This window comes from Procambarus clarkii, chromosome 54 (assembly GCF_040958095.1).
Source record: "Procambarus clarkii isolate CNS0578487 chromosome 54, FALCON_Pclarkii_2.0, whole genome shotgun sequence".
NCBI classification, from domain to species: Eukaryota; Metazoa; Arthropoda; class Malacostraca; order Decapoda; family Cambaridae; genus Procambarus; species Procambarus clarkii.
In genome coordinates this window covers 16,981,723-17,053,811 of record NC_091203.1, presented here as the reverse complement: position 1 = coordinate 17,053,811, position 72,089 = coordinate 16,981,723, and the positions used below count along the sequence as shown (strand labels likewise).

Sequence of the window (72,089 nt, the reverse complement as noted above, 5' to 3'; positions counted from 1 at the left end):
TACACCCTCATACAACTGAAAAGGGGCAGAGAGAGCAGTACCAAGCCGCACACGAAAGGAACGACGAGAGAGGAAGCTCTGGAGGAAGAGAGGGAGGTTCCCACGAAGGCCAAAAGAATGAAGTTGAGACAGAATATGATACCGCCAGGTAGTGTCGTAAGCGTTTTCCAGGTCAAAAAGGACGGCAACAACTAAGGTCTTCGCAGCAAAAGCAGTACGGATATTGACCTCCAAGTTCACCAGGACATCTGTTGTGCTGCGGCACTTGCGAAAACCAAATTGAGAAGGGGAGAGGTGGCGATAGTGCTCTAAGAACCACATCAAACGAACGTTGACCATACGTTTAAAGAGCTTGCAGACACAACTCGTGAGAGCAATAGGGCGGAAGTCCTTGGGGGAAGACCCGAGAGACCCTGGTTTCCGAACAGGGAGGACAACAGCATCGAGCCAGTCTTCAGGGACTGACGACGACTCCCAGACCCGATTGTACAGACTCAGTAAATACTGAGACTTGCACTGAGGGAGATGGCGAAGCATTTCATAATGAATGCCATCAGAGCCCGATGCCGTAGAACCACAAAGGGCTAGGGCAGATTGAAGTTCAGAAAGAGAGAAGGGATCATTATAGGGAAGGTGAAGATAAGTACAGAAATTTAAAGGACGAGATTCAAGGAGAGGCCTACGAAGAAGGATGGATTGGGGGAGATGAGAACCAGAACTAACAGAGGAGAAATGGGAACCCAGTTCAGTCGCAACCTGCAACGGGTCCGCCACAAGAGTACCATGAAGGCAAAGGACCGGTGAGACATCGGGAACGAACTTACCCGCAATCTTGCAGATACACTTCCAAACTAGTGGAAGAGGAGTTTCGGACGTAACGGTGGAGACATAAGACTCCCAGCAAGCACGTTTAGCCGCACAGATGGTCCTACGGGCCACCGCACTCGCCTTCCGAAACAAAAGAAAAGACTCAACCGTCTGCCGGCGGCGATGTCTCTTCCAGGCTGCACGCTTACAGCGGACAGCCCGAGCACAGTCCATACTCCACCAGGGAACGCACTTCCGCGTTCTCCGAGAGGAAGAGCGAGGAATAGAGTGGAGGGCAGCGTCAAAGACAGTGTCATGAAAAAGAAGGAGGGCGCGAGGGAGAGGTAAAACGGAGAGGTCGGAAACAGTAGCACAGAGAGTAAAGAGGGGCCAGCCAGTCAGTCGGCAAACCGCCACCTAGGGAAGGAGAGAGGAGGGCGAAAGGAGAAAAAAGTGACAAGGATAGGAAAATGGTCACTGCCATGGAGGTCATCAAGGACTCGCCACCCGAAATCTAAGGCAAGGGATGACGAGCACAGAGAAAGATCGAGACAAGAAAGGGAGCGAGTCCGAGAGTCCAAATTAGTGGGCTCACCAGAATTAAGAAGGGACAGGGAAGAAGAGAGGATGAAAGGTTCAAGGAGGCGACCCCGGGTGTTTGTCAGCACATTACCCCAAAGGGCATGACGACAATTGAAATCACCCAGCAGGAGCACAGGCTCCGGCAAGGAGTCTAGGAGGTGTTTAAGATCGGGAAGAGAAAGTGGGACAGTGGAGGGTAGATAAAGAGAACAAACCATGTACCACCTACGCACAAAGATACGGGTGGCAGAACAGTGGAGAGGCGAGGAAAAAAGTAAGGGGACGAAGGGAACATCGGAACGAATGAAGAGAGCAGAAGAGTTATGGACCCCAGCGACAGCTGGGGTAGGGGAGAGAAAAGAATAGCCACGGAAGCTACCAGGACGAGAACCAAGCATCGGCTCCAGGAGACAGACACAAAGGGGTGAAAACTGTGAAATGAGAAGTTGAAGGTCAAGGAAATTGGCGTAAAATCCACGGATGTTCCACTGGAGAAAAAACATCAGCAAAGAGAGAGAGGAGAGCAACAGAGAGCAAAGAAGAAACAAAGGTGAAGAAGGAACACAGCACGCTAAAAAAGCACAGAGTCAGGATCAGGGTCAGCGAAGTCAGGGTTAGGGGGCATGGGTAAACTGGGTAAAGAAGGAGGGCAAGAAGCAGGAGGACGGATCAAAGGTGGACGAGCAGGGTCTGGAGGAGAAGGAAGGGGAGAAGGGGGGGAAGAAAGAGGGGAGCGCACCTGAGCAAGGGCAGTAACTGAGATGGAACCAGGGGCTAAAGAAACCCCCACAGTAGGAACAGGGGGCACCACCACCGAAGCGGGAGGGAAAGGAATGATAGAATCAGAGATAGGGGGTGAAGAAGAAAGCGAAGCTTTCTTACCGACAGGGGAGGAGGAAGGAGAGGAGCCAGGTTTCCGCTTCTGACTCAAAGATACATGCGTCCCAGCAGCAACGTACTGGGCAACAGACTCCAGTGTCTCGATAGGTGAAGAAGATCGAGAGCGAGCAACACAACCATCAGGAGAGCGATGGACGTCGGCCCGCACAGTCAGGCGGCGTGGAGAGTCAGGAGATGGAGGAGAAGGACGCGAAGGAGGACTAGGAGAGGAAATAGAAGACACAGGAGACGTGACAGACTCTGTAGAAAGAAGGGGAGCCCTAGACAGAGAACCAGGAGGGGGACCCTTCGGAACAGAACGGAGGGAAACAGGGGAGGTGGTGGTGGGTGTGTCCGGGTCTAAGGCTCGGAAACGGTTGTGAGACTGAGGAAGGCGGGAAGGACGAGGAGAGGAAGAGCGTACCACGCGAGCATAGGAGACACCGGCGAAAGAGGGGAGACGATGAACTTGGCGCCGAGCCTCAGGAAAAGACAAACGGTCTCGGTGCTTGAAGCTGAGGACAGCCGCTTCAAGTTTGTAGCAATGCACGGGAGAAAGTAGGGTGGGCCTCACCGCAATTGAGGCAGCGGGCCTGGGAAGAAGTGCACTCTAACTTAGAGCGACCCTCACTTCCACACAGGGGACAGAGAGAGACAGGACTAGAGCATTTGAGGGTACCATGCCCAAACATCCAGCACTTACCGCAGAGCCTCGGAGAGGGAATATATTCCTGAACGGAGCATCTGACACCAGCAAGAATGACAGAGGGCGGAAGGGATCTACCATCAAAGGTAACCTTCACAACCCTAAGGGGTAGACGGCGATGACCACGAGGGGGACGAGTAAATGTATCCACCTGGAGTACAGAATGACCCTAAGCCTCGAGGATATGCTTGATATCCTCGTGGCAGTCCTTGAGATCCCTAACACCGGTCGCAACATGGTGCGGGAGGAGAACAGTGCCAACACTGGCATTCAATCGGGCGTTCTTCGAGACCCGAACAGGGGTCTCGCCAAGGCAGGATAAGGCGGCCAAGCGGGTGGCTGCATCCTGAGAAGGAGCAGCAACGACACGGGAACCAAGACGAGTGGGGTTGAAGGTGATAGAGGCATCCACGGAATCGACAAGATGCCTATGAAGGGAAAAATCATCAGGAGGAGTTGAATCCAAAGGTAGGAGGTCAAAGTATTTAGTCCACGTATCAGGACCAAACAAAGCATGGAACGAAGTAGGATGGGAAGGGAGCATACGAGAGCGGCCATGGCTGGGACGGCGATGAGAACCCTTAGAGAGAGACGGATCGAAAGGTGCAGTAGTCACAAAGGATGGAGCCGTGCAAGGGGACGAGACAGTCACCACAGCAGGCTTGGGGCTCGACCCAACCACAGAGAAGGGAGGGGAGCAGGGAGGAAGAGTCCGGTCTGGGCCTAAACCGGGTCCCGTAGCGGGGGCTACAGATCCCGGTCTTCCAGGACGGTCCAACTCAGGGGCCTGGTCGCCCACCCCATGAGCCTGGGTAATAGAAGGCAAGTCGTTATCCATACAGCAAACCAAACAAAAGAGATGGGACCTGGAACCAAGGGATACCACCTACCAGGGCAGCCAGGGAGGCCGAGCGCGGGCCAGTGCAGGAAGGGTGTGACGTCCCTAGCGGTGCTCCCCCTTTGCAATAGGGGAGTCCTACTACTTCGTTCATTCTCCCACACTGGTGCTAAGACCCCAGTTCCCATATCGCCCCAGCCTGGACACCCAACCATCCACTCAGGGCGGCCTCTCACAGGCGACCCCTCCAGCGGGTGGTCCGATGGCTCACAAGGCCCCTACATTTTGCCCTTCAGCACGTACACCACCCAAAGAGGGGGCACAGGCAACCCACACTGGTCCCAGGGAGGTGTACGTGAGCCCCTCACCACGGCAAGGAGGCACCACGGAGGGGACCTATATGAGACTACTGGAGACTAGCATCTTCACGGCAGAACTTTATGCAGTTTTGTATGATCACGGTCGTCGTAGGTGACTATCACAGTTCCTTCAAGGCTCTGGAGTAATTTAATCGTATCGATCCTGTGGAAGTCGAAATTCAACATTCGTTGTTTCTCCTCTCCAGCAGATTTAAGACAGTCGAGTTTGCAGTAGTTCCCTGACTCACAGGGCAAGACACCTGTTATCACGCCAGATCTGATATAATATGTGTTGTTATCAGATGTGTTAGGAACATGCTTAGTGCAAACGTAAGTGGGCTAATCAGTACGTAATCGCTAATTAAATGCGATTATCAATGATGGGCATCTGTGTTTGTGTGGTGTAACCCTAATAGTGCTTACTTGGGGGGTCGAGCTTCAATTCTTGGGCCCCGCCTCTCAGTGGATAAATGTGCTTATCAGTACTTAATCGCTATTTAAATGAGATTATCAGTGATAGGCATCTGTGTTTGAGTGGTGTAACACTAATTGTGCTTACTTAGGGTCGAACTTCAGTTCTTGGGCCCGCCTCTCAGTGGAAGTGTGTGCGCGTATGCACGTGCGCGTGTGAGTGTAAGCTCACCTAGTTGTACTCACCTAGGGGTTTGAGGGGTGTAACCCTAATTGAGCTTACATGTGGGTTGAGTTTCGGTTCCTGGGCCTCACCTGTGTTTAAACATGTTTTGAACGTGTTTAAACATGTTTTGAACGTGTGTGTGTATTTACTATTTTTAACCCTAATTCAGCTTATGTGGATCCAAACATGTTTAAATGTGTACTCACCTATTTGTACTCACTTATTTGTGCTTGCGGAGGGTTGAGCTCTTTGGTACCCTCCTCTCACCTGTCAATCAACTGGAGCTTACGTGTGTGTTTACTATTTGTATTTGTTATTACATTTGTGTCTGTGCGTGGGTTGAGCTTTGGGTCTTTGGTCCCACCTCTAAACAGCTGGAAAGTAATTTGTGTGGTGTTATCAGAATCTTATTTGTCTCTGGGAGTTACATGGTTTCTTTCTCTCTTATTGGAGTTTATCGTTGTTTGACATCAGTTTTCAGGTATCATTAGTGAATGGAAAGTATTTGTGTGGCTTTATCAGTATAAGAATCTTATGTCTCTGGAAGCTGCCCAAGACTGAATCAAAGTCTACTTCTTTAACTGTGAGTGTGTGTGTGTGAGTGTGTGTGTGTGTGTGTGTGTGTGTGTGTGTGTGTGTGTGTGTGTGTGTGTGTGTGTGTGTGTGTGTGTGTGTGTGTGTGTGTGTGTGTGTGTGTTTACTATTTGTATTGAGTGACTGTTTAACTTCCAATAAACGTAAATAGGGCAGGAAATAAAAAATAAAAATAGCTTCATATAAAATATCACAAATATCCAGTATAAATGCAACTTTCAAATGAATAATACACAATTATCACAGCTCTTCTGCGTGAGATTTATTATTTAGGGGAAAATTTATTGAAAATAATGTCGCGTTTCTTCCAAAGATCTGTGGTAAGTTCTTGTACTGCTGCTAGTTCATCATCATCACTGCTCTCTTCAGTTTCACTAGAAACCACCAGATCACTCTCTGCTTCATCTTCTCTATCGTTTGTTGTATTTTGTTGTAAAGGTAACTCTGGGTGAGAGTAGGCTAAACTCTTATATTGATTGATGTAATACCTTTTATCATCATACTCACTTAAACCACGTTTAGTGTTTGATGTAGTGACCATTTTCCCATTAATATTTCTTATTTAAGAATATTGAAAAGTATGAGGTGCGTCATTAGTGGTTAAAACATCTCTAAAGTGTTGGTGAGTTATGGTTTTTTGAATGGCGCGGGGTATGCCTTTGGCTGCAATAGAATATGTAGTGTCATCTTTTAAGATGCTTTACATCTTGGGTCGAAGAGCAACAACTTCGACGATGCAATGCTCTCCAACCTCGGATTTCAACAGACCTAATGCCCCCTTACAGGAATTATCAAACGAGGGATGATTCTTAGGAAAGTTGCTGATGTCAAGCCAACTACGTAGTGGTTCCTGGGCCATTTCCCGATATGTCCTCCACATGTTTCATATGTATTATGAAACTGTCTGTGTCACTCTAAAGCAAGTCCACGTTAGAATTGTAGGAATGTTTCAATATCTTGTGCCAAAAGTGGTATAAACTATATTTAGCTAGCTCTAATATCTGAAATCCCACGTAATTGGGATAATTAATTTTAATAAAAGGTTTAGCGCTAGTTGTAAGTAACTTATTCTCTGACAATTAAACGGCACGCTTAAAGAGTGGACTTCTCACCTCACACAAGAAAGACCTCGGGTTGGTCACTAGTTTGGTGGATGTAGCTTATTTAGAAGCACCAGTTGCATAGGTGAAGAAAGGGACTGTATTCCTGACTCGAGCTTCTGCCACCACAAGAATTACATTAGATGGGTGGGGTGCGACTATCAAGCGTTACAGTAACTAAGTCAATTCGCTAACAAAGTCAACTTAGTTGACTTATACAAGGCTCCTGACAAGCACACTTTTTGTCAAACTTCAACACCATGGAGTAGGGTAACACTCTTCTGTACTTGCAATCTTACCTCAGACAGGCAGAACTATGTTCGAACGATGCTACTTCTCCCACTTTGCTAATTGCCTGGCTGCGCAACCAGAGGGTGCAGACGTCGAGCTCTGGCTGTCATTGGTCGTTTGCCGTTGCTGAGTGGCGGTTGCTGTGGGGGGGTGTGGAGCTCTCGCTGGTCGGGGCCCCACCTGCCAGTATGGACGGGGCTGGTACTAGCCGTATCAGAAGAATAGACACAGTGCGGCTGGATTTTTCTGCTGATGTGGATTGGCCCGTTGTAGAAGTTGCCCTCCTCGACGTCCTCCGTGTTGACGTCCCCGAGCTCCTGGGCCTTGAGAAGTTGTCGCCCGCCCGTGTTGCGGTGTCGTTCGCCAAGTCAATTGTATACCGGGAGTTTGTGGCCCGCTGGAATGGCCGCACGCTTCCTCTTCCGGATTCGGCTGTGTCTGTAGAGATCTCGGATCCCTGGGGGCCCTTGACGTTTGTGAGTATTCACGGGGTGCCGGTGACCTTCCCCGAGGCGGCCCTCATGGCCTTGTTTACGCGGTTTGGGTCGGTGGTGAAGCACCGGTTCAACACTTTGAGTGCGGGCCGACTGAAGTGGGTCCGGCTGGGTTCACGCACGCTTGTCATGCGGCTCACAAGCCCTATACCGTCCAGGGTCTCATATCGTGGCTGTCTCTGAGGACCTTCTATCAGGGGCAGACCCGGACGTGTTTCCAGTGTGGTGCTGAGGGCCACGTCGCGGCCGGTTGTGACGCTCCTCATACAGAAGCCCCTTCAGTTTTCCTAGAGGAGGATTTTCCTCGCTTATCTGTGCGTGTGGACTCCCCGGCGGGTTCTCGCTCTGTGCTCGTGCCTGGTGTGGATCCTGCGGCGGTTCCGGATGTCGCTACGTCTGGACCGGATGTGTCTGCCCCGCCGGTGAGCTTGGGGACCTGGGGACGCCTGTTTCGGACCTTCATCGTTCGATGACTGTGGACGTGCATCCGCATCCGGTGACCTTAGGGGATGCTGTACGGGTGGTGCCTGAGTCTCCTGCTGGAGGCCGTGTGCTTCCCGGGGCTGACGGTGCGGTGGTATGTGTGTCTCCGCCCACGTCTTCTGCCTCGTCGCCTCTGGGAGTTTCCTCGTTGACGAGTACCTCTTCTATTCAGCAGGTTCCGTCGCCATCCCTGGATACCTCACGTGTGCTGACGTCTTCCCTTCCGCCTGTTGTGTCTCTTCCTTCTCCGACTCCGGTCTCCGTTCCTGGTGGTGGCTTTTTGCCCCGCGTTGTTGAGGCTGCTGTTCTGCGTGAACGTGCTGCCCCGATTTTGGGGCCGCCTGTCGATGGTTCTTCTGGAACACCGCTTGTTGGGGGTGACAGCTCCGTCGATCAGCAGCCTTTGTTTAAGCGCCGTCGCTCGGCTCGGGGTGCGTAACCTCGCCGGTCGTGGGCAGAGGAGCGGGATGAAATGGAGGATGATGATGTGGCCGACGCTGTGTTGCCTCCTGTGGTGCCTTCTGAGTTGGATGCTGTGCCTCCTGCTAGTGGCTCCCCTCAATGGGCTGTTGCCCCTGGTAAGAACGACCTTGTGGTGGTGTTGACGAAGGATGTGAAGCGGGGGGCCTCTGCTCCTGTTCCGGTGGGTGGGGGCTCTAGGGCCCTTGCGGAGTCACCCTCCGCGGGTCTCGGTGCGGTTCCTGACACCGAACGGTGTGCACGCCCTAGTGGGCGGGCCAGTGTGCGGCCTGCAGTGCAGTCAGATGTGCTTCCCAGTGTGCGCCCGTGTGCCCAGCGTCCTCGGGGGAAACCTGTCTCTTTTGTACTCTCGACCGGAGAGGTGCTCGACGGATCTACGGCAACTGTGACTTTTCAGTGTACTGACTCAGTGCGTCCTGTTCCCTGGTGCCCCTCTACCATCTGGGTTCCAAGTGCGCAGTGTTTTGTCTCGGGAGTGCCGAATTCGAAGCCTCGGCCTACTGCGACTCCTGGGTGTCCGATTTCTGACAGTCTCCAACTTGTTTGGGAGGCTTATTGTTTACGGTTTCCTGCTCGGGAGTACCCGGAGAAGTATGAGTGATTGGTTTATTGGTGTGTTTGGTTTCTGTCTGTATTGTGCGTGATGTTTCCCCGGTGCCTGCGTGCACAGGTGGGTGTCCTTGTCTGTGCGTGTGGGTGGTGTGGGTATTGTTCTTGCCCCTGCATGGCTTGTTTTCTTGTATGTTTTGTGCTATGCACTTGGTGTGTGTGTTTGTGTTGTGTTTTATGTTATTTATGCCGTGATATTTATTTGTAACATTCTGTTTGTGTGTGTGTGGGTGTGTAACCTCCAGTGCCCGTTTCGGGGTTTTCTCATTGTGCCTTATTTTGTGTGTTTTCTTTCTTGGTTTTTGTTGTGTATGTTTCGTTTGCATCCGTGTTTCCGCACTTTGCTATGTTTGTCCTGTATGTATGTATGATTTGTTTTCTATTGTCTGGTTTGTATATTGTGTATTTCTTGTATAAAAATCTAATTTTGTATATGTGTGAGTGTCTGGTGTATTTTGTGTATGGTTGTTGTGTCTTTCCATGTCCGTATGCGTCCGTTTGTTGTATGTCCATTATTATGTTTAATTTTGTATTCGGTCTTATGTCCCTGGAGTTTCTAGGGTCTTGTACTGCATTGTTCTTTTATGCCTGTGTTTCTACTTATGTTTTGTTATGTTCTTGTTCTTCTGTTCATGTCTTGTATATTGTGTTATACTTTGTATATTTCTTTTATAAAAAAAAAAAAAAAACTTTGCTAATTGACATTAACCTGTGGAACGCTAACGTACTTGGTCCATTCATTTGCATCAAAGACCTAAAGGCCATTTAACATTCGAAGCCTATTCAATATGCCGATGCAACTTATTTTCTCCCATACTAATCTAGGTAATTTTTAAAACACGGTTACTATCGATATATTTAACGTATCTGTGGTCGATTGCTAACAAGTAATTATCAAATGGCACCAAACCAGGAAGCAACTGCTTACAAACTAAGCAGTCGATCACATTGTCACCAATACGCCATTTTGTCTGGTACAATAATCAAATTAACTTAACAATACCCAAAATGCTCTTAGGTACTGAATAATGTCATAGGCCTAGTGCTCAGGGTAACAGTCGTATCTAGCCTCCTTTGTAATTCAGAGCGGCACTTGTGCTGAATTTTCCGCCAAAGTTGTATACAATAGCTTTAAATATCGAGTGTGTCTGTTCACGATTAGGGAAGTAAAAAAATAAAGTCCGGGAATCAATGATGAGCGGTTGGGGGGCGTCCCTGCCGCTCCATTACCTCTATGGAGGTCTAAAACTTCTCCCTGCTGCTAGGAGTCCTACACCTGGCAGTGCACTACTTTGATTCCAGTTAAGATTCCCAGCAGTAGGAGACACTGAATTTATAAGACGTATGAAATCTGTAATCATACAAGACTTTAATTATTAAAGACACCAAGCCGGGAAAGCTATGCAACACCAAACACGAGCTGAAGCCATTCTCTGTGCCCAAGTAAGTAATAATAAAAAAGAAAGCACCAAACCGGGAAGGCTATGTAGCACCATCAAATGTGCGGAATAATCAGAGGGCGCTAAATATCACCCAGGATGCCAATACGAGAAGAGAAACGCACAAGGCGAACGATATCAAAAGTATCCGATTCATCAAGAATTTTATTGAAGAACAAGTGACCGAGATGGGCGGTCGGAAAGCAAGACTCACGTTCGTCCTGGAAATCGGGACATTCAACAAGGATATGCAGGACTGTAAGATGGACAACGCAATTTGGACAATAAGGAGCGGGGCGGCACTCAATTAAATGACCGAGAGTTAAGCGAGTATCACCAGGACGCAACCACGCTGGAGCCATTTCCCACCGCCGGTTACGGGGGCAGGAGGAAGGCCATTGGGGGGGGGGGGACAATGCTTAAGAGTACGCAGTTTGTTACCAACAACCGTGCCAACGGGCAAGGATGGTGGAATGAATAACTGGATAAAAGTCGGAAAAAGGAATACCTTTACGGGAAACGGGACAAGAGCGGATAGCCTCACTAGCGGCAGCATTCGCACGTTCATTTAAAGAAATGTCAACATGACTGGGAACCCAGCAAAACTTTACGGATTTAAATTAAATTTATTAGAGATAAGAAACGGCCAATGTTGAATCTCGACGACAACGGGATGGACCGGATTACAGGACCCAAGAGCTATGAAGACACTACGAGAGTCAACGACGATCATAAAGGAGGATTGACAACGAGAAAGCAGGAGACAGAGCATGGAGAACAGCATAAAGCTACGCTATGAAGATGGTAATCTCCGAAGGGAGGCAACACATAATTGCGGTCAGGAAAAACAACAGAGTAGCCCACACCGTCCGTGGACTTGGACCCATCGGTGAGATGGAAACGGAGCGGGAATGTGAAGAAAAGTGCTCAAGAAAAAGACATTTCAGAACCGTAAGAGGAGTAAAACCATTAGTAATTCGGGTCAAGGATTTACAAAACTTCGGAAGGGGGGACCCTCCACGGGGCCAAGGAAGGAATAATACGAGGAGAAATATGAAAAAGACGAATGTAAAGAGACCTGTAAGCGAGACAGCCGGACAGAATGAGAGAGGTGCTGAAGAGGAACAGGAACTACAGGAGGGGTAAAAGTCAAAGCACGACAGAGGCGAGAGGAAGGATGTTGCAAGGACCGCGCCAGATAGCGAAGACAGTACGATCACGGTGGTCCTGGAGAGATAGGAAACTAGTGTCAACATACAAGCTGAGAGCGTGAGACGAACGAAAGGCACCAGAGCTGAGGCACAACCTAGCAAGGTGCAAAGTACCAAGACAACGAAGAATAGGAGAAGTGGACGAGTAAGCAGGGCAACCATAGAGTTTAGACAGGACGAGTGAGGAATGTAGAGAGAGGCGTACACCTATCTGCCCCCCCCCCCCCCACCCCCCAAGAAATATGGGACAACCTTAAGGAGGGAAAGGGCTTTAGAGCATTCAGGGAGGAGGTAAGAGATATTAGCTGACCAAGACAAACGAGTGTCAAAGATTAACCCCAGAAGCTTAGGGAACCCTTGTACACAAGGGGATGTCCATAAAGAGAGGGACGAAGAATGACACGCTTCTGAGTAAAAGTCATAGCACAAGTCTTAGACGCAGAGAACTTTAAGCCATGATCGGTGGCCCAAGACACTGCATCAATCGCAAGTTGAAGCCGCCGTTGAAGGAGAGGCGAATCATTACCCCGACAGAAATGGGTAAGATCGTCCATATAGAGAGTGGAGAAGACGCCAAAAGGAAGGGAAGAAAGAAGACCACAGAACACTACCTTGGGGCACACCCTCACATTGCCGGAAATGGGCATAGAGAGTGGTACCAAGACTCACTCGAAAGGAATGACGAGAGAGGAAACTATGGAGGAAGAGTAAGTAATTATCAATAGAAGGCACCAAACCGGGAAGGGTATGTAGCACCATTAAATGTGCGGGATAATCAAGGGCGCTAAATATCACCAAGGATGCCGATACGAGAACAAAACACATAAGGCGAACGATATCAACAGTATCCGAGTCACAAAGAATTCTATCGAGGGACAAGCAACAGCGGGGGACAATCGGAAAACAAGACACATGCTCGTCCTGGAAGTCAGGACATTCAACAAGAATATGCATGACTGTAAGAGGGACAATGCAATTTGGATAATAAGGAGCAGGGCGGTGCTCCAGTACGTGACCGCAAGTTAAATGGGTATGGCCAATACGTACCCTAGCCAGCGCCGTTTCCCACGGCCGGTTATGGTTGCAGGAGGAAGGCCACTGGGACACACGACTCTTAAGAGTACGCAGTTTGTTACCAATAACAGAATACCAACAACTCTTCCATCAGGCAAGGATGGAGGTATGAATAACTGGGTAAAAGTCGGAATAAGGAATACCTTTACAGGAGATGGGACAAGTGCGGATGGCGTTCTTAGCGGCAGCATCCACACGCTCATTTAAAGAGACACCAACATTGCTGGGAACCCAGCAAAATGCAAACGACTTAAATTTACTGGAGATAAGAAACAGCCAATGTAGATTCTCTATGACCACCCGGTGGACCAGATTATAGGACCCTAAAGCCATGAGGGCACTATGAGAGTTAACTACCACTACGAAGGAAGATTGAGACCGGGAAAGAAGGAGACGAAGAGTATAGAGAATGGCATAAAGTTCTGCTGTGAAGATGCTAGCCTCCGGAGGTAGGCGACACATACAAGTGTGGTCAGGAAAAACAACAGAGTAGCCCACACCGTCAGCAGATTTAAACCCATCGTGAAGATGGGAACGGAGTGAGAGTGACAAGAAAAGTGCTCAAGGAAGAGGCGTTTCAGAACTGTAGGAGGGGTAAAAGCTTTAGTGATGCGGGTCAGAGAAGTACAAGATTTGGGAAGAGGAACCCTCCACAGGGGCAAGGATGGAACAATATGAGGAGAAACATTAGTAATACGAACTAAAAGAGAATCTTGTAAGCAAGACAAACGGACAGAAAGAGGAAGGTAGTGAAAAGGAACAGGAACAGGAAGGGTAAAAGTAAAAAAACGATAGAGGCGAGAGTGAGGATGCTGTAGGGATCGAGCAAGATAGCGAAGACTGTAGCGATCACAACGGTCCTGGAGAGACAAAGCCAGTGTCAGCGTACAAGCTGAGGGCGGGAGTTGAACAAAAAGCACCAGAGTCGAGGCGCAACCCAGTATGGTGCAAAGGATCATGACGGCGAAGAGTAGAAGGAGAAGCAGAAGAGTATGCAGGGCAACCATAATCGAGTTTAGGCAGGACGAGAGAGAAATGCAAATAGAGGAGCGTGCATCTATCAGCTTCCCAAGAAGTCTGGGACAAAAACTTAAGTAGGTTAAGAGTCTTAGAGTATTCAACACAGAGACTATGGAGGAAGAGAGGGAGATTACCACGAAGGCTAAAAGAATAAAGGGGAGGATAGAATATCATACTGCCAGGTAGTGTCTTAAGCCTTTTCCAGGTCAAAAAGGATGGCAACAACGGAGGTCTTCGCAGTAAAAACAGTACGAATATAGACCAAGTTCACCAAGACATTTGTTGTGCTCTCCGTGCCCAAGTAATTATCAAAAGAAGGCACGAAACTTGGAAGGCTACGTAGCACCATCAAATGTGCGGAATAATCAGCGGGTACTAAATATCACCAATGATGCCAATACGAGGACAAACGTACTAGGCAAACGACATCAAAAGTAAGTAATTATCAAAAGAAGGCACCAAACCGGGAAGGCTATGTAGCACCATCAAAGTGCGGAATAATCAGAGGGCGCTAAATATCACCAAGGATGCCAATACGAGAACAAAAACGCATATGGCGAACGATATCAAAAGTATCCGAGTCACCAAGAATTCTACTGAGGGACAGGTGACCGCGAGGGGCGGTCGGAAAGCAAGACATATGCTCGTCCTGGAAGTCAAGACATTCAAGAAGGACGGCCACGTTCTCCTACCACCGTAGGAGACCTTGGTCTTTTTTGTTTTGGTATGGACGCGAGTCTTATTTTCCTCATAGGAGGAAAGGAGGTAAACACAACATTTAAGAGTATGTAGTTTGTTACCAGTAACAAACTCTAAGTCGGAGTGCACTTCTCCCCAGGCTCGTTGCCTCAACTGCGGTGAGGCCCATCCTACCTTCTCCCGTGCGTGTGTCCATTACAAGCTTGAGGCAGCCGTCCTCAACTTGAAGCACCGGGAGCGTTTATCTTTTCCTGAGGCGAGATGCCAGGTTCGCCGGTTCCGCCTTATGCTAATATCTCTTATGCTCGCGTGTTGCGCTCTTCCTCTCCTCGTCCTTCCCACCTTCCTCAGACTCACAACCGTTTCCGGGCCTTGGACCCTGATACGCCCACTGCCCCCTCCTTTGTTCCTTTGGGTTCTCTCATGAAGGATCCACCTCCTGGTCCTCTGTCTGGGGTTCCCCTTCTTTCTACCCGGTGTGTCTTGTCTCCTGTGTCTTCTTCCTCGTCTCCCTCCATTTCCCCTTCCCATCCTTCCCCTCCGTCTCTTGACTCTCCCCGCCGCCTGTCGGTGCGGGCTAATGTCCATCGCTCTCAAACGGCCGTCATGTGTGCTCTCGTTCAGCTTCTGATGAGACGCTAGAATCCGTTGCCCAGTACGTGGTTGCTGGGACACCTGTCTCTTTAAGTCAGAAGCGTAAGCCTGGCTCCTCTCCTTCCTCCTCCCCGGCGGGTAAGAAGGTTTCACTTTCTTCCTCGGCCCCTACTTCTGCCTCTCTCGCTCCTTCCCCTCCCATTTCGGTGGTTGCGTCCCATGTTCCGGCTATGGAGGTTTCTTTAGCCCCAGCTTCCCTCTCGGTTGCTGCCCTTGCTGGGGTGCGCTCCCCTCTTTCTACCCCCCCTCTTCCTGCTGCTGTCTTTGACTGCTCCCCTCCGTTGTCTCCTCCTCTTCCTCCTCCGGACCCCGCCCGCCCACCTCTGGTCTGTTCTCCCGCCTCCTTCCCTCCGTCTTTGCTCAGTTTACCCATGCCCCCTAACCCTGACTTTGCTGACCCTGATCCCGACACTATATTCTTTAACGTGCTCTGTTGCTCTTTCGCCTTTGTTTCTTCCTTTGTTCTCTGTTTTTGTCCTTTCTCTTCTCGTCGATGTCTATTCTTCAATGGAACGTTCGAGGTTATTACGCCAATTTCCTCGAACTCCAACTTCTGATTTCGCGGTTTTTGCCCCTTTGTGTCTGTCTCCAGGAGCCGATGCTTGGTGCTCGTCCTGGTCGTTTTCGTGGCTATTCCTTTCTCTCCCCCCCCCCCCAGCCGTTGCTGGGGCTTCTAATTCTTCTGCTCTCTTGATTCGGGCTGATGTTCCCTTTGTTCCTTTACTTTTTCCTTCGCCTCTCCATTGTTCTGCTGCTCGTATCTTTGTGGGGAAATGGTACACAGTTTTTTCCATTTATCTCCCCCCGAGTGTCCCGCTTTCTCTTCCTGATTTGAAACCCCTCCTAGACTCCTTGCCGGAGCCTGTGCTCCTGCTGGGTGACTTCAATTATCGTCATTCTCTTTGGGGTGACGTTCTGACGAATACCCGGGGTCGCCTTCTTGAGCCGTTTCTCCTCTCTTCTTCCCTGTCTCTTCTGAATTCTGGTGAGCCCACTCATTTGGACTCTCGGACTCGCACCCTTTCTTGTCTTGATCTTTCTCTCTGCTCTTCTTCTCTTTACTTAGATTTCACGTGGCAGGTTCTTGATGACCTCCATGGAAGTGCGGCAAACATCACTATCAGCTATGCAGATGACATCCTTGTGCATACTAAAACCCACCGCGAAATGCAAACAGTCTTAAATTGTATACATACAGCTTGTGAGAGCCTTGGTCTTGTAATCAACGCTGCTAAAACTAAGGTAGTTAACAGACAAATTGGCAACCGCAAAAGTGGACCACGAAAACTTAAGATAGACAACATACCAATAGACTATGTCTCTTCTTTCAAATACCTTGGAGTTTCTGTCCCTTGTACCTCAACTGCAGTCAATAAGTTACATCAACAATGTAGAGACAGACTCAAGGCTCTCAGAACTGTAGTGGGGTACAGCCCGAAATATGGTGTTAATATTAGAATAGCAAGAATGATGTATTTAGCGTATATAAGGTCTCTGATAGACTATCATGCACCAGCTTTGGTCCTGCAGAATGACAAAAGTATTGATAGACTGGAAAAAATGCAAAATGAAGCACTCAGAATTATACTTGGCTGTCCTATAACTACCAAAGTTCTCAACATGCGGAAAGAATTAAATATACTTAGCATTCGAGATAGAATATTTGAAATTAATCTTATGATGGGACTAAAGCTGCTGCGTGATAACAAAAACAACATTGTGTCAGTTGCACTGTTAGAACACATACGAAATGGAACTAGCGAGTCTAAATGGATTCAAAGAACTGCCACTCATATTAAAATGATGGGACTGCACGAAGTATATACAGATGAAAGAGTACAGCACTTCCTTCCACCCTGGCAGATAGTACCTTTTGACATCCTGACCCCTGCATACCCCACCAAGAAACTAATCACAAGCAACCCTCATGCTCAGCTTGCTGCTAAATTAAGCACCATAGAACACATTCACAATACACAAGCTGAAAACAACATTGCACAGACCATATACACTGACGGATCACTCAATACAGCTACAGGGACGGCAGGAAGTGCTGTTATTGCTCATCAGCCCGATGGCAGAATAATTCAAAGAAATATCCGAATTAGTAACTGAGCGTCCACAATGCAAGCCGAGTTGGTAGCGATACTGGTAGCACTCGAAATTATTGACAACACTGAAGAAGACAGCTTAATTATTTCTGACTCCCTATCCTCACTACGAGCAATAAACAGTTTGCAATCAAGTAATAACGTGCTTGTCTTGGAAGCTAGACGTAGATATGTAAGAATACTTAGCAAGAGGGTAAATATAAAAATGTTGTGGATTCCTTCTCACATTGGCATGCAGGAACATGACAAAGTTGACGCCCTTGCTAAGGCTGCAGTGAATAAAGACAGTATTGAATGGAATCTTGAGTTATCAAATAGGTCCCTTAAAAGTGTCATTAGACGAGAACTCCTAGATGGATTTAAAGAAAGTAGAACAGTGCAAACTGGAACTAGTAGGTCCATTGTTCATCACAATGCAATGTGTGAAGTAAAACATGTGTATGGGGCAAGTAACAAAGTCAGTAGACTAACAGATGTCACAGCTCGTATAAGACTTGGCTACAAGTATCTCTGGCAGTTCGGCTTGTATAGGGATCTAGATGAAGTAAAGTGTAAAGTGTGTGGACATAGGCAGGGACACACACTCGAACACTATATATTGGATTGTTGTAAAATTGAGCCTTTTAGAGATGAGTCTGGGCTCACTCTGTATGATATGGCAACCTATCTTATTACCATGGATAAATTACCTGAAATCCTTGAACTGTACCCACATTTTGCTTCCAGTAGATGAACGACATATGAGATTCAGAAACAAGTAGTGTATTGTGAGGACTAATAATAAACAGAAGCTCCCCTATGACTCTGTAATATCCCCATTGGCCAAACTATTATGTATTAACGACAAGACCTACCATTAATGTATGATGACTTACTGTAAATATGTAGCTCTTGTAATAGCACTTTCTCTGTAACTAGCTGACATTGTATCTATATGGTGTGAAGGATTGAAGAAATTGTTTATGTAATAATCTAAGATGAGGTCTGATAAAGACCTTTTGTGCCCTCTGTAATGCTTTTGCGCTACCGCTCACAGGATGAGTATGGGGTGCACAATAAACTAGCCGCCTTCGGCGGCAACAATTCAAATTCAATTCCATGGAAGTGATCATTTCCCAATCCTTGTTTCCTTTTTCTCTTTTCGCCCTTCCCTCTCTTTCCCTAGGTGGCAGTTTGCTAAGGCGGACTGGACCCTATTTACCCTCAGTGCTACTCTCTGACCTCTCCCTTCTGCCTCTCTCTCGCGCTCCCCTCCTTTTTCATGACACTGTCTTCAACGCTGCCCTCCGCTCTATTCCTCGCTCTTCCTCTCGGGGTCCACGGAAGTGCGTTCCCTGGTGGAATGCGGACTGTGCTCGGGCTGTCCGCTGTAAGCGTGCAGCCTGGAAGAGGCACCGCCGTAGGCGGACGACCGATTCTTTTCTTTTCTTTCAGAAAGTGAGTGCGGTGGCCCGTAGGGCCATCCGTATGGCTAAACGTGAATGTTGGGCATCTTATGTCTCAACAATTACGTCCGAAACTCCTCTGCCCTAGATCTGGAAACGTATCTGCAAGATAGCGGGTAAGTTCGTTCCCGATGTTTCACCAGTCCTTCACCTCCATGATACACTTGTTGCGGACCTGTTGCAGGTCGCTTCCGTACTGGGTTCCCACTTTTCTTATGTTAGCTCTGGTCTTCACCTTCCCAATCTTTCCTTCTTCGTAAACCTGTCCTTGAGTCTCGTCCTTTAGATTTCTGCACTCGTCTTCAGCTTCCCTACAATGATCCCTTCTCTCTCTCTGAAGTTCGTTCTGCCCTTCCCCTCTGCGGTTCTACGGCGGCGGGCCCCGATGGTATTCATTATGAGATGCTTCGCCATCTCCCTCCGTGCACGTCTCAGTATTTACTGAGTCTGTACAATCGGATCTGGGAGTCGTCGTCAGTCCCTGAGGACTGGCTCGATGCCGTTGTCCTCCCTGTTCGCAAACTAGGGTCTTTGGGTACTTCCCCTAAGGACTTTCGCCCTATTGCCCTCACAAGTTGTGTCTGCAAACTCTTTGAACGTATGGGTAACGTTCGTCTGATGTGGTTCCTGGAACACCATCACCTCCTCTCCCCTTCTCAATGTGGTTTCCGCAAGCGCCGCAGCACGACAGATGTCCTGGTGAACTTAGAGGTCTATATTCGTACTGCTTTTGCGGAGAAGACCTCCGATGTTGCCGTCCTTTTTGACCTGGAAAAGGCTTACGACACCACTTGGCGGTATCATATTCTATTCCAGCTTCATTCTTTTGTCCTTCGTGGTCATCTCCCTCTCTTTCTCCGCAGCTTACTCTCTCGTCGTTCCTTTCGGGTGCGCCTTGGTACCGCTCTCTCTGCCTCTTTTCAGCAATACGAAGGTGTGCCCCAGGGTAGCGTTCTGAGCACTACTCTTTTTCTGGTTGCCCTCAATGGTCTTCTTTCCTCTCTTCCTTCAGGCATCTTCTCCGCTCTCCATGTAGATGATCTTACCCTTTGCTGTCAAGGCGATGATTCGCCTCTCCTTCAGCGCCGGCTTCAACTTGCAATTGATGCCGTGTCGTCTTGGGCCACCGAGCATGGCTTCAAGTTCGCTACTACTAAGACTTGTGCCATGACTTTTACTCGGAAACGGGTTGTACTTCGTCCCTCTTTGTCACTTTATGGTCATCCCCTTGAGTACAAAGATTCCGCGAAGCTTTTGGGGTTATTCCTTGACACTCGTTTGTCTTGGTCTCCCCATATCTCTTACCTCTGTGTTGAGTGCTCTAAGGCCCTTACCCTCCTTCGGGTCTTGTCCCATACATCTTGGTGGGTGGATAGCCGCACTCTCCTTGCTTTACATTCCTCTCTCGTCCTGTCTAAGCTCGAATATGGTTGCCCTGCTTACTCGTTTGCTTCTCCTTCTACTCTTCGCCGTCTTGATGCTTTGCACCATACTGGGTTGCGCCTCAGTTCTGGTGCCTTTCGTTTGACTCCCGTCCTTAGCTTGTATGTTGACACTGGCTTCCTGTCTGTCCAGGACCGCCGTGATCGCTACTGTCTTTGCTATCTTGCGCTGTCCTTACAACATCGTTCCTTCGCCTCTGTCGTGCTTTAACTTTTACCCCTTCTGCGGTTCCTGTTCCTCTTTACCACTTCCCTCTTTCTGTACGGTTATCTCGCTTACAGGATTCTCTTTCCGTTCGTATTTCTAATTTTTCTCTTCGTGTTGATCCTTCTTTGCCCCCGTGGAGAGTCCTCCCTTCCGCAGTTTTGTACTTCCTTGACCCGCATCACTAAAGCTTTTACCCCTCCTACAGTTCTAAAACGCCTTTTCCTTGAGCACTTTTCTTCTCACTCTCGCTCCGTTTCTGTTTTCACCGATGAGTCTAAGTCTACGGACGGTGTTGGCTACTCAGTTGTTTTTCCTTATCACACTTATATGTGTCGCTTACCTCCGGAGACTAGCATCTTCACAGCGGAGCTTTATGCTATTCTCTATGCTCTTCGTCTCCTGCTTTCTCGTTGTCAGTCTTACTTTGTTTTTTTTGTTGACTCTCGTAGTGCCCTCGTGGCTCTCGGGGCCTTTAATCCGGTTCATCCAGTAGTTGTCGAGATCCAGTATTGGCTGTTTCTAGTTCAGAGTAAATTTAAGTCGGTTGAGTTTTGTTGGGTTCCCAGCCATATTGGTGTGTCTTTAAATGAGCGTGCGGATGCTGCCGCCAAGGAAGCTGTCCGCTCGTCTCATCTCTCATAAAGGTATTCCATATTCAACTTTTACCCGGTTATCCATTCCTCCATCCTTACCCATTGGCAGGCTTCTTGGTCGTCTGTTACTGGTAACAAACTACATACTCTTAAATGTTGTGTTTACCTCCTTTCCTCCTATAAGGAAAAAAAGACTCGCGGCCGTACCAAAACAAAAAAGACCAAGGTCTCCTACGCTGGTAGGAGAAAGTGGCTGTCCTCCTACCACAGTAACCGGCGATGGGAAACGGCTCTGGCGAGGTTGCATATTGGCCATACTCGCTTAACCCATTGTCACTTGATGAAGCGCTGCGCTGCTCCTTATTGTCCTAATTGCATTGTCCCTCTTACTGTCGTGCATGTCCTTCTTGAATGTCTTGACTTCCAGGACGAGCATATGTCTTGCTTTCCGACCGCCCCTCGCGGTCACCTGTCCCTCAGTAGAATTCTTGGTGACTCGGATACTTTTGATATCGTTCGCCACATGCGTTTTTGTTCTCGTATTGGCATCCTTGGTGATATTTAGCGCCCTCTGATTATTCCGCACTTTGATGGTGCTACATAGCCTTCCCGGTTTGGTGCCTTCTTTTGATAATTACTTACTTACTTACTTGTTCCTGTATTGACATCCTTGGTGATATTTAGCGCCCTCCGATTATTCCGCACTTTGATGGTGCTACATAGCCTTCCCAGTTTGGTGCCTTCTTTTGATAATTACTTACTTTTGATGTCGTTTGCCTAGTACGTTTGTCCGCGTATTGGCATCATTGGTGATATTTAGCACCATCTGATTATTCCGCACATTTGATGGTGCTACGTAGCCTTCCCGGTTTCGTGCCTTCTTTTGATAATTACTTGGGCACAGAGAGCACAACAAATGTCTTGGTGAACTTGGTCTATATTCGTACTGTTTTTGCTGCGAAGACTTCCGTTGTTGCCATGCTTTTTGACCTGGAAAAGGCTTAAGACACTACCTGGCAGTATGATATTCTATCCTCCCCTTTATTCTTTTAGCCTTCGTGGGAATCTCCCCCTCTTCCTCCATAGTCTCTGTGTTGAATACTCTAAGACTCTTAACCTACTTAAGTTTTTGTCCCAGACTTCTTGGGAAGCTGATAGATGCACGCTCCTCTATTTGCATTCCTCTCTCGTCCTGCCTAAACTCAATTATGGTTGCCCTGCATACTCTTCTGCTTCTCATTCTACTCTTCGCCGTCATGATCCTTTGCACCATACTGGGTTGCGACTCGACTCTATTGCTTTTCGTTCAACTCCCGCCCTCAGCTTATACGCTGACACTGGCTTTGTCTCTCCAGGACCGTTGTGATCGCTACAGTCTTCGCTATCTTGCTCGATCCCTACAGCATCCTCACTCTCGCCTCTATCGTGTTTTGACTTTTACCCTTCCTGTTCCAGTTCCTTTTCACTACCTTCCTCTTTCTGTCCGTTTGTCTTGCTTACAAGATTCTCTTTTAGTTCGTATTACTAATGTTTCTTCTCATATTGTTCCATCCTTGCCCCAGTGGAGGGTTCCTCTTCCCAAATCTTGTACTTCTCTGACCCGCATCACTAAAGCTTTTACCCCTCCTACAGTTCTGAAACGCCTCTTCCTTGAGCACTTTTCTTGTCACTCTCACTCCGTTCCCATCTTCACGATGGGTTTAAATCTGCTGACGGTGTGGGCTACTCTGTTGTTTTTCCTGACCACACATGTATGTGTCGCCTACCTCCGGAGGCTAGCATCTTCACAGCAGAATTTTATGCCTTTCTCTATACTCTTCGTCTCCTGCTTTCCCGGTGTCAATCTTCCTTCGTAGTGGTAGTTAACTCTCATAGTGCCCTCATGGCTTTAGGGTCCTATAATCTGGTCCACCCGGTGGTCATAGAGAATCTACATTGGCTATTTCTTATCTCCAGTACATTTAAGTCGTTTGCATTTTGCTGGGTTCCCAGCAATGTTGGTGTCTCTTTAAATGAGCGTGTGGATGCTGCCGCTAAGAACGCCATCCGCACTTGTCCCATCTCCTGTAAAGGTATTCCATATTCCGACTTTTACCCAGTTATTCATACCTCCATCCTTGTCTGCTGGAAGAGTTGTTGGTATTCTGTTATTGGTAACAAACTGCGTACTCTTAAGAGTCGTGTGTCCCAGTGGCCTTCCTCCTGCAATCATAACCGGCCGTGGGAAACGGCGCTGGCTAGGGTACGTATTGGCCATACCCCTTTAACTTGCGGTCACGTACTGGAGCACCGCCCTGCTCCTTATTGTCCAAATTGCATTGTCCCTCTTACAGTCATGCATATTCTTGTTGAATGTCCTGACTTCCAGGACGAGCATGTGTCTTGGTTTCCGACCGTCCCCCGCTGTTGCTTGTCCCTCGATAGAATTCTTTGTGACTCGGATACTGTTGATATCGTTCGCCTTATGTGTTTTGTTCTCGTATCGGCATCCTTGGTGATATTTAGCGCCCTTGATTATCCCGCACATTTAATGGTGCTACATACCCTTCCCGGTTTGGTGCCTTCTATTGATAATTACTTACTCTTCCTCCATAGTTTCCTCTCTCGTCATTCCTTTCGAGTGAGGCTTGGTACCACTCTCTATGCCCATTTCCGGCAATGTGAGGGTGTGCCCCAAGGTAGTGTTCTGTGGTCTTCTGTCCTCCCTTCCTTTTGGCGTCTTCTCCACTCTCTATATAGACGATCTTACCCATTGCTGTCGGGGTGATGATTCGCCTCTCCTTCAACGGCGGCTTCAACTTGCGATTGATGCAGTGACTTGGGCCACCGATCATGGCTTAAAGTTCTCTGCGTCTAAGATTTGTGCTATGACTTTTACTCAGAAGCGTGTCATTCTTCGTCCCTCTCTTTATGGACATCCCCTTGTGTACAAGGGTTCCGCTAAGCTTCTGGGGTTAATCTTTGACACTCGTTTGTCTTGGTCAGCCAATATCTCTTACCTTCTCCCTGAATGCTCTAAAGCCCTTTCCCTCCTTAAGGTTGTCCCATATTTCTTGGGGGGTGGGGGGGGCAGATAGGTGTACGCCCCTCTCTACATTCCTCACTCCTCCTGTCTAAACTCTATGGTTGCCCTGCTTACTCGTCCACTTCTCCTATTCTTCGTTGTCTTGGTACTTTGCACCTTGCTAGGTTGTGCCTCAGCTCTGGTGCCTTTCGTTCGTCTCACACTTTCAGCTTGTATGTTGACACTAGTTTCCTATCTCTCCAGGACCACCGTGATCGTACTGTCTTCGCTATCTGGCGCGGTCCTTGCAACATCCTTCCTCTCGCCTCTGTCGTGCTTTGACTTTTACCCCTCCTGTAGTTCCTGTTCCTCTTCACCACCTCTCTCATTCTGTCCGGCTGTCTCGCTTACAGGTCTCTTTACATTCGTCTTTTTCATATTTCTCCTCGTATTATTCCTTCCTTGGCCCCGTGCAGGGTCCCCCCTTCCGAAGTTTTGTAAATCCTTGACCCGAATTACTAATGGTTTTACTCCTCTTACGGTTCAGAAATGTCTTTTTCTTGAGCACTTTTCTTCACATTCCCGCTCCGTTTCCATCTCACCGATGGGTCCAAGTCCACGGACGGTGTGGGCTACTCTGTTGTTTTTCCTGACCGCAATTATGTGTTGCCTCCCTTCGGAGACTAGCATCTTCATAGCGTAGCTTTATTGTGTTCTCCATGCTCTGTCTCCTGCTTTCTCGTTGTCAATCCTCCTTTGTGATTGTCGTTGACTTTCGTAGTGTCTTCATGGCTCTTGGATCCTGTAATCCTGTCCATCCCGTTGTCGTCGAGATTCAACATTGGCCGTTTCTTATCTCTAATAAATTTAATTAAAATCCGTGAAGTTTTGCTGGGTTCCCAGTCATGTTGACATTTCTTTAAATGAACGTGCGAATACTGCCGCTAGAGAGGCTATCCGCTCTTGTCCCGTTTCCCGTAAAGGTATTCCTTCTTCCGACTTTTATCCAGTTATTCATTCCACCATCCTTGCCCGTTGGCATGGTTGTTGGTCTTCTGTTGTTGGTAACAAACTGCGTACTCTTAAGCATTGTCCCCCCCCCATGGACTTCCTCCTGCCCCCGTAACCGGCGGTGGGAAATGGCTCCAGCGTGGTTGCGTCCTGGTGATACTCGCTTAACTCTCGGTCATTTAATTGAGTGCCGCCCAGCTCCTTATTGTCCAAATTGCGTTGTCCATCTTACAGTCCTGCATATCCTTGTTGAATGTCCCGATTTCCAGGACGAACGTGAGTCTTGCTTTCCGACCGCCCCTCGCGGTCACTTGTTCTTCAATAAAATTCTTGATGAATCGGATACTTTTAATATCGTTCGCCTTGTGCGTTTCTCTTCTCGTATTGGCATCCTGGGTGATATTTAGCGCCCTCTGATTATTCCGCACATTTGATGGTTCTACATAGCCTTCCCGGTTTGGTGCTTTCTCTTTTATTATTACTTACTTGGGCACAGAGAATGGCTTCAGCTCGGGGGGGTGTTGCATAGCTTTCCCGGCTTGGTGTCTTTAATAATTACTTTAATAATTAAAGTCTTGTATGATTACAGATTTCATACGTCTTATAAATTCAGTGTCTCCCACTGCTGGGAATCTGAACTGGAATCAAAGTAGTGCACTGCCAGGTGTAGGACTCCTAGCAGCATGGAGAAGTTTTAGACCTCCATAGAGGTAATGGAGCGGCAGGGACGCCCCCCAACCGCTCATCATTGATTCCCGGACTTTTGTTTTTTTTTTTACTTCCCTAATCGTGAACAGACACACTCGATATTTAAAGCTATTGTATACAACTTTGGCGGAAAATTCAGCACAAGTGCCGCTCTGAATTACAAAGGAGGCTAGATACGACTGTTACCCTGAGCACTAGGCCTATGACATTATTCAGTACCTAAGAGCATTTTGGGTATTGTTAAGTTAATTTGATTATTGTACCAGACAAAATGACGTATTGGTGACAATGTGATCGATAGCTTAGTTTGTAAGCAGTTGCTTCCTGGTTTGGTGCCTTTTGATAATTACTTGTTAGCAATCGACCACAGATACATTAAATATATCGGTACTAACCGTGTTTTAAAAATTACCTAGATTAGTATGGGAGAAAATAGGTTGCATCGGCATATTGAATAGCCTTCGAATGTTAAATGGCATTTAGGTCTTTGATGCAAATGAATGGACCAAGTACGTTAGCGTTCCACAGGTTAATGTCAATTAGCAAAGTGGGAGAAGTAGCATCGTTCGAACATAGTGCTGCCTGTCTGAGGTAAGATTGCAAGTACAGAAGGGTGTTACCCTACTCCATGGTGTTGGAGTTTGACAAAAATTGTGCTTGTCAGGAGACTTGCATAGGTTAACTAAGTTGACTTTGTTAGCGAATTGACTTAGTTACTGTAACGCTTGATAGTCTCACCCCACCCATCTAATGTAATTCTTGTGGTGGCAGAAGCTCTAGTCAGGAATACAGTCCCTTTCTTCACCTATGCAACTGGTGCTTCTAAATATGCTACATCCACCAAACTAGTGACCAACCCAAGGTCTTTCTTGTGTGAGGTGAGAAGTCCACTCTTTAAGCGTGTCGTATATTTGTCAGAGAATAAGTTACTTACAACTAGCGCTAAACCTTTTATTAAAATTAATTATCCCAATTACGTGGGATTTCAGATATTAGAGCTAGCTAAATATAGTTTATACCACTTTTGGCACAAGATATTGAAACATTCCTACAATTCTAACGTGGACTTGCTTTAGAGTGACACAGACAGTTTCATAATCCATATGAAACATGTGGAGGACATATCGGGAAATGGCCCAGGAACCACTACGTAGTTGGCTTGACATCAGCAACTTTCCTAAGAATCATCCCTCGTTTGATAATTCCTGTAAGGGGGCATTAGGTCTGTTGAAATCCGAGGTTGGAGAGCATTGCATCGTCGAAGTTGTTGCTCTTCGACCCAAGATGTAAAGCATCTTAAAAGATGACACTACATATTCTATTGCAGCCAAAGGCATACCCCGCGCTATTCAAAAAACCATAACTCACCAACACTTTAGAGATGTTTTAACCACTAATGACCCACCTCATACATTTCAATATTCTTAAATAAGAAATATTAATGGGCAAATGGTCACTACATCAAACACTAAATGTGGTTTAAGTGAGTTTGATGATAAAAGGTATTACATCAATCAATATAAGAGTTTAGCCTACTCTCACCCAGACATACCTTTACAACAAAATACAACAAACGATAGAGAAGATGAAGATGAGAGTGATCTGGTGGTTTCTAGTGAAACTGAAGAGAGCAGTGATGATGATGAACTAGCAGCAGTACAAGAACTTACTACAGATCTTTGGAAGAAATGCGACAATTTTTTCAATAAAATTTTCCCTAAATAATAAATCTCATGCAGAAGAGCTGTGATAATTGTGTATTTTTCATTTGAAAGTTGCTTTTATACTGGATATTTGTGATATTATATATGAAGCTATTTTAATTTTTTATTTCCTGCCCTATTTACGTTTATTGGAAGTTAAACAGTCACTCAATACAAATAGTAAATACACACACACACACACACACACTCACAGTTAAAGAAGTAGACTTTGATTCAGTCTTGGGCAGCTTCCAGAGACATAAGATTCTTATACTGATAAAGCCACACAAATACTTTCCATTCACTAATGATACCTGAAAACTGATGTCAAACAACGATAAACTCCAATAAGAGAGAAAGAAACCATGTAACTCCCAGAGACAAATAAGATTCTGATAACACCACACAAATTACTTTCCAGCTGTTTAGAGGTGGGACCAAAGACCCAAAGCTCAACCCACGCACAGACACAAATGTAATAACAAATACAAATAGTAAACACACACATAAGCTCCAGTTGATTGACAGTTGAAAGGAGGGGCCCAAAGAGCCAGAGCTCAACCCTCCGCAAGCACAAATAAGTGAGTACAAATAGGTGAGTACACATTTAAACATGTTTGGATCCACATAAGCTCAATTAGGGTTAACAAATAGTAAATACACACACACGTTCAAAACATGTTTAAACACGTTCAAAACATGTTTAAACACAGGTGAGGCCCAGGAACTGAAGCTCAACCCACATGTAAGCTCAATTAGGGTTACACCCCTCAAACACCTAGGTGAGTACAACTAGGTGAGCTTACACTCACACGCTTACGTGCATACGCGCACACACTTCCACTGAGAGGCGGGCCCAAGAACTGAAGTTCGACCCCAAGTAAGCACAATTAGTGTTACACCACTCAAACACAGATGCCTATCACTGATAATCTCATTTAAGTAGCGATTAAGTACTGATAAGCACACTTATCCACTGAGAGGCGGGGCCCAAGAACTGAAGCTTGACCCCCCAAGTAAGCACAATTAGGGTTACACCACACAAACACAGATGCCCATCACTGATAATCGCATTTAATTAGCGATTAAGTACTGATAAGCCCACTTACGTTTTCACTAAGCATGTTCCTAACACATCTGATAACAACACCTATTATATCAGATCTGGCGCGATTACAGGTGTCTCGCCTGTCAATCAGGGATCTACTGCAAACTCGACTGTCTTAAATCTGCTGGAGAGGAGAAACAACGAATGTTGAATTTCGACTTCCACAAGATCGATAGGATTAAATTACTCCAGAGCCTTGAAGGAACTGTGATAGTCACCTACGACGACCGTGATCATACAAAACTGCATAAAGTTCTGCCGTGAAAATACTAGTCTCCAGTAGTCTCATATAGGTCCCCTCCGTGGTGCCTCCTTGTCGTGGTGAGGGGCTCACGTACACCTCCCTGGGACCAGTGTGGGTTGCCTGTGCCCCCTCTCCTGCCCCCTCTTTGGGTGGTGTACGTGCTGAAGGGCACCATGTAGGGGCCTTGTGAGCCATCGGACCACCCGCTGGAGTGGTCGCCTGTGAGAGGCCGCCCTGAGTGGATGGTTGGGTGTCCAGGCTGGGGCGATAGGGGGACTGGGGTCTTAGCACCAGTGTGGGAGAATGAACGAATTAGTAGGACTCTCGTGTTGAAAAGGGGGAGCACCGCTGGGGACGACACACCCTTCCTGCACTGGCCCGCGCTCGGCCTCCCTGGCTGCCCTGGTAGGTGGTATCCCTTGGTTCCAGGTCCCATCTCTTTTGTTTGGTTTGCTGTATGGATAACGACTTGCCTTCTATTACCCAGGCTCATGGGGTGGGCGACCAGGCCCCTGAGTCGGACCGTCCTGGAAGACCGGGATCTGTAGCCCCCGCTACGGGACCCGGTTTAGGCACAGACCGGACTCTTCCTCCCTGCTCCCCTCCCTCCTCTCTGGTTGGGTCGAGCCCCAAGCCTGCTGTGGTGACTGTCTCATCCCCTTGCACGGCTCCATCCTTTGTGACTACTGCACCTTTCGACCCGTCTCTCTCTAAGGGTTCTCATCGCCGTCCCCGCCATGGCCGCTCTCGTATGCTCCCTTCCCATCCTACTTCGTTCCATGTTTTGTTTGGTCCTGATACGTGGACTAAATACTTTGACCTCCTACCTTTGGATTCAACTCCTCCTGATGATTTTTCCCTTCATAGGCATCTTGTCGATTCCGTGGATGCCTCTATCACCTTCAACCCCACTCGTCTTGGTTCCCGTGTCGTTGCTGCTCCTTCTCAGGATGCAGCCACCCACTTGGCCGCCATATCCTGCCTTGGCGAGACCCCTGTTCGGGTCTCGAAGAACGGCCGATTGTATACCAGTGTTGGCACTGTTCTCCTCCCGCACCATGTTGCGACCGGTGTTAGGGATCTCAAGGACTGCCACGAGGATATCAAGCATATCCTTGAGGCTCAGGGTCATTCTGTACTCCAGGTGGATACATTTACTCGTCCCCCTCGTGGTCATCGCCGTCTGCCCCTTAGGGTTGTGAAAGTTACCTTTCATGGTGGGTCCCTTCCGCCCTCTGTCATTCTTGCTGGTGTCAGATGCTCCGTTCAGGAATATATTCCCTCTCCGAGGCTCTGCGGTAAGTGCTGGAGGTGTGGGCATGGTACCCTCAAATGCTCTAGTCCTGTCTCTCTCTGTCCCCTGTGTGGAAGTGAGGGTCACTCTAAGTTAGAGCGCACTTCTTCCCAGGCCCACTGCCTCAATTGCGGTGAGGCCCACCCTACTTTCTCCCGTGCATGTATTCGCTACAAACTTGAGGCGGCTGTCCTCAGCTTGAAGCACCGAGACCGTTTGTCTTTTCCTGAGGCTCGGCGCCAAGTTCATCGTCTCCCCTCTTTCGCCGGTGTCTCCTATGCTCGCGTGGTGCTCTTCCTCACCTCGTCCTTCCCGCCTTCCTCAGTCTCACAACCGTTTCCGAGCCTTAGACCCGGACACACCCACCACCACCTCCCCTGTTTCCCTCCGTTCTGTTCCCAAGGGTCCCCCTCCTGGTTCTATGTCTAGGGCTCCCCTTCTTTCTACCCAGTCTGTTATGTCTCCTGTGTCTTCTATTTCCTCTCCTAGTCCTCCTTCCCGTCCTTCTCCTCCGTCTCCTGGCTCTCCATGCCGCCTGACTTTGCGGGCCGACGTCCATCGCTCTCCTGATGGTTGTGTTGCTCGCTCTCGATCTTCTTCTCCTATCAAGACACTGGAGTCTGTTGCCCAGTACGTTGCTGCTGGGACGCCTGTATCTTTGAGTCAGAAGCGGAAACCGGGCTCCTGTCCTTCCTCCTCCCCTGTCGGTAAGAAAGCTTCACTTTCTTCTTCACCCCCTCTCTCTGATTCTATCATTCCTTTCCCTCCTGCTTCGGTGGTGGTGCCCCCTGTTCCTACTGTGGGGGTTTCTTTAGCCCCTGGTTCCATCTCGGTTACTGCCCTTGCTGAGGTGCGCTCCCCTCTTTATGCCCCCCTTCCTCCCCTTCCTTCTCCTCCAGACCCTGCTCGTCCACCTTTGATCCGTCCTCCTGCTTCTTGCCCTCCTTCTTTACTCAGTTTACCCATGCCCGCTAACCCTGACTTCGCTGACCCTGTTCCTGACTCTGTCCTTTTTTAGCGAGCTGTGTTCCTTCTTCACCTTTGTTTCTTCTTTGCTCTCTGTTGCTCTCCTCTCTCTCTTTGCTGATGTCGTTTCTCCAGTGGAACATCCGTGAATTTTACGCCAATTTCCTTGACCTCCAACTTCTCATTTCACAGTTTTCGCCCCTCTGTGTCTGTCTCCAGGAGCCGATGCTTGGTTCTCGTCCTGGTAGCTTCCGTGGCTATTCTTTTCTCTCGCCGTCCATAATTCTTCTGCTCTCTTGATTCGTTCCGATGTTCCCTTTGTCCCTTTACTTTTTTCCTCGCCTCTCCACTGTTCTGCCGCCCGTATCTTTGTGCGTAGGTGGTACACGGTTTGTTCTATTTATCTACCCCCCACTGTCCCACTTTCTCTTCCCGATCTTAAATACCTCCTAGACTCCTTGCCGGAGCCTGTGCTCCTGCTGGGTGATTTCAATTGTCGTCATGCCCTTTGGGGTGATGTGCTGACAAACACCCGGGGTCGCCTCCTTGAACCTTTCATCCTCTCTTCTTCCCTCTCCCTTCTTAATTCTGGTGAGCCCACTCATTTGGACTCTCGGACTCGCTCCCTTTCTTGTCTCGATCTTTCTCTGTGCTCGTCATCCCTTGCCTTAGATTTCGGGTGGCGAGTCCTTGATGACCTCCATGGCAGTGACCATTTTCCTATCCTTGTCACTTTTTTCTCCTTTCGCCCTCCTCTCTCCTTCCCTAGGTGGCAGTTTGCCGAGGCTGACTGGCGCCTCTTTACTCTCCGTGCTACTGTTTCCGACCTCTCCGTTTTACCTCTCCCTCGCGACCTCCTTCTTTTTCATGACACTGTCTTTGACGCTGCCCTCCACTCTCTTCCTCGCTCTTCCTCTCAGGGAACGCGGAAGTGCGTTCCCTGGTGGAGAATGGACTGTGCTCGGGCTGTCCGCTGTAAGCGTGCAGCCTGGAAGAGACATCGCCGCCGGCAGACGGTTGAGTCTTTTCTTTTGTTTCGGAAGGCGAGTGCAGTGGCCCATAGGACCATCCGTGCAGCTAAACGTGCTTGCTGGGAGTCTTATGTCTCCACCGTTACGTCCGAAACTACTCTTCCACTAGTCTGGAAGCGTATCCGCAAGACTGCGGGTAAGTTCGTTCCCGGTGTCTCACCGGTCCTTCGCCTTCATGGTACTCTTGTGGCGGACCCGTTGCAGGTTGCGACCGAACTGGGTTCCCATTTCTCCTCTGTTAGTTCTGGTTCTCATCTCCCCCAATCCTTCCTTCTTCGTAGGCCTCTCCTTGAATCTCGTCCTTTTAATTTCTGTACTTATCTTCACCTTCCCTATAATGATCCCTTCTCTCTCTCTGAACTTCAATCTGCCCTAGCCCTTTGTGGTTCTATGGCAGCGGGCTCCGATGGCATTCATTATGAAATGCTTCGCCATCTCCATCCGTGCACGTCTCAGTATTTACTGAGTCTGTACAATCGGGTCTGGGAGTCGTCGTCAGTCCCTGAAGACTGGCTCGATGGTGTTGTCCTCCCTGTTCGGAAACCAGGGTCTCTCGGGTCATCCCCCAAGGACTTCCGCCCTATTGCCCTCACGAGTTGTGTCTGCAAGCTCTTTGAACGTATGGTCAACGTTCGTTTGATGTGGTTTCTTAGAACAGCTATCACCACCTCTCCCTTCCCGATTTGGTTTTCGCAAGGTTTCTGTCTCAACTTCATTCTTTTGGCCTTCGTGGGAACCTCCCTCTCTTCCTCCGGAGCTTCCTCTCTCGTCGTTCCTTTCGTGTGTGGCTTGGTACTGCTCTCTCTGCCCTTTTTAGCAGTATGAGGGTGTACCCCAGGGTAGTATTCTGAGCACTACTCTTTTTCTAGTTGCCCTCAACGGTCTTCTTTCCTCTCTTCCTTCTGGCGTCTTCTCTGCTCTCTATGTTGATGATCTTACCCTTTGCTGTCAGGGTGATGATTCCCCTCTCCTTCAACAGCGGCTTCAACTTGCGATTGATGCGGTGTCGTCTTGGGCCACCGATCATGGCTTCCAGTTCTCTGCGTCTAAGACTTGTGCTATGACTTTTACTCGGAAGCATGTCGTTCTTCGTCCCTCTTTGTCGCTTTATGGTCATCCCATTGTGTACAGGGATTCCGCGAAGCTTTTGGGGGTTAGTCTTTGACACTCGTTTGTCTTGGTCAGCCCATATCTCTTACCTCCGAGTTGAATGCTCCAAGGCCCTTAACCTCCTTAAGGTTTTGTCCCATACTTCTTGGGGAGCGGATAGTCGCACGTTCCTCTATTTGCACTCCTCTCTCGTCCTGTCTAAACTCGATTATGGCTGCCCTGCATACTCTTCTGCTTCTCCTTCTACTCTTCGCCGTCTTGATGCTTTGCACCATACTGGGTTGCGTCTCAGCTCTGGTGCCTTCGTTCGACTCTCGCCCTTAGTTTGTATGTTGACACTGGCTTTCTCTCGCTTCAGGACCGCTGTGATCGCTACTGTCTTCGCTATCTTGCGCGGTCTTCCAACATCCTTCCTCTCGCCTCTGTCGTGCATTGACTTTTCCTCCTCCTGTGGTGCCTGTTCCTCTTCATTGTCTCCCACTTTCTGTCCGGTTATCTCGCTTACAGGATTCTCTTTCTGTTCATATTTCTAATGTTTCTCCTCGTATTGTTCCTTCCTTACCTCCGTGGAGAGTCCCCCCTTCCCAAGTTTTGTACGTCCTTGACTTGTATTACCCCTCCTACTATTCTGAAAAGCCTCTTCCTTGAGCACTTTTCTTCGCACTCCCACTCTATTTCCATCTTCACTGATGGGTCTAAGTCTGCGGACGGTGTGGGCTACTCTGTTGTTTTTCCTGACCGTACTTATATGTGTCGCCTCCCTTCAGAGGCTAGCGTCTTTACGGCAGAACTTTATGCTATTCTCTATGCTCTTCGTCACTTGCTGTCTCATTTTCATTCCTCCTTTGTAGTTGTAGTTGATTCTCGTAGTGCCCTCATGGCTCTAGGGTCCTTTAATCCTGTCCATCCGGTGGTCATCGAGATTCAACATTGGCTGTTTCTTATTTCTAGTAAATTTAAATCAGTAGAGTTTTGCTGGGTTCCCAGACATATTGGTGTTTCTTTCAATGAGCGTGCGGATGCTGCCGCTAAGGAAGCTATCCTGTTCTTGTCCAATCTACCGTAAAAGTATTCCTTATTCCGACTTTTATCCTGTTATTCATTCTTCCATTCTTGCCCGTTGGCAGAGTTGTTGGTCCTCTGTGGTTGGTAACAAGCTGCGTACTCTCAAACGTAGTGTGTCCCCGTGGCCTTCCTCCTACCACCGTAACCGGCGGTGGGAAACTGCTTTGGCACGGCTGCGGGTTGGTCATACCTGCTTAACCCACGGTCACTTAATGGAGCGCCGCCCTGCTCCTTATTGTCCGAATTGCGTTGTCCCTCTTACAGTTGTGCATATACTTGTTGAATGTCCTGACTTCCAGGACGAGCGTGTGTCTTGCTTTCCGACCGTCCCTCGCGGTCACTTGTCCCTCGATAGAATTCTAGGTGAATCGGATACTTTTGATATCGTTCGCCTTATGCGTTTTTGTTCTCGTATTGGCATTCTTGGTGATATTTAGCGCCCTCTGATTATTTCGCACTTTGATGGTGCTACATAGCCTTCCCGGTTTGGTGCCTTCTTTTGATAATTACCTTACCTTACCTCATATAGGTCTGTTCAAGAAATACAACAGAATAGCCTACACCGTCGGTAAACTTAGTGGGAGTGTGAAGAAAAGGTTCAAGAAATATTGGCAACAGGAACAGAGAAAGAATCTTGCATGCAAAACGTAAAAATATATATTTTCAATCCGTATGGAAAAAGAAACAAGAACAAAATAAAATTTTAAATAACTAATGTGAGACAAAAAAGGAGCTAACAATGACTGACTCAGGGCTTGATCTCCGGACTGTGAGGTCGCAGAGAACGCTCCCACAGCTGGGCTTCTGCGGCTCTTAGCTATACTTTCCTACTCACTGATCTTATCTTGTATACGCACTAAGGGTTTGATTAACAGCAGAAAAACACATGTGTTTTGTTTGTTTTGTGTGTGTATTTACTATTTGTGCCTGGAGAAATCCTGCAGTTAGGTTCGGTTGGGCAAGCAAGACAACTGGGCAAGAAAGGAAGATAGTGAAAGTGAACAGCGCCTACAGGAGGGTTATCGATGAAGGCACGACGTAAGCGAGAGTGAGGGTGTATAGCGAAGACAATAGCGAACACGACGATCCTGTAGAGACAGGACGAAAGACTCAGGGTAAGGGACGAACAAAAGGTACCTGAGCTGAGGCGTAACCCAGTATGGTGCAGAGCATCAAGACAACGATGAGTGGAAGGAGAGGCAGACGAGTAAGTGGAACAGACATAATCGAGTTTCGACAGCACGAGAGAGGAATATAAAAAGAGGAGTGTGTGTCCATCAGCGCCCCAGGAAGTATGAAACAATACCTTAAGTAAATTGATGGCCTTAATGCATTGAACTCGGAGGTAAGAAATATGGGACGACTAGGACAAACGAGAGTTGAAGATTAATCCCAAAAATTTTGCAGAATATTTATACCGAAGAGGAATGCCATAGAGCGACAATGGGGGGCGAAGAATGACCTGCTTTTGAGTAAAAGTCATAGAACAAGTCTTAGTTGTATAAAACTTGAAGCCATGATTGATGGCCTAGGACGACACGGCATCAATCACAAATTGAAATTGTCGTTGTAGGAAAAGTGAGTCTTCACCGCGACAGCAGAGGGTAAGATCGTCAACATAGAGCTGAGAAAACTCCAGAAGGAAGGGAAGCAAGAAGACCACTGAGTGCTACCAGGAATAAGAGTACTGCTAAGAACATTACCATGGGGTACACCTTAGTATTGCCGAAAAAAGGCAGAGAGAGTGGTACTAAGCCTCACTCTAAAGGAACGGCTAGAGAGGAAGTTTTGTAGGACAGAGGGAGATTACCACGAAGGCGAACAGGACGGAGTTGGGACAGAAAATGGTATCTCCAGGTGGTGTCATATGCCTTTTCCAGGTCAAAAAGGGCAGCAGCAACAACAGAGGTTTTAGCAGCAAAGGCAGTAGGAATTGACCTTCAAGTTCACGAGGACAACAGTCGTGCTTCAACAAGAGAACCTGGTTTTCAAACAGGAAGAACTACCTCAAGCCAGTGCGTGGAGACTGACGACGACTCATATATACGGTTATAAATATTGTGTAAATAGTAAAATGTACATAGAGAAAGATGGCGAAGCATCCCATAAGTTATGTCATCTGAGCCCGCTGCCGTAGAACCGCAGAGGGCCAAGGCAGACTGGAGTCATGTGTGACTCCGAGAGAGTGAAAAAAGTCATTTTAGGAGAGCTGGAGATGCGTGCGAAAATCTAAGGACAAGATTCAAGAAGGGGCTTGCGAGCAAGAAAAGAGCGAGGAAAATGAGAACCGGAGCTAACAATCGAAAAGTATAAACCCAGTTCGGATGCAACCGACACCGGAGCAGCCACAACAGGACGACGGAAGTGAAGGACTGGCGTGATATCTGGAACAAACGTACCCCCCACAAACTGATTTTCTTCCAGATCTGAGGGAGAGGAGTGTCAACTGTAATAGTGTAGACAAGTAGGCATACGGCTGTAAATATAGGCTTTGAGGCCTACAATGCTCTTTCTCAAAATGTGAGTGTAGACCTAGTGTGGTGAATATGTGAATTTAGGCCCACGGTGTTATATCTCAATATGTGAGTGGAGGCCTCGGAACGAACTGCAGCAGCATGCAGGTTTTATAGAAATAATATTTGCACAAAGACTGTCAGTGTCAGGTTAAACAACTGGATGACCTCCACACAAGCAGAACTAGCAGCATCATAACTAGCTACCAGTACAATAAAAAAAACATTGGAGGAGGAATAATATTTTGTGATTCAAAGTCTGCTCTTCAAGCAATCGAAAATTTCTACTGGAAGATCGACAGCAAGGACCTCATACTACCAATTATAAATGATCTAATTGCTGCACAGAGTAAAGGGTCTCGAATCCCTTTTATATGGATACCTTCACACATAAATATAACCCATCATAATGAGACAGACATTGCAGCCAAATTAGCGTGCAACAACGATGAAGTTGAATTAGATCTAGGTATCCCCATCTCTACTGTCAAAACTGTATTGGTTCAAACACTCAGGTCTGATAGGAAAGAAATTACTGACTCCCAACGACCTGAAAGTACTAGTATTAAAAGCTATGATTTGTTCAGATCTGAAACCTATATCTATGTGCAGCACAAAACATCCACCAGACTGTGCGATACAGTGGTTGCAAGGATCAGGTTGGGTTACCGTTACCTGTGGCAGGTGGCTATAGGTGATGGATCTCCCAATCCTGAGCACTCCACGTGCAAACTCTGTGAGCAGGAACTGCGGCATGATAACCCACACTACATCACCGAATGCCCAGTTATTAGACCTTTGAGACCAGTTGGTATGAGGTACGTGGAGCTTTGCAATTACTTTATTCACTCTCGTATTCTTGAGGATATCCTCATATTGCACCCAAAATTTGCCAGTGCAGGCTACTAAACATATGACCCTGTATGACTAACCATCCTGCAAGATGGGGACTTTTTTTACCACTGCTACCTTATTCACTCTTGTGCTGATGATATCCTCAAAATACATCCGGAGTCTGCCAGTGCAGACTGCCTATCACATGCCTCGGTATGACTAACCATCCTGTGTGATGGGGATTTTTTAGCATCACGTAGTTAGCTTTGTTGACACACTGTACTCCACTTCATATAGTCTAGGGTAGCTGCACAAATGCAGATGTACCTCATGTATTAATAAAAAAAAGATGGCAAATATATACATTTTGGGCTACTGTATCACTATTACTCATAATTAAATATTCTAAGACTTAAGGTAATATTCAAAGCAAAATTAATATTTTGCTATTAATCAGTAAAGCGATAAAAAGGCTGCAAAAAATAATATTTTAATATAATTATTAAATAGAATTGTAAGGAATTATTGGACATGATAAAAATAAATAAATATTGAGTCTCCGTGAGTCTTCACACCATTTTGTTCCACTGGGAGCGTAGCTGACGGTTCAGTCAATAGATGGCGCTGTCATGGTGGTCTTGGCAGCTTTTGTGGGGAACTGTGTACCTTTTCCCTAAAGTGTTTGGTGTTGAGTCAACGAGGTGCCCGGCCCGCCTTCAACCACAGTCAGTCCACTGTTGTCTGTGTGGTACCTTCTCTCATATTTTAAGTGTTGTTAAAGGTTAGTTTTAAATCAATTGTACATCTGGCCAATTATTTAAGTATATTGTTTACTGAAATAGAAATCCTACTTGGAATTAATTGCTTAACAGGTACTGATTCTATGCTGTTAAGTTAGTAATATTTTATTAATGTACTTATTAAGGTAATATAGTAGATTGTTATAAGTATTTGGTTGGTGATTCTAATCTATAGTAAAAATTAAAGTGCTTAAAATGTAATGCATTTTTTAAAATGTAAATTTCTTGAACAGTTAAGAGCCTAGGCCTAGCAAATGTTTATTTTGTAACTTGCTTTAACCCTAGTAACATGCTTTCTTTTCACAAATTCCTAAAATTCAATCACTTGTGCAAAACGTAGAACTATGGATTTAAAATAGTTTGCATCGCAGTTAGTTGTTAAAGAAATGTAACCTTAAACTTTAATGCAAAGTCTCTACTCCAATAGCAGACTAAATATTTATAATTTCTGCCAAGATATTCTGCATTCTTTACTAAACTACTGCCTATATACTTAAATTTTCCATAGTCTTAAGAAAATAATTTGATTAGATCTGCTGAAATTCATTTTGGTTACCTATAACCTCCAATGAGGACCTAATAAGACGGGCATCTTAATGTCTATTAAACAGATTTTAATTGGCAGTTTCTCGTAACTATATTACTGCACGTTCATAACTTGAGCAAAATTTGCGGATCATAGAGTATAATATAAACGCCCTGAAGCACATAGTATTCAACTTGACTAATTTTTAACTTTTTCTCGCTTTGTATTAACAATTAACTAACTTTCTACCATTTGAATAATTTAATTCAAACGATTAAAGGCTGAAGCTGATTACTCTTTTTAACATTGCTATTTGATTTAAATATCCCAAATATTTACTAGTATGAATAGACTTCTGACGAAACTGCCAGAAATAGTTAGTTGAACTTCCTACCCTATCGGTTATTATCGAATCTAATTTTTAAATTTGGATAATCTTCACTTTAAGGACTGTACTTCCTCCTTCCCAAGAATCTTTAATATATTGACCGGCTTCATAAACCGTAAGTTCCCATAAAATTTTCACAAATTCTTAGTCTTGCATTGTTTGAACTAGTGAGGAAATATTCGGTGCAGTAACTTCAGTTCTGTTTAGATTTCAGAGTATATCTGAATGCTCTGATCATGGTACTCCCTCCCCATCCAGCCCGTTGTCGTGAGGGGGGCTTGGTAGGCGGCTGCCGGAGGGTGATGCTCCATGGGTCGGTCTCATCCTTTTGAAGCCTTGTACTCCTGCTGCTGTCCTCTCCAATTGTGCTGAACACCTTTTCCTTCTGTTTTGTTTTTCTCCCCCCTCTTCTCCTATCTGCTTACCGTTTCCTGCCGACCTTTTGTTTGTTTTGGTTATTCCTTTGGACGTCTTCTATTTTGACTTCCGGGTGCTCGGGGAGGCTTACTCTTGCACCCGTAGAACTGTAGTACCCAACGTAGAGCGAGGGGTATTTTTTATTGTCACTCCCCCTTTCGTCACTGAACCTGATCTCGACGGACTGTCGGTTCTTAAGGTGGCGTTTGTGGGGCACATACTCACGACGCACCCCTGGGAGGCCCCGGCATGATCGGCGATAGCTTCTTGTTGGGTGTCCTGCATCTAATTGTGGCTCTATGATTGGTGTGGGGGCACATTCGTGAATGAATATTACTTTTCGTAGCGATGAAAAATACTGTTTTAACTGTTTCTGCTTTACCTTCTCAGGCTCGTTCGGTGGGCGACAAAGCCCCAGAGTCCGTCCGTGTTGGAAGACCGGGCTCTCTAGCCTCCACTGCATTAGGCCCCAACCTTGCTCCTCCTTTAACCTCTGACGCCTCCCCTCGGCTCCCCTCCCTTCTGTGGTTGGGTCGAGCCCCAGGCCCCCAGTGGTGACTACCTCGTCCCCTGGCGCAGCTTCGTCTCTCATTGTGACTACTGCGCCTTTTACCCCAGTGACCTCTGGGGGTTTTCGCCGCCGTTTCCACCACGGCTGCACTCGCACGATCCCTTCCCGTAATGGTACTTTCGACGTCTTGTTTGGTCCCGCTACGCGAGCTAAATACTTTGATCTCCACCATCTGGATTCTACTCCTCCTGACGACTTCTCCCTCCATAAACGCCTTGTTGATAAAGTACATGCCTTTTACTTTTAACTCTACCAGTTACAGTACGCATGTCGTCGCTGCTCCTTCTCAGGATGCAGCTACTCGCTTAGCCGCTTTGTCCTGCATTGGCGAGACCCCTGTCTGGGTCTCCAAGAACGTTCGGTTAAATGCCAGTGTTGGCACTGTCGTCCCACATCATGTATCAACTGGTGTTCGGGACCTCAAAGATTGCCAGGAGGATATTAAACATATCCTAGAAGCCCAAGGCCATTCTGTCCTCCAGGTGGACACGTTTACTCGACCCCCTCGTGGTCATCGCCGTCAGCCCCTTCTAGTTATAAAAATCATCTTTGATAGTAGGGCCCTTCCGCCCTCTGTTATTCTTGCTTGTGCCAGATGCTCCGTTCAAGAGTATATTCCCTCTCTTAGACTATGCAATAAGTGTTGGAAGTTCGGGCACGGTGTCCTCAAATGCACCAGTACTGTGTATCTGTGCCCCTTGTGTGGGGACGATAGTCATTCTAAGTCAGAGTGCGGTTCTCTCCAGGCTCGCTGCCTCAATTGCGGTGAAGCCCACGCTACCTTCTCACGCGTAGTACCCAACGTAGAGAGCGAGGGGAATGTAGTTTGTATGCACTACAAACTCGAAGCCGTCCTGAACTTGAAGTACCGTGATCGTCTGTCTTTTTCCTGAAGCGAGACCAAAAGGTCATCGTCTCGCCCCTTTCGCGGGCGTCTCCTTAGCTCGCGTGTTGCGTTCTACCTTTCCTCGTCCTTCCCGTCTTCCTCAGTCTCGCAACCATTCCAGGCCTTAAACCTGGCCACCACCGCCTCCCCTATTCCTTTACCTCCTGTCCCAGATGGTCTCCCTCCCGGTTCTCCATCTGGGATTTCCTACCCAGTCCGCCATGTCTCCTTTGTCTTCCCCATCTCCCCCCCACTCTTTCTTCCCGTCCCTCCCCCCCCCCAGTCTCTTGACCCGCCACACCACCTGTCGGTCCAGGCTGATATCCATCATCCTCCCAGCGACCTTCGTGTTTGCTCTCGTTCCTCTTCTCCTGCTGAGACCATAGTCTGTCGCCCGGTACGTTGTTACTGGAACGCCTGTCTCGGTCAGAAACGTAAGCCTGGATCCTCTCCTTCTTCCTCTCTGGCGGGTAAGGTGGTTTCGCTTTCTTCCTCACCCCCTCCCTCCGACTGTCACTACATCCCCCCTCCCATTTCCGTAGTTGAACCCCCTGTCTCTGATATGGAGGTTTCTTCCGCCCCCGATTCCCTGTCTGTTGCTGCCCTTCCTGAGGTGCACTCCCTGCTTTCTGCCCCCCCCCCCCTCCTCAAACTGTCCTTGCCTGCCCCTCTGTTGTCTCCTCATCCTCCGGACCCCGTCAGTCCGCCTCTGGTCTGTTCTCTCGCTCCCTTCCCTCTCTCCTTACTAAGTTTACCCATGATCCCTAACCCTGATTTTTGCCGACCCTGCTCCTATTCTAGACCCTGCTCCTGAGATTCTTTAATACACTGTGTTCCTCTTTACCTTTATTTCTTGTTCTCTGTTGCTGTCCCTTCTCTTTGATAATGTCTATTCTTCAGTGGAATATTCGTGGATTTTATGCCAACTTCCATGAACTCCAACTTCTCATTACACGGTTTATGCCACTTTGTGTTTGTCTCCAGGAACCCATGCTTGGTGCTCGTCCTGGTCACTTTCGTGGTTATTCCTTTCATCCTTCCCCCCCCCCCCCTCGGCTCTTGCTGGGGCCCATAACTCTCTTGCTCTCTTAATTCGTTCTGATATTCCCTTCGTCTCCCTACTTCTTCCGTCCCCTATCCATTGCTCTGCTGCTCGTGTTTTTGTAAGTAAATGGTATACAGTTTGTTCAATTTATCTCCCTCCAAATGTCCCTCTTTCCCTTCCTGATCTTAAGCACCTCCTGGATTCCTTGCCACAGCCGGTGCTCCTTTTGGGTGATTTCAACTGTCTACATTCCCTCTAGGGTGATGTTCTGACAAACCCCCGAGGCTGTCTTCTCGAACCGTTCGTCCTCGCTTCATCTCTATCTCTTCTGAATTCTGGTGAGCCCACTCGTGTACTCTCTAACTCGTACCCTTTCCTGTCTTGATCTTTCTCTGCTCGTCTTCCCTCTACTTCGATTTCGGGTGGTAGGTTCTTGATGACCTCCACAAGTGATCATTTCCCCATCCTCGTTTCCTTTTTCTCTTTCCACCCTCACCTTTCCTTCCCTCGGTGGCAGTTTGCCAAGGCTGACTGGTGTCTATTCACCTTCCGTGCTACTCTCTCTGACCTCTCCTCTCTGCCTCTTCCTCGCGCCCTCCTCCTTTTTTGACACTGTCTTCAACGCTGCCCTCGGCTCTATCCCTCGCTCTTCCTCCCGGGTCACACGGAAATGTGTTCCCTAGTGGAATGCGGACTGTGCTCGGGCTGTCGGCTGTAAGCATGTAGCCTGGAAAAAAACCCACCGCCGGCAGACGGCTGTTTCTTTCATTCTGTTTCGGAAGGCAAGTGCGGTGGCCCGTAGGACCATCCGTACTGCTAAACGAGAGTTGGAAATCTTGTGTCTCCACCATTACGTCAGATACTCTTCTACCGCAGATTTGTAAGAAGATCCGCAAGATTGTGGGCAAGTTCGTTCCAGATGTCTCGCCGGTTCTCCACCTCCGTTAGACTCTTGTGGGGGATCCAGTGCAGGTCGCGGCCGAACTGGGTTCCCACTTTTCTTTTGCTAGCTCTGGTTCTCGTCTTCCTCAATCCTTCCTTTTTCGTAAGCCTGTTCTTGAATCTTCTCCTTTAGATTTCCACACTCGTCTCTGCCTTCCCTATAACGATCCTTTCTCTTTCTGAACTTCAGTCTGCCCTGGCCCTCTGTGGATCTACGGCAGCAGGCTCGGATGACGTTCATTATGAGATGCTTCGCCATCTCCCTCGGTGCACGTTTCAGTATTTACTGAATCTGTGTAACCAGGTCTGGCAGTCGTCCATCCCTGAGGACTGGCTCTATGCCATTGTACTCCCTATTCGGAAACCAGGGTCTCTCGGTACGTCCCCTAAGGACTTTTGCTCTAAAGAGTTGTTTGCAAGCTGTTTGAGCGTATGGTCAATGTCCGTCTGATATGGTTCTTGGAACACCATCACCACTTCTCTCCTTCTCAATTTGATTTTCGCAAGTGCCGCAGCACGACTGATATCCTGGTGAACTTGGAGGTCTATATTCGTACTGCTTTTTCTGCGAAGACCTCAGTTGTTGCTGTCCTTTTTGACCTGGAAAAGGCCTATGACACGACTTGGAGATGCCATATTCAGTCCCAACTTCGTTCTTTTGGCTTTCGTGGTAATCTCCCTCTTCCTTCAAAGCTTTCTCTCTCCTCGTACCTTTCGAGTCAGGCTTGATGCCACTCTCTCTGCCTCTTTTTCGTTAATACGAAGGTGTGCCCCAGGCTAGTGTTCTGAGCATTACTTTTTCTGGTTGCCCTCAATGGTCTTCTTTCCTCTCTTCCTTCAGGTGTCTTCTCCGTTCTCTATGTTGATGATCTTGCCCTTTGCTGTCGAGGTGATGATTCGCCTCTCCTTCAATGGCGGCTTCAAATTGCGATTGATGCCGTGTCATCTTGGGCCACTAATCGTGGCTTCAAGTTCTCTACTACTAAGACTTGTGCCACGATTTTTACTCGGAAGCGGATCGTTCTTCGTCCCTCTGTCACTTTATGGTCATCCCCTCGAGTACAAAGATTCCGCGAAGCTTTTGGGGTTATTCTTTGACACTAGTTTGTCTCGGTCGCCCCCATGTCTCTTACCTCCGTGTGGAATGCTCTAAGGCCCTTAACCTCTTAAGGCTACTTACCTACTTAAGCCTACTTAAAGGTTTTGTCCCATACTTCTTGGGGAGCGGATAGGCGCACGCTCCTCTATTTGCATTCCTCTCTCGTCCTGTCTAAGCTTGATTATGGCTGCCCTGCATACTCTTCTGCTTCTCCTTTTACTCTTCGCCATCTTGATCCTTTGCACCATACTGGGTTGCGCCTCGGCTCTGGTACTTCTTGTTCCACTCCTACCCTCAGTTTGTACGCTGACACTGACTTTCTCTCCAGGATCGCCGTGATCACTACGGTCTTCGTTATCTAGTGCGATCCTTACAGCATCCTCACTCTCGCCTCTATCGTGCTATGACTTTTACCCCTCCTATAGTTCCTGTTCCTCTTCACCACCTTCCTCTTTCTGTCCGTTTGTCTCGCTAACAAGATTCTCTTTCGGTTCATCTTGCTAATGTTTCTCTTCGTATTGTTCCCTCCTTGCCCCCGTGGAGGGTCCCCCCCTTCCCAAATTTTGTACTTCTCTAACCCGCATCACTAAAGCTTTTACCACTCGTACAGTTCTGAACTCCTCTTGAGCACTTTTCTTCTCACTCTCACTCCGTTCCCATCTTCACCGACGGGTCAAAGTCTGCTGACGGTGTGGGCTACTCGGTTGTTTTTCCTGACCACACTTATGTGTCGCCTTCCTCCGGAGGCTAGCATCTTCACAGCAGAACTCTATGCTATTCTCTATGCTCTTCGTCTCATGCTTTCCCGGGGGCAGTCCTCCTTCATGGTAGTAGTTGACTCGCGTATTGCCCTCATGGCTTTAGGGTCCTTTAATCCAGTCCACCCTGTGGTCATAGATTAAACATTGGCCGTTTCTTGTCTCCAGTAAATTTAAGTCGGTTGCATTTTGCTGGATTCCCAGCCATGTTGGTGTCTCTTTAAATGAGCGTGCGGATACTGCCGCTAAGGACGCTATTCGCACTTGTCCCATCTCCCACAAAGGTGTTTCTTATTCAGACTTTTACCCAGTTATTCATGCCTCCATCCTTGCCCGTTGGCAGCATTGTTGGTCTTCTGTTCTTGGTAATAAACTGCGTACTCTTAAGAGTCATGTGTCCCAGTGGCCTTCCTCCTGCCACCGTAACCGACAGTGGGGAAACGACTCTGGCTAGGATACGTATTGGCCATACCCGTTTACCTCGCGGTCACTTAATGAAGCGCCGCCCTGCTCCTTATTGTCCAAATTGCATTGTCCCTTTTACGGTCATACATATCCATGTTGAATGTCCTGACTTCCAGGACGAGCGTATGTCTTGTTTTCCATCTGTTCCCCGCGGTCGCTTGTCCCTTAATAGAATTCTTGGCGACTCTGAGACTTTTGATATCGTTCACCTTGTGCGTTTTTGTTCTCGTATTGGCATTCTTGGTGATATTTAGCGCCTTCTGATTATCCCGCACATTTGATGGTGCTACATAGCCTTCCCGGTTTGGTGCCTTCTATTGATAATTACTTGCTTTTACTTTTCCTAGTTTAATTTCTTCTTCCCTTCCCCCCCCCCCCCCCCCCCACCCCTCCCTCCTATTCTTTCCAATTCACTTCCTGCCGGCCTTTTGCCAGTCTTGATTATTCTTTTGGATCTTTTTATGTTTTGACGCCAGGTGTTTTGAAGAGGCATACTCTCACCCGTACAACTATCAGTACCACAATGTCAGAAGCAAGGGGTCACGCTTATTATCGATCCTTCTTCATCACTGAACCCCCAATCTCTACGGACTGACGGTTCTTAAGGTGGCGTTTGTGAACGGTATACTCACGACGCACCCCTAGGAGGCACCGGCAAAATATCTCTTGTGGTGTCTTATCATCTAATTGATTCCATGGTGGGGAGGGGAGGGGACATTGGTGAAAAGTCTTCATTCTTGTTTTCATGCCGATGACTACTGTTCCGTTTATGACTTCTCGGGCTCGTGGGGTGGGCGACCAAGCCCCCCCGAGTAGAGCCCTGTTTAAAGACAGGGCTCTGTAACCCATCCTACACTGTGAGACCTGACCTTGCTGCTCCTCCTGATGCCTATGCTTCCTTCCCTCCTGTGGTTGGTTTCATCCCTAAGCCCCCTCTGGTATCTACCCCGTCCCCTGGCCCGGCTTGGTCTCTCAATATAACTACACCTTCCAACACTTGGAGGTTCTCGACGCCGTCCTCACCGCGGTCGCACTCGCACGATCCCTTCTCATACTAATGCATACCACCGTTGTTTGGTCCTACTTCATGGGGCTAAATAATGATGCCTCCAGTTGGGTTCTGCACCTCCTCAAGATTTCTCCCTCTATAAAAACTTTGTTGATTAGGTTGATGCCTGTTAAATTAACCCCACCGGTTTTGGTACAAATGTCTTCACTGCTTCTCAGGATACAGCTACCCGCTTAGCCGCATTGTCCTGCGATGAAGACTACTCTTTGGATCTCCATAAAACTGTTAAGTGCTAGTGTTGACACTGTTCTCCTCCCGCATCATGCTGCAACTGGTGTTAGAGATATGACTGCCATGAGGCTATTAGACATCCTCGAGGACCAAGGTCATTCTGTTCTCCAGGTGGAAGTTTTCACTAGATCCCCTCGCGGCTGTCACCGTCTGCCGCTTCGGGTTGTGAAGATTTCTAGTTATGGTCGGACACTGTATTCCTCATTCTACCTCTAGGGACACGCAGAAGTGCGTTCCTTAGTGGAATGTCGAATGTGCTCGGGCTGTCTGCTGTAACCGTTCAGCTTGGACACTGCCGCCGGCAGATTCTTTTATTTCGGAAGGAGTGCAGTGGACCATCTGTACGGTTAAGTGTTGGCAGTCTTGTGTTGCCACCATTATGTCCGAAAATCACCTGTTGCAGATCTTGAAGCACATCCACAAGATAGTGGGCAACTTCGTTCCCTATGTCTAGCCGGTTCTTCACCTCCGTGGTACTCCTGTGTTGGACCCGGTGCAGGTTGCGGCCGAACTGGGTTCCCACTTTTCATGTTGGCTCTGGTTCTCGTCTTCGTCCTTCCTTCTTAATCCTGTTCTTGAATCTCATCCTTTAGATTTCCGTACCCATCTCAGCCTTCCCTATAACGATACATTCTCTCTGAACTTCTATCTGCCCTGGCCCTCTGTGGTTCTACGGCAGCGGGCTCTGATGGCATTCATTAAATGCTTTGCAAACTCCCTTTGTGCACGTCTAGGTATGAGTCTGTATAACCGGGTCTAGGAGTCGTCGTCAGTCCGAAGACTGACGATGTCCTCTCTGTGCGGAAACCAGGGTTTCTTGGGATATGCCCTCAGGACTTCTGACCTATTGCCCTCTAGAATTGTCTGCAAACTCTCTTTGAACGTATGGTTATCGTTAATTTGATGTGGTTCTTGGAACACTATACCACCTCCCCTTCTCAATTTGTTTTTTCGTAAATGCCTCGGCACAACAGATTCCTGGTGAAGTTGCTCTATATTAATTCTGGTTTTGCTGCGATGACCTCCGTTGTTGCCGTATTTTTAGACCTGGAAAAGGCTTATGTCCAGACGGTGTCTTATCATATTCTCTCCCAACTTCGTTCTCTTGTCCTTCGTGGTAATCTTCCTCTCTTCCTCCAAAGCTTCCTCTCTGGTCGTGCCTTTAGTGAGGCTTGGGGCCATTCTCTTCCTCTTTTTTGGCAATGCAAGGGTGTGCCCCAAGTTAGTGTTCTGAGCACTATAATTTTTTTTTTTTTTATACTTGCCTTCAGTGGTCTTTCCTCTTCCTTCTTGCGTCTTCTCGGCTCAGTCGACGAACTTGCCCTCTGTTGTCGGGGGTGATCATTCGCCTCTTTGTGTACAGGAATTCCGTTAAGCTTTTGGGGTTAATCTTTGAAACTCGATTGTCTTGGTCAACCCATAACTTTTACCCGAGTTGAATGCTCTAAGGCCCTTAACATCCTAAAGGGTTTTGTGCCATACTTCTGGAGCAGATAGGCGAACGCTCTTTACATTCCTTTCTCGTACTGTCAAAACTAATTATGGTTACCCTGCTTACTCTTCTGCCTCTTTTAATTTTCAGCCATGATGCTTTGCACCAAAATGGTTTGTACCTCTGCTCTGGTGCCTTTCGTTAGACTCCCGCCCCCAGCTTGTATATTGAAAATGGATTCCTATCTCTTCAGAACCGCTGTGATCACTTGTCTTCGATATCATGTGTGGTCCTTGCAACATTCTTACCCTCGCCTCTGTCGTTCTTTGACTCTTATCCCTCCTGTAGCTCCTGTTCCTCTTCACTGCCTCTTTCTGTCCGGTTGTCTTAAAAGATTCTCTTTAGATTCGTATTACCGATGCTTCTCCTCGTATTGTTCTGTCCTTTCCCTTTGGAGGGTCCCCCTTCCTAAATTTTGTTTATCCCTTGCCCGTATTACTAAAGCTCTTTTTACCCCTCCTGCAGTTCTCGAACACCTTTTCATTGAACACGCTTCTTCCCACTCCCACTCTATTTCCATTTTCAGCGATGGGTCTAAGTCTGCAGACGGTGTTGGCTACTGTTTTCCTGACCACACTTGTGTCGCCTACCTCCGGAGACTAGCATCTTCACTGCAGAACTTTATGCTATTCTCTCTGCTTTTAGAGTCTGGCTTTGTCATTGTCAATCTTCCTTTGTGATTGTTGTTGACTCTGGCAGTGCCCTCATGGCTCTTGGATCCTTTAATCCTGTCCATCCAGTGGTCGTACAGATTCAGCATTGGCTGTTTCTTATACACAGTAAATTTAAGTAGGATGGGTTTCGCTGGGTTCCCAGCCATATTGGTGTTGCTTGAGCGTGCGGTCGCTTGTGTGCAGCTTCCCTGGCTGCAGCCAGGGAAGCTGTCTGCTCTGGTCCCATCTCCCATAAAGGTATTCCTTATTTAGACTTTAAGCCAGTTATTCATTCCTCCATCCTTAACGTTGGCAGGATCATCCTACCACCATGACTGGTGGTGGGAAAACGACTCTGCGAGGTTGTGTATTGGCCATAGGCACTTAGCTCACGGCTGTTTAATGGGGCACTACTCTGCTCCTTGTTGTCCAAATTGTATTGTCCCTCTTATGGTTATGCATGTCCTTATTGAATGCCTTGGCTTCCAGGACGAGCGTATCTTACATTCTGACCATCCCTCGCGGTCGCTTGTCCCTGTATTAGAGTTCCTGGCGAATCTAAAACTTTTGATGTTGTTCGCCTTGTGCGTTTCAGTTCTCGAATTGGCATCCTTTGTGATATTTAGCACCTTCTGATTATTCTGCACATTTGATGGTGCTGCATAGCCTTCCCGGTTTGGTGCCTTTTGATAATTCTTTGATCGTGGTAGCTAATAACTCTTCTGACTTCTAATTACACACTGCCTTTTCTTCCATACAGATGGCGATATTTGCTCTACTCTTCCTCGGTTGTATCGCCCAGGTAATTACCATTTTTACACTATACTCTTGCAAATATTAAACGCAATTTTGAAAGAAGCTAAAAATTGCACTCTAACAGATCCAGGGTCAGGCGTACCAACCTTACGGCACCCACGCGCCCCTGCCAGTCGTCACCCCCACAACCTCCACCGTCACCACTGAGGTTGGTAACCGTGGTACTACCCTTCTCAACCAACCTGTTATTTATACTTCACTAATTGGTAATGGTGTATAATATTGCAGACTACCCTGACCCACACTCTGCGGGAGACTACAACCTCTGACGTCTGGGTTACTGACCAGACAGCGATCACCCTGACAGTCACCCAGACAACCACCCAATGGGAGTTTGTTCCCCAGCAGCCACAGACGGTGACCTCTGTGATAAGGGTCACCTCCACACCGGTAGTGTTAGTGACGGCTACAGTGGGGGTCTACCCAGTGAGCACAATGGTCTCCATCTACAGTCAGTTTGTTACCACAACAGATACTGTTAAATACTGGCAGACCATCACCCACGTGGCTGTCACTCATGAGGTAACTATGTAGTCTTGAACTTGTGGAAGTGTTCATTAACTTTATTACACAAACGTCAATAATGTTTGTATTTTGCAGATCCAGACGGTCCCTGTGGTATCTACACAAGAACTCGTGCAGGATATAGTAACTACCATCACCCAAATAGTAACTACTACAGTTACTTCCACCACCGCCAGATACTATGCTTAATTTATTGTACTTGTCCTGCCTGAAATAAAAACTTGATAAAACGATCAATTTTATTTAAAATTTTAATGATCTAATATTTATCGTGCAACAATGGAAAGAAATCTTGAGCAGTTTTTTGTATACCATAGTTGCGCTGAAGACTTTTACTACGGAATGCTCCCTGGTTACACGGGTCTCTACGCAAGAAGGAACTATTTATGGTGAAAACGCTATCTTGTTTTATATTTCATTAGTAGGCCTGTGACTTTTTTCTAAATATGCTTGTTAGTATATAAACTACCCCCTTGCATAGCGGAAGTGTTTAACAATGAAATTGCATTAAAAACTTATTTCAGCTGCCTGCTATAGGTCTTTATAAAAAGAATCTACCAGTGAACGTTCTGGGTAGCCCAGGTGACGTGTTGGACGAACTGACTTGGGCACAGTATCGAAAAGTTTTCGACACGGGCAGAAATACAAAGTCACGTTACCAATTTTTATTTTATCCACAGGTGTAGACTCGTTGCACACGAGATTAAAGAGTAATGAATATTTTGCATACTCTTATAACCCCCATAATTGCATTGTCACACGCATATTAGGCTGCAAATACGGTTAAATTAACCTGGGTATCACCCGTATATTGTAAAGACATTGTTGGTCCGAATATTCGGGTCCAACAAATTACTCTTATGGCCTGTAAGTATATTATAAAAGGCTGTTTCGGATGGGAACAAATGTTGATGGGCGGCACAAAACTTCCACCAGACTGATCTTTGCCAAGATCATGTTAGGATAGTTACCTTTGGGTACAGGCGACTGATCTCGCCATCCTGAGCACTCCAGGGGGTAACACTAGGCAGGAACCAGGTCACAATCTCAAACACATCATTGATTGCCCAGTTATTAGATCATTAACACGCACTGGCATGAGGCTCCTGGAAGTTTGCATTTATTTTATTAAATATATAAATATTATTGAAGATATCTTTAATGCATCTGGAGCTTGCCAGTGCAGACTACTTGTCACATGATTTTTATTATTGCTGCAAGGCGTCTAATTTGTTTACTGACTCCATGCTCTAGGTGAGCAGTAGTGCAAAAAACGATAAGGGCTCAAAAGGTCTTGATGAAATACTTAGGTCCGATGAACAAATCTAAGCTAAATGCAGTATAATTGTCGGCTAGTTCGATTTCAATAGGAATATACATTTAATCATGCCTTGATGGTAGCTCTTTTCACTAATACACAACTGTCCAGTGGAGATATTGCATGGTCAAATAGAAGATGTTTGTCTATACAATACACTACATGCTTTTTAACCCAAGTCATTTATCTACTAAAGCGAAATACGGATACAGTACAAGGATTACGGGTATTTTACCAGTTTACTTCCAGTTTGCAATGTTTTCTTCAAGCTCGTCAAAGAGCTCGTTTAATAACTCGAGGGACCTATTTGGTAAAAAGATTCTGTTCAATCTTCTTTATTGATTGCAGCCTTGGCAACTATCTTGCCAACATTTAAACTATCATTTTCCACCCAGCGCCTGCCCAGAGCCCGCCCAGCGCCCTCCCAGCGCCCGCCGATGTCGCAGATTACGACTGACAGCCCGGCTTCTCTAAGCCAAAAGGAGCAATTAAGCGACGACAGGTTCGGCACATGCCAAGTGTGCGACAAGGTGTGGAGACTCGAGCGTAACTGACATGTGCGCAAGCATGCTCACAACGGAACCGATTGTCCGGGTATGTGGCGCCCTCCCAAAGAGAGTATCAATCAAGGCCCCACTCCAGCAGTCGGGGAAAACATCTCCAACAGCTTCATTTCGACTGAGAATCTACTAGAAGCCATCAAAGCAACATAGGTTGGAACCTTCCAGCACATCCCCCAAAGCTGCCTGGCCCCAGGCAGCAGCCAAACTATCCAGCCTCTTGAAAAAGGTCAATGACTCTCCCGGAACCATCCAAGCATAGCGCAACCTTCTGTTTGGAAACATATGCCTAGCTGTCCCTGCAAGGAGAGAAATCACTAGCTTCCTCAGTCATTATGGCTATAAATAGTTTTCCTAGAGAGGACAACCAGGCACCCCTCCACACCCGTGCCAAAAACACCCACCGCAGGAAAGGTATCAACAGCAGAACCGAGGCATCCAAAATCAGAGCAACAGTCGGCAAGAAAATAGAAGGCAACACAATAGGGGCAATCAGAATCATCACCAGTGAAGACAGTTGCCACCAGGGATGCCGATACAGCACAATCCCTGAGGGAAAAACACCCACCCAGAGCTCCTCGTGATGACAGTCTTCCCCCTAGTTGGTACCACCACAGCAGAACCCCTGTGTGTGCTCGAATCCATGGTGCATAAAGCAGCTTTATCCTTCCCACCAGGATCAGCAGGCGAGTTCACAGGACTAAGACCCAACCACATCAAACAAATGCTCAACCCTGCACTGGGAGACATTGCACAGGGCCTCCTGGTGGAACAAACTAGATTCGCCAACACATGTCTAGCTGGCAACATACTAGAGTCCATACGGCCTCTCTTTTTTGGCGCTAACCTCTGTGCCCCGAGGAAAAAAGATGGAGGAATCAGACCGATAGCTGTGGGCAATTCACTCCGGCGTCTCGTCGCTAAGGCTGCTGCTAGAGCAGTTAGTCAGGCAGCAGCCGACATGCTGAAGCCAAAACAGCTTGGGTTTGGCATTCCCCAAGGGTGTGAGGCAGCGGCTCTTGCAGCTAGAACCTACATTGCCAACATTACGGATGGAAAAAGCCCTGATAAAGCTGGACTTCAAAAATACATTCAATCTGGTTAGAAGGGATGCAGTACTCAGTGCGGTTCATCTTCTTTTTCCTTCCCTCTACCCGGTTGTAAACTCATGCTACAACAAGAATCTAACTCTGCTTTTTGGGGAACATGATATTCAATCACAAGGTGTCCAACAGGGTGACCCCCTTGCTCCTTTTCTTTTCTGCCTAGTCATCAAGGAAGTCACCGATAACCTGTCCAGTGAGCTCAACATTTGGTTTTTGGACGATGGTACTCTAGCTGGCTCCCCAGCCTCACTCTTGGACGACATAAGAATAATTCAGGAGCAAGGAGCAAACCTAGGCCTCACCCTGAACCCTTCCAAGTGCGAAATAACCTCCACCAACCAGCACATAATAGAGCAAATAAAGGTCGTTTTGCCTGACATTCATACAGCCAACCCTGAGGACAGCACACTCCTAGGTGCTCCTCTTGGGAGGAATTCCATCGACAAGGTCCTTGGTAAGAAGATCACTGACCTGAAGAGGATGAACGAGAGGATTGAAGACATCGATGCCCATGATGCACTTTACCTCATCACCAGATGCTTGTCCCTCCCCAGGCTGACCTACTTTCTAAGATGTTCGCCATCTTTCAACAATATTTAATTAGAAGAGTACGACAGCTTGCTGAAATCAACACTAGAAAAAGCCCTCAAACTTTCCCTCAGTGACTCACAGTGGAAACAGGCCTCCCTTCATGTCAGACTCGGGGAGGGGGGGGGGGGCCTTGGCTTGCGCACAGCAACACAAATTGCTGTACCAGCGTTCCTGTCCTCTTCAGTGGGGTCTGACAACTTGGTGAAGGAAATCCTACCTGAGCACCTAGTTCAATAGGCAGGGGTACATGATCCCAGCTTCACAGACTGCACAACCAAATGGGTCTCTCTCGCAGGACCAGCACCCCAACCACCGCCTTCTGAAGCCCATAAGCAATCCAGCTGGGATCGCCCCATTGCCCACCAAGAAGCTGCGACTTTACTAGAAGCTGCGACAACACCACATGACACTGCCCGACTGAGAGCTGTAACAGCTCCCCATGCAGGTGATTTCCTATTAGCAGCCCCAATGTCAGCAACCGGCACCCGTCTCACACCGCAGGCCCTCCGAACTGCCATGGCTCTCTGTCTCCCTGCCCCAATCCACACCGAATACAGGTGTATTTGCGGCGAGGCAGTGGCCGACAGGTACGGACGGCATGGCCTTCTCTGCCAAAGGACAGGAGGATGGCATGCAAGGCACGGCGAGGTCAATGACATTATTAAGAGAAGCCTTACCACAGCCGGTTGTCCAGCAGAGAGAGAGGCTCATTACCTAATGTCCCGCAACTCTGATGAGCCTGTCGGTCGCCCAGATGGAATCACGGTGAACCCCTGGAAGAATGGTAGACAGTTGGTGTGGGACTACACTTGCGTTTCAAATTTAGCCAATACCAATGTTGACTTCAGTGCTACACAAGCAGGAGCTGCTGCCAATCACCGGGAAGCTGCCAAGTCACGTAAATACAGAGACCTTGAGCACCACTACAATTTTGTCCCCATTGCCTCAGATACTTGGTGCCTGGGGGTAAAAGTGCTGCTAGCTTTTTGAAGGAGTTGGGGTCTAAGCTAATCGAAACAACTAGAGACCATAGTGCTGCCAGTTTTCATTTTCAGCGCCTTATTGTCGCAATCCAGAGAGGAAATGCTCACTGCATCCATGGTTCCTGCCCGCCATCTGAGGAGCTGGAGGAGCTATTTAACTTGTGACATGCAGCCTTGTACCCTGCATGTAATCAATATTATAACTTTTTTTGTGTAATGACATTTTCAAATAAAGTTAGATAAATATACACACATGAAAAGAATAGGGGTGGTAGGAGAAGAAAATATCAAAGTGTTCAGTGAGGATCCACAAGGTCTTCTCTGAGTACTCTTAATTTTCTTCTCCGAGGCTATGGGTCCCTACACTTGCACCAGAGGTGGTACCCCTTACACATATATATATACATTCATATATATATATATATATATATATATATATATATATATATGTATATATATATATATATATATGTATATATATATATATATATATATATATATATATATATATATATATATATATATATATATATATATATATATATATATATATATATATATTTTGACGGTAATCCGTTGGTGTTCGGCTGTTTCAAAAGCTAGGGGCAGGGCCTTGTCACATTATAGAAAAAAAGAGAAAAGCTGGAGCTTTCGTCTGTGGTAAGGTAATGGGAAGACACAAAACACAAGTAAATTAACAATGAAATTTTAATTACTTTAGAGAAACAAGACATGAATAAAGTTAAGCACATAAAATATAAAAGACAAGTCAACAAACAAAATAATATGAATAATCACTGGCTAATGAAAAGTTACGTTAAGACAAGTGAGTTACAGTGATAGCAAAATAAATATTAATGGTGGTGGAATTTTGGCTTCGAGCCGGCACCTCCCTTAGTACACGAAAGCCAAGGCTTAGTCTACCAGCGAGAGATGTCAACTGCAAGGAGCACTGAGATATTCTGACAATACTGAAGCACTGCAGCCCAGACATCAACTTGTGGCGGAGGGCAGGTGCGACGGGACACCAGCCAATCAGCAACAGGCAGGCAAAGGACAAGCAGTTTGCTGTTTACGGTGGCGGTAGCTAGCAGGTGTCACTGTGTGCTGGGTACGATTTGCTCTCTGGGCAAAACATTTGGCGATACTTGCTGGACGTATCTTCTATATTATCTTTTATTTTTATGTACTTTGTAGGGAAGAGCAGGCTCAATCTCTCTTGAAAGAGATTATCGTCACAATATATATATATATATATATAATTATTAAATATGACCGAAAAAGTAAGATTAATAATTCTAACACGAATTTTCTCAATATTTCTTATATTTCTTTTCACTGTTGATGGTAACTGAAAAATCAATTCTCCAAAATTCATTTTTATTTCTAGTCTGATGCAACACTTGAACGCGTTTCGTAATACCTTTTTACATTTTCATAGACTTTAGTTTACACACACACAACTATAACTAAACAGAGTTTAAACAGCTTCGATTTTATACCTGCACTTGGGTGAGGCGACATGTTAATACAGTTTTGGATGAGGTGAAAACAAACTTTCAACACAAGATAGAACACGAAACAATGAGTATAATATTTTGTAAGTTAAAGGGAAGAATGGAAGTAACTGCAAAGGGCCTATTGGTCCATATTTCTTGATGCTTTTATAATGGTGTGGAGTCTTGAAGTGGGTAGAATATGGTTGTGCATTAATTAGCTGTTGATTGCTAGTCGACTTCTTAATATGTAGTGCCTCGCAGATATCAAGCCGCCTGCTATCGCTTTATCTATTGATGATTTCCGTGTTTTTTGTTAAGACTTCTCTGTTGATGGTCTGGTTGTGGGAAGAGATTATATGTTCCTTAATGGAGCCCTGTTGCTTATGCATCGTTAATCGCCTGGAAAGAGATGTTGTTGTCTTGCCTATATACTGAATTCTTTGAGGCTTACAGTCCCTAAGTGGGCATTTGAAGGCATAGACGACGTTGGTCTATTTTTAAAGCGTTCTGCTTTGTGTCTGGAGAGTTTCTCATGAGTAGGTTATCCGTTTTCTTGGTTTTATAGTAAATCGTCAATTGTATCTTCTGATTTTTGTCTGTAGGGATAACGTTTCTATTAACAATTTCTTTCAGGACCCTTTCCACCGTTTTATGAGCTGTGGAAAAGAAGGTCCTGTAAAATAGTCTAATAGGGGGTACAGGTGTTGTGTTAGTTGTCTCTTAAGAGGTTGCATGGCGTTTCACCTTCCTTCTTATGATGTCTTCAACGAAACCATTGGAGAAGCCGTTGTTGACTACGACCTGCCTTACCCTACAGAGTTCTTCATCGACTTGCTTCCATCCTGAGCTGTGGCTGAGAGCACGGTCGACATAAGCGTTAACGACACTCCTCTTGTACCTGTCTGAGCAGTCACTGTTGGCATTGAGGCACATTCCTATGTTTGTTTCCTTAGTGTAGACTGCAGTGTGGAAACCTCCGCTCCTTTCCATGACTGATACATCTAGAAAGGGCAGCTTCCCATCCTTCTCCATCTCGTAAGTGAAACACAACACAGAATTCCGCTCAAATGCTTCCTTCAGCTCCTGCAGATGTCTGACATCAGGTACTTGTGTAAAAATGTCAACATACCTGCAGTATATGGCCGGTTTCTAGTTCATGTCGACTATAACCTTTTGTTCGATGGTACCCATGTAGAAGTTCGCAAACAGGACACCTAGGGGAGAACCCATGGCGACCCCATCTACTTGCTTATACATGTGCATATCCGGGCTTAAGAAGGGTGCCTCTTTAGTACAAGCTTGGAGTAGTTTCCTTAGAATGTTTTCTGGTATGTCAAGAGGAGTACAGGCCGGATCACGATACACTCTGTCTGCTATCATCCCGATTCTTTCATCCACAGGTACGTTGGTAAACAGTGATTCTACGTCCAACGAGGCTCTTATCCCTGCCAATTAGTGCACATCTATATTCTACCCACTTCAAGACTCCGCACCAATATAGAAGCATCAAGAAATATGGACCAATAGGCCCTTTGTAGTTACTTCCATTCTTCCCTTTAACTTAAAAAATATTATACCCATTGTTTCGTGTTCTATCTTGTGTTGAAAGTTTGTTTTCACCTCATCCAAAACTGTATTAAAATGTCACCTCACCCAAATGCATGTATAAAATCGAAGCTGTTTAAACTCTGTTTAGTTATAGTTGTGTGTGTGTAAACTAAAGTCTGTGAAAATGTAATAAGTTTTACGAAACGCGTTCAATTGATGCGTCAGACTAGAAATAAAAGTGAATTTTGGAGAATTGATTTTTCAGTTACCATCAACAGTGAAAAGAATTATAAGAAACATTGAGAAAATTTGTGTTAGAATTATTAATCTTACTTTTTTGGTTATATTTAATAATATAAATTATATATATATATATAATATATATATATATTATATATATATATATATATATATATATATATATATATATATATATATATATATATATTGTGACGGTAACGCGTTGGTGTTCGGCTGTTTAAGGCTAGGGGTATGGCCTCGTCACATAGTTATAAAAAAATAGAAAAAACTGGAACTTCGTCTGTGGTAAGGTAAGGAGAAGACACACAAAACACAAGTAAACTTTAACAATGAAATTTTAATTACGTTAAATAAATCAAAACATGAAAAAATGGACAAACAAATTCGTATAATAAAATCAATCAATCAAAATAATAAGAATAATTAAATGACACAATGAAAAGTTACGTTAAGACAAAATAACAAAAAGTGCAATACAAAAATAAATGTGAGGTGCTGGAATATTGGCTTTAAGCTACCACCTCTCTCAGTACACGCTAACGTCTAGCCGGGAGAAGTGTTAACCGTGGAAGCACTGAATATTCTGAGGTCTGAGGTCGTGGCGACCCCAGACATCAAGTAGTATGGGGGGGCGAGTGCAGTTGCAGCCAGACCGGCGACCAATCAGCGGAGCCGGTAGTAAGGGAGCAGGTAGTTTTATATAATTTTAACGACGTAATTGTGGAGGGAAGAGCAGGCTCAATCTCTTGAAGGAGATTATCGTCACAATATATATATATATATATATATATATATATATATATATATATATATATATATATATATATATATATATATATATATATATATATATATATATATATATATATATATTGCCAATATATATATATATATATATATATTGGTCGCCAGACCGGCGACCAATCAGCGGAGCCGGTAGTAAGGGAGCAGGTAGTTTTATATAATTTTAACGACGTAATTGTGGAGGGAAGAGCAGGCTCAATCTCTTGAAGGAGATTATCGTCACAATATATATATATATATATATATATATATATATATATATATATATATATATATATATATATATATATATATATATATATATATATATATGTCGTACCTAGTAGCCAGAACGCACTTCTCAGCCTACTATGCAAGGCCCGATTTGCCTAATAAGCCAAGTTTTCATGAATTAATTATTTTTCGGCTACCTAACCTAACCTAACTTTTTCGGCCACCTAACCTAACCTAACCTATTAAGATAGGTTAAGAACATAAGAACATAAGAACAAAGGTAACTGCAGAAGGCCTATTGGCCCATACGAGGCAGCTCCTATTCTATAACCACCCAATCCCACTCATATACTTGTCCAACCCGTGCTTGAAACAATCGAGGGACCCCACCTCCACCACGTTACGCGGCAATTGGTTCCACAAATCTACAACCCTGTTACTGAACCAGTATTTACCCAAGTCTTTCCTAAATCTAAACTTATCCAATTTATACCCATTTTTTCGTGTTCTGTCCTGTGTTGATACTTTTAATACCCTATTAATATCCCCCTTGTTATGTCCATTCACCCACTTGTAAACCTCTATCATGTCGCCCCTAACTCTTCGCCTTTCCAGTGAATGCAACTTAAGCTTTGTTAATCTTTCTTCATATGAAAGATTTCTAATTTGGGGAATTAACTTAGTCATCCTACGCTGGACACGTTTAAGTGAATTTATATCCATTCTATAATATGGCGACCAAAACTGAACTGCATAATCTAAATGGGGCCTAACTAGAGCAAGATATAGCTTGAGAACCACACCAGGTGTCTTGTTACTAACGCTGCGATTAATAAATCCAAGTGTCCGATTTGCCTTATTACGAACATTTATGCATTGATCCTTTTGTTTTAAATTCTTACTAATCATAACTCCCAGATCCCTTTCGCAATCCGACTTCGCAATCACAACACCATCTAGCTCGTATCTTGTTACCATCTAGCTCGTATCTCGTTAGGTTAGGTTAGGTAGGGTTGGTTAGGTTCGGTCATATATCTACGTTAATTTTAACTCCAATAAAAAAAAATTGACCTCATACGTAATGAAATGGGTAGCTTTATCATTTCATAAGAAAAAAATTAGAGAAAATATATTAATTCATGAAAACTTGGCTTATTAGTCAAATCGGGCCTTGCATAGTAGGCCGAAAAGGGAGTTCTGGCTACTAGGTACGACATATATATATATATATATATATGTATATATATATATATATATATATATTAGTATATTTTGGTAGCAGTCTTTCCTGTAGACATATATTATTAAATATGACCGAAAAAGTAAGATTAATAATTCTAACACGAATTTTCTCAATCTTTCGTACATTACGCTTCACTGTTGGAGGTAAATCAAAAATCAATTCTCCAAAATTCATTTTTATTTCTAGTCTGACGCAACACGGGCGCGTTTCGTAAAACTTATTTCGTCTTGGAGAGTTGCGAAAGACAGGGGCCTTAAGAAGACTTTGATAAAGCCGCCTTCAAACGCCATAGCAACTTCAAATTCATTTGACGTTTTGGAGGACGAGTGCTGTGGAGAGTCTGTGGATCGCGCAAAAGGGAAAGCAACGAAGAGAAAGGAAGCGCAGGCCCCTCAGAAAGTAAAGGAAGTACCTAAGCAAACATTAGTTGTGGGAGATTCCCAGATAAGGTATTTGGATAGAACGTTTTGTGCTAGAGATAGGGGGAACAGGTTAAGGGTTTGCTATCCCGGAGCTGGCATTGGTGATATTATAAACAACATGAATGATATTATGGCTGGTAATGGGAACAATCCCATTATTTGCATTAGCGTGGGAGGAAATGATGTTGGTCGAGTCAGGAGTGAGGAACTGATTCAGAGGTATAAAACAGCCATAGAGTTAGTTAGGAGCAAGGGAGGAATCCCGATCATATGTGGCATTCTTCCAAGAAAGGGAGTGGGAAATGAATGGATATCGAGGGCGCTTGGTGTCAATTGCCGGCTGGAAAGATATTGCAAATCAAATGCAATATCTTTCATAGACAACTGGGAACACTTCTATGGAAGAAATGAAATGTATGCTCGTGATGGGGTGCATCTATCGAGAGCTGGGGTTGTTGCTGTTGCGAACTCGCTAGAAGAAGTGGTTAGAGGTGTTTGTTTGGGTTTAAACTGTTAGTAGATAGAGGTATGGGAATTGATTTGGAGGAAGGAGGTAATAAAAGTATGTGTTTGTGGGAGAAAGGAATTGGCAAAACGATCAGGGAAAGAGAAGGTCCGCAAAATAACAATTCACTTAGGGTATATTACACTAACAGTAGAAGTCTAAGAAATAAAATTAACGAATTAAATGCTCTTGTCTGCACAGAAAAAATAGATATTATTGCACTTACCGAAACGTGGATGAATGTAGAAAATAGAGAACTATTAGCTGAATATCAAATATATGGATTTAAACTATTTCACACAGATAGATATATTAGACGAGGAGGTGGAGTAGCCATATATGTTAGGGACAATTTGAAATGTAGTCTCAAAGAGGGAATCAAAACAGAGCCACACACAGAAACTATTTGGATTGAATTAAACGAAAAAGCTAATAATATTATAATAGGAGTAATATATAGGCCACCAAATTTAAGAACATAAGAACAAAGGTAACTGCAGAAGGCCTATTGGCCCATACGAGGCAGCTCCTATTCTATAACCACCCAATCCCACTCATATACTTGTCCAACCCGTGCTTGAAACAATCGAGGGACCCCACCTCCACAATGTTACGCGGCAATTGGTTCCACAAATCAACAACCCTGTTACTGAACCAGTATTTACCCAAGTCTTTCCTAAATCTAAACTTATCCAATTTATACCCATTGTTTCGTGTTCTGTCCTGTGTTGATACTTTTAATACCCTATTAATATCCCCCCGGTTATGTCCATTCATCCACTTGTAAACCTCTATCATGTCACCCCTAACTCTTCGCCTTTCCAGTGAATGCAACTTAAGCTTTGTTAATCTTTCTTCATATGAAAGATTTCTAATTTGGGGAATTAACTTAGTCATCCTACGCTGGACACGTTCAAGTGAATTTATATCCATTCTATAATATGGCGACCAAAACTGAACTGCATAATCTAAATGGGGCCTAACTAGAGCAAGATATAGCTTGAGAACCACACCAGGTGTCTTGTTACTAACGCTGCGATTAATAAATCCAAGTGTCCGATTTGCCTTATTACGAACATTTATGCATTGATCCTTTTGTTTTAAATTCTTACTAATCATAACTCCCAGATCCCTTTCGCAATCCGACTTCGCAATCACAACACCATCTAGCTCGTATCTTGTAACTCTATCATCATTACCTAACCTCAGAACTTTACATTTATCAGCATTAAACTGCATCTGCCAATCCTTTGACCATTTCAAAACCCTATCTAGATCAACTTGAAGTGATAGTGAGTCCTCCTCCGAATTAATTTCCCTACCGATTTTCGTATCATCGGCAAATTTGCAAATGTTGCTACTCAAACCTGAATCTAAATCATTTATATATATTATAAACAACAGAGGTCCCAGGACAGAGCCTTGAGGCACTCCACTTACAACATTTTCCCACTCTGACTTGATTCCATTTATACTAACTCTCTGTTTCCTTTGGTATAGCCATGCCCTAATCCAGCTTAATATAGCACCCCCAATACCATGAGACTCTATCTTTTTAATCAGTCTTTCATGTGGCACTGTATCAAAAGCTTTGCTAAAGTCAAGGTATACAACATCGCAATCCTTACCACTATCATCTGCCTCAACAATGCTAGAATAAAAAGATAACAAATTTGTTAAACATGAACGGCCATTTATAAAACCATGTTGCGACTCAATTATTAATTTATGTTTTTCAAGATGAAGACGAATTTTATTTGCTATTATAGATTCGAGTAACTTTCCCACAATAGACGTTAGGCTAATTGGTCGATAGTTAGACGCAAGTGATCTATCTCCTTTCTTAAAAACTGGTATCACATTAGCAACTTTCCAAAACTCTGGCACTCTGCCTGACTCTATTGATTTATTAAATATGGTTGACAGTGGGTCACAAAGCTCCTCTTTGCATTCTTTAAGCACCCTGGCAAACACTTCATCCGGCCCTGGGGATTTGTTTGGTTTGAGTTTTACTATTTGTTTAAGAACATCCTCCCTGGTAACTGCTAAACTCGTCAACCTGTCCTCGTCCCCACCCACATAGACTTGTTCGGCTGAAGGCATATTGTTAAGTTCCTCTTTAGTAAATACAGATACAAAATATTTATTAAAAATACTACTCATCTCTTCATCACTATCTGTTATTTGACCTGTCTCAGTTTTTAATGGACCTATCCTTTCCCTAGTCTTAGTACGATATAACTGAAAAAACCCTTTAGGATTTGTCTTTGCTTGCCCTGCTATGCGAACTTCATAGTTTCTTTTTGCTTTCCTTATCTCTTTTTTAACATTTCTAACCAGTTGTATGAATTCCTGTTCTAAAGTGACCTCCCCATTTTTAATCCTTTTGTACCAAGCTCTCTTTTTACCTATAAGGTTCTTCAAATTCTTTGTTATCCACTTTGGGTCATTAGTATTCGATCTATTCAATTTGTATGGTATACTACGTTCCTGTGCTTTGTTTAGAATATTCTTAAATAAGTTATATATTGAATCCACATCGAAATCCCCATTTAAGTCACCTATCGCTGGGTTCATGTCTCGCTCCAAGACCGGCCCACACCCCATACCCAAGACTTTCCAATCAATTTGACCCAAAAAATTTCTTAGGCTATTAAAATCAGCTTTTCGAAAATCTGGCACTTTAACAGAATTTTCTCCTACTGGTCTATTCCATTCTATGCTAAATCTGATTTCTTTGTGATCACTGCTCCCTAGCTCACTCCCTATTTCGATGTCATTAATTTGCGTTTCCCTGTTAGTTAACACTAAATCTAAAATATTATTTTCCCGTGTTGGTTCCTTAATGTGCTGCGTAAGAAAGCAATCGTCAATTAATTCTAGAAAATCTTCTGCTTCACTATTCCCTGTTTTGTTCAACCAGTTTATTCCGCTAAAATTAAAGTCACCCATGACATAAATACTGTTAGATCTAGATGCTCTAGATATTTCATCCCATAGATGCTTTGCTTCCATTCTGTCTAAATTTGGTGGCCTATATATTACTCCTATTATAATATTATTAGCTTTTTCGTTTAATTCAATCCAAATAGTTTCTGTGTGTGGCTCTGTTTTGATTCCCTCTTTGAGACTACATCTCAAATTGTCCCTAACATATATGGCTACTCCACCTCCTCGTCTAATATATCTATCTGTGTGAAATAGTTTAAATCCATATATTTGATATTCAGCTAATAGTTCTCTATTTTCTACATTCATCCACGTTTCGGTAAGTGCAATAATATCTATTTTTTCTGTGCAGACAAGAGCATTTAATTCGTTAATTTTATTTCTTAGACTTCTACTGTTAGTGTAATATACCCTAAGTGAATTGTTTTTTTGCGGACCTTCTCTTTCCCTGATCGTTTTGCCAATTCCTTTCTCCCACAAACACATACTATTATTACCTCCTTCCTCCAAATCAATTCCCATACCTCTATCTACTAACAGTTTAAACCCAAACAAACACCTCTAACCACTTCTTCTAATGAGTTCGCAACAGCAACAACCCCAGCTCTCGATAGATGCACCCCATCACGAGCATACATTTCATTTCTTCCATAGAAGTGTTCCCAGTTGTCTATGAAAGATATTGCATTTGATTTGCAATATCTTTCCAGCCGGCAATTGACACCAAGTGCCCTCGATATCCATTCATTTCCCACTCCCTTTCTTGGAAGAATGCCACATATGATCGGGATTCCTCCCTTGCTCCTAACTAACTCTATGGCTGTTTTATACCTCTGAATCAGTTCCTCACTCCTAACTCGACCAACATCATTTCCTCCCACGCTAATGCAAATAATGGGATTGTTCCCATTACCAGCCATAATATCATTCATGTTGTTTATAATATCACCAATGCCAGCTCCGGGATAGCAAACCCTTAACCTGTTCCCCCTATCTCTAGCACAAAACGTTCTATCCAAATACCTTATCTGGGAATCTCCCACAACTAATGTTTGCTTAGGTACTTCCTTTACTTTCTGAGGGGCCTGCGCTTCCTTTCTCTTCGTTGCTTTCCCTTTTGCGCGATCCACAGTCTCTCCACAGCACTCGTCCTCCAAAACGTCAAATGAATTAGAAGTTGCTATGGCGTTTGAAGGCGGCTTTATCAAAGTCTTCTTAAGGCCCCTGTCTTTCACAACTCTCCAAGACGAGGTCCCTCCACTGCTGGTCTCCTCCTTCGTTACCTCTCGTTGTCCCTTCAGCTGACGCACCTCCTCCCGCAGAAAGTCCAACTCTGTCCTCAGGGCTCCCACTAGAGTCACCAGGTCCTTAACTACAACTTCCATAATGCAATGATAATATAACAACACTCAGGAGCTCCGGTTAACACAACCTCTCACTGTGACTTCACCTGACCGACTCCCTTCACCTGACCGACTCCCAAGACAGAAGACAGAATGGAAGCAAAGCATCTATGGGATGAAATATCTAGAGCATCTAGATCTAACAGTATTTATATCATGGGTGACTTTAATTTTAGCGGAATAAACTGGTTGAACAAAACAGGGAATAGTGAAGCAGAAGATTTTCTAGAATTAATTGACGATTGCTTTCTTACGCAACACATTAAGGAACCAACACGGGAAAATAATATTTTAGATTTAGTGTTAACTAACAGGGAAACGCAAATTAATGACATCGAAATAGGGAGTGAGCTAGGGAGCAGTGATCACAAAGAAATCAGATTTAGCATAGAATGGAATAGACCAGTAGGAGAAAATTCTGTTAAAGTGCCAGATTTTCGAAAAGCTGATTTTAATAGCCTAAGAAATTTTTTGGGTCAAATTGATTGGAAAAGCTTGGGTATGGGGTGTGGGCCGGTCTTGGAGCGAGACATGAACCCAGCGATAGGTGACTTAAATGGGGATTTCGATGTGGATTCAATATATAACTTATTTAAGAATATTCTAAACAAAGCACAGGAACGTAGTATACCATACAAATTGAATAGATCGTATACTAATGACCCAAAGTGGATAACAAAGAATTTGAAGAACCTTATAGGTAAAAAGAGAGCTTGGTACAAAAGGATTAAAAATGGGGAGGTCACTTTAGAACAGGAATTCGTACAACTGGTTAGAAATGTTAAAAAAGAGATAAGGAAAGCAAAAAGAAACTATGAAGTTCGCATAGCAGGGCAAGCAAAGACAAATCCTAAAGGGTTTTTTCAGTTATATCGTACTAAGACTAGGGAAAGGATAGGTCCATTAAAAACTGAGACAGGTCAAATAACAGATAGTGATGAAGAGATGAGTAGTATTTTTAATAAATATTTTGTATCTGTATTTACTAAAGAGGAACTTAACAATATGCCTTCAGCCGAACAAGTCTATGTGGGTGGGGACGAGGACAGGTTGACGAGTTTAGCAGTTACCAGGGAGGATGTTCTTAAACAAATAGTAAAACTCAAACCAAACAAATCCCCAGGGCCGGATGAAGTGTTTGCTAGGGTGCTTAAAGAATGCAAAGAGGAGCTTTGTGACCCACTGTCAACCATATTTAATAAATCAATAGAGTCAGGCAGAGTGCCAGAGTTTTGGAAAGTTGCTAATGTGATACCAGTTTTTAAGAAAGGAGATAGATCACTTGCGTCTAACTATCGACCAATTAGCCTAACGTCTATTGTGGGAAAGTTACTCGAATCTATAATAGCAAATAAAATTCGTCTTCATCTTGAAAAACATAAATTAATAATTGAGTCGCAACATGGTTTTATAAATGGCCGTTCATGTTTAACAAATTTGTTATCTTTTTATTCTAGCATTGTTGAGGCAGTTGATAGTGGTAAGGATTGCGATGTTGTATACCTTGACTTTAGCAAAGCTTTTGATACAGTGCCACATGAAAGACTGATTAAAAAAATAGAGTCTCATGGTATTGGGGGTGCTATATTAAGCTGGATTAGGGCATGGCTATACCAAAGGAAACAGAGAGTTAGTATAAATGGAATCAAGTCAGAGTGGGAAAATGTTGTAAGTGGAGTGCCTCAAGGCTCTGTCCTGGGACCTCTGTTGTTTATAATATATATAAATGATTTAGATTCAGGTTTGAGTAGCAACATTTGCAAATTTGCCGATGATACGAAAATCGGTAGGGAAATTAATTCGGAGGAGGACTCACTATCACTTCAAGTTGATCTAGATAGGGTTTTGAAATGGTCAAAGGATTGGCAGATGCAGTTTAATGCTGATAAATGTAAAGTTCTGAGGTTAGGTAATGATGATAGAGTTACAAGATACGAGCTAGATGGTGTTGTGATTGCGAAGTCGGACTGCGAAAGGGATCTGGGAGTTATGATTAGTAAGAATTTAAAACAAAAGGATCAATGCATAAATGTTCGTAATAAGGCAAATCGGACACTTGGATTTATTAATCGCAGCGTTAGTAACAAGACACCTGGTGTGGTTCTCAAGCTATATCTTGCTCTAGTTAGGCCCCATTTAGATTATGCAGTTCAGTTTTGGTCGCCATATTATAGAATGGATATAAATTCACTTGAACGTGTCCAGCGTAGGATGACTAAGTTAATTCCCCAAATTAGAAATCTTTCATATGAAGAAAGATTAACAAAGCTTAAGTTGCATTCACTGGAAAGGCGAAGAGTTAGGGGTGACATGATAGAGGTTTACAAGTGGATGAATGGACATAACCGGGGGGATATTAATAGGGTATTAAAAGTATCAACACAGGACAGAACACGAAACAATGGATATAAATTGGATAAGTTTAGATTTAGGAAAGACTTGGGTAAATACTGGTTCAGTAACAGGGTTGTTGATTTGTGGAACCAATTGCCGCGTAACATTGTGGAGGTGGGGTCCCTCGATTGTTTCAAGCACGGGTTGGACAAGTATATGAGTGGGATTGGGTGGTTATAGAATAGGAGCTGCCTCGTATGGGCCAATAGGCCAATAATACCTTTGTTCTTATGTTCTTATGTTCATATTACATTTTCAAAGACTTTAGTTCACAAATACACAACAGATTAGAACTTACGTATCTCCGATTTTATATCTACATTTGAGTGAGGTGGGAGGGGTGATGTGGCATTAACACAAGACAGAACAACAGGGGATATTAATAGGGTATTAAAAGTATCAACACAAGACAGAACACAAACAATGGGTATTGAATAGAAGTGTTTGTAGAAAGCCTATTGGTCCATATTTCTTGATGCTTCTATATTGGAGCGGAGTCTTGAGGTGGGTAGAATATAGTTGTGCAATAATTGGCTGTTGATTGCTGGTGTTGACTTCTTGATGTGTAGTGCCTCGCAAACGTCAAGCCGCCTGCTATCGCTGTATCTATCGATGATTTCTGTGTTGCTTACTAGGATTTCTCTGGCGATGGTTTGGTTGTGGGAAGAGATTATATGTTCCTTATTGGAGCCCTGTTGCTTATGCATCGTTAAACGCCTAGAAAGAGATGTTGTTGTCTTGCCTATATACTGGGTTTTTTGGAGCTTACAGTCCCCAAGTGGGCATTTGAAGGCATAGACGACGTTAGTCTCTTTTAAAGCGTTCTGTTTTGTGTCTGGAGAGTTTCTCATGAGTAGGCTGGCCGTTTTTCTGGTTTTATAGTAAATCGTCAGTTGTATCCTCTGATTTTTGTCTGTAGGGATAACGTTTCTATTAACAATATCTTTCAGGACCCTTTCCTCCGTTTTATGAGCTGTGGAAAAGAAGTTCCTGTAAAATAGTCTAATAGGGGGTATAGGTGTTGTGTTAGTGTTCTCTTCAGAGGTTGCATGGCTTTTCACTTTCCATCTTATGATGTCTTCGATGAAACCATTGGAGAAGCCGTTATTGACTAGGACCTGCCTTACCCTACAGAGTTCTTAAGAACATAAGAACAAAGGCAACTGCAGAAGGCCTATTGGCCCATACGAGGCAGCTCCTATTTATAACCACCCAATCCCACTCATATACATGTCCAAACCATGCTTGAAACAATCGAGGGACCCCACCTCCACAATGTTACGCGGCAATTGGTTCCACAAATCAACAACCCTGTTACTGAACCAGTATTTACCCAAGTCTTTCCTAAATCTAAACTTATCCAATTTATACCCATTGTTTCGTGTTCTGTCTTGTGTTGATACTTTTAATACCCTATTAATATCCCCTTTGTTATGTCCATTCACCCACTTGTAAACCTCTATCATGTCAGCCCTAGCTCTTCGCCTTTCCAGTGAATGCAACTTAAGCTTTGTTAATCTTTCTTCATATGAAAGATTTCTAATTTGGGGAATTAACTTAGTCATCCTACGCTGGACACGTTCAAGTGAATTTATATCCATTCTATAATATGGCGACCAAAACTTAACTGCAAAATCTAAATGGGGCCTAACTAGAGCAAGATATAGCTTGAGAACCACACCAGGTGTCTTGTTACTAACGCTGCGATTAATAAGTCCAAGTGTCCGATTTGCCTTATTACGAACATTTATGCATTGATCCTTTTGTTTTAAATTCTTACTAATCATAACTCCCAGATCCCTTTCGCAATCTCAACATCATCTAGCTCGTATCTTGTAACTCTATCATCATTACCTAAGAACTATCATTACCTAAGAACCAAACTTGCTTCCATTCTTCGTCGACTTGCTTCCATTCTGAGCTGTGGCTGAGAGCACGGTCGACATATGCGTTAACAACACTCCTCTTGTACCTGTCAGGGCAGTCGCTGTTGGCATTTAGGCACATTCCTATGTTTGTTTCCCTAGTGTAGACTGCAGTGTGGAAACCTGCGCCCTTTTCCATGACTGTTACATCTAGAAAGGGCAGCTTCCCATCCTTTTCCATCTCGTAAGTGAAACGCAGCACGGAACTCTGCTCAAATGCCTCCTTCAGCTCCTGCAGATGTCTGACATCAGGTACCTGTGTAAAAATGTCGTCAACATTTTTAACAGGCGAAGCGACTCAACGGCCTGCTGACTCCTTATGTTCCTTGCGCCTTCAACCTGAAGTCTCCAAAGGAATTTGTTGACTTACTGCGGGGCACACGGGCCACAGGGATAAGAGCCTCGTTGGACGTAGAATCGCTGTTTACCAACGTACCTGTGGACGAGACAATCGGAATGATAGCCGACAGAGTGTATCGTGATCCAGCCTGTACTCCTCTTGACATGCCAGAAAATATTTTTATTTTTAATATTCTGAGGAAACTACTCCAAGCTTGTACTAAAGAGGCACCCTTCTTGAGCCCGGATGGGCACATGTATAAGCAAGTAGATGGGGTCGCCATGGGTTCTCCCCTAGGTGTCCTGTTTGCAAACTTCTACATGGGTACCATCGAGCAAAAAGTCTTAGTCGACATGAACTTGAAACCGGCCATATACTGCAGGTATGTTGACGACATTTTTACACAGGTACCTGATGTCAGACATCTGCAGGAGCTGAAGGAGGCATTTGAGCAGAGTTCCGTGCTGCGTTTCACTTACGAGATGGAAAAGGATGGGAAGCTGCCCTTTCTAGATGTAACAGTCATGGAAAAGGGCGGAGGTTTCCACACTGCAGTCTACACTAGGGAAACAAACATAGGAATGTGCCTAAATGCCAACAGCGACTGCCCAGACAGGTACAAGAGGAGTGTTGTTAAAGCATATGTCGACCGTGCTCTCAGCCACAGCTCAGAATGGAAGCAAGTCGACGAAGAACTCTGTAGGGTAAGGCAGGTCCTAGTCAATAACGGCTTCTCCAATGGTTTCGTCGAAGACATCATAAGAAGGAAAGTGAAAAGCCATGCAACCTCTGAAGAGACAACTAACACAACACCTATACCCCTTATTAGACTATTTTACAGGAACTTCTTTTCCACAGCTCATAAAACGGAGGAAAGGGTCCTGAAAGATATTGTTAATAGAAACGTTATCCCTACAGACAAAAATCAGAGGATACAACTGACGATTTACTATAAAACCAGAAAAACGGCCAGCCTACTCATGAGAAACTCTCCAGACACAAAACAGAATGCTTTAAAAGAGACTAACGTCGTCTATGCCTTCAAATGCCCTCTTGGGGACTGTAAGCTCCAAAAAAACCAGTATATAGGCAAGACAACAACATCTCTTTCTAGGCGTTTAACGATGCATAAGCAACAGGGCTCCATTAAGGAACATATAATCTCTTCCCACAACCAAACCATCGCCAGAGAAATCCTAGTAAACAACACAGAAATCATCTATAGATACAGCGATAGCAGGCGGCTTGACGTTGGCGAGGCACTACACATCAAGAAGTCAACACCAGCAATCAACAGCCAATTATTGCACAACTATATTCTACCCACCTCAAGACTCCGCTCCAATATAGAAGCATCAAGAAATATTGACCAATAGGCTTTCTACAAACACTTCTATTCAATATCCATTGTTTCGTGTTCTGTCTTGTGTTGATGAAATTAATACCCTATTAATACTCTTGTTCTGTCTTGTGTTGATGAAATTAATACCCTATTAATGCCACATCTTGTTCTGTCTTGTGTTAATGCCACATCACCCCTTCCACCTCACTCAAATGTAGATATAAAATCGGAGATGCGTAAGTTCTATTCAGTTGTGTATTTGTGAACTAAAGTCTTTGAAAATGTAATAAGTTTTACGAAACGCGCTCGTGTCGCGTCAGACTAGAAATAAAAATGAATTTTGGAGAATTGATTTTTGATTTACCTCCAACAGTGAAAAGAAATGTACGAAAGATTGAGAAAATTCGTGTTAGAATTATTAATCTTACTTTTTCGGTCATATTTAATAATATATGTCTACAGGAAAGACTGCTACCAAAATATACTAATATATATATATATATATATATATATATATATATATATATTTATATATATATATATATATATATATATATATATATATATACAACTTTAGAACACTTTCCCACCAGGAGACTCGAACCCTAGCCAGCAACTGGCATAACAGGTACGCCTTAACCCTCTGCACCACCG

At 45.3% G+C, this 72,089-nt stretch overlaps 1 protein-coding gene across 2 annotated transcripts; it reads left to right on the top strand.

The window, feature by feature from the left end:
- Positions 1–38,026: 38,026 nt before the first annotated feature.
- On the top strand, positions 38,027–50,259 carry LOC138352551 (uncharacterized). Of its 2 annotated transcripts, none has more exons than XM_069305040.1 (5): positions 38,027–38,127; positions 49,449–49,490; positions 49,569–49,652; positions 49,733–50,026; positions 50,105–50,259. In XM_069305040.1, the coding sequence occupies exons 2-5, from the start codon at positions 49,449–49,451 to the stop codon at positions 50,216–50,218; spliced, it is 534 nt and encodes a 177-aa protein (XP_069161141.1). In that variant the 5' UTR covers positions 38,027–38,127; the 3' UTR covers positions 50,219–50,259. The 2 variants fall into 2 exon arrangements, with proteins under 2 accessions (XP_069161141.1, XP_069161142.1); XM_069305041.1 differs by having other exon boundaries at positions 38,107–38,218.
- The last annotated feature ends 21,830 nt before the right edge of the window (positions 50,260–72,089 follow it).

What these genes read in the sequence shown, in the direction of transcription:
- LOC138352551 (XM_069305040.1), top strand. Translation starts at nt 49,449, where the DNA reads ATGGCGATATTTGCTCTACTCTTCCTCGGTTGTATCGCCCAG. An exon ending in TCCTCGGTTGTATCGCCCAG is followed by an intron (nt 49,491 to 49,568) that starts GTAATTACCATT and finishes GCACTCTAACAG; the next exon opens with ATCCAGGGTCAGGCGTACCA. An exon ending in ACGTGGCTGTCACTCATGAG is followed by an intron (nt 50,027 to 50,104) that starts GTAACTATGTAG and finishes TGTATTTTGCAG; the next exon opens with ATCCAGACGGTCCCTGTGGT.